The sequence below is a fragment of the Sorghum bicolor genome, chromosome 1, assembly GCF_000003195.3.
Source record: "Sorghum bicolor cultivar BTx623 chromosome 1, Sorghum_bicolor_NCBIv3, whole genome shotgun sequence".
NCBI classification, from domain to species: domain Eukaryota; kingdom Viridiplantae; phylum Streptophyta; class Magnoliopsida; order Poales; family Poaceae; genus Sorghum; species Sorghum bicolor.
Window position 1 is genome coordinate 21,112,091 of NC_012870.2, and position 72,089 is coordinate 21,184,179.

The window sequence follows — 72,089 nt, forward strand, 5'->3', positions numbered from 1 at the left end:
CCTCCGTGCAAGCACGCGCCAGTATAGTGTATAGTACTAGTACGGAGTACCAGGACATGGTGCCGCCATGTTGATCTCGATGATTCGACCGACCTCCTCAACCTTGTAATGGCATACTCCCTCCGTCCAAAAAGAGCGACGTTTTTGACTTTCAGACATCGTATTTGACCGCTCGTCTTATTCAAAAATTTTATGTAAATTATAAAATAAATTAATCATGGGTAAAGTATCTCTAATGATAAAATAAGTCTTAACAAAATATATAATATTTATGTAAAAAATTTGAATAAGACGAATGGTCAAATAAGATGTCTGAAATTCTAAAACGACACTCTTTTTAGGACGGAGGGAGTATACTCGTGTCTCGTCCAATTACTCCAGTCGGGGGTGACAATGCGATGCGCCATACCATGCCATGCTAGCATGGACATATTCTCGTATAAAGTGTTTTATAGTCTCCTCAGCCTAAAAGAGTCTAATGTCATCGTCTATACGGTAATACACACTAATAGAAAAAATAGAAAAGAGTACAACGCCGACGCTCTCTTTTTATACTACAGGTGGTTGTAGTTATCATGCGCCTGTAGTGTAAAAAAGACGGTGAAAATGCATTTTCACAGGCAGTTTTTCTAACTAAACCGTCTGTAGAAATCATGCATTTCTACAGGCGGTTGTCCTAAGGAACCGCCACTAAAAATCATATTTGTACAGGCGGTTTTCCTAACAAAACCGTCTGTAGAAATCATGTATTTCTACAGGCGGTTCTCCTAAGAAATCGCCTGTAAAAATCATATTTCTACAGGCGGTTTCTTAAGAAAGCCGCCTGTAGAAATAATTTGAAATTGAATTTTTTGAGTTTTTTAAATGACCTTGTTTGAAAAAACTGTCAAAATGAAAGTTGTAGATCTTGAAAAGTTATGAAACTTTGTAGTTGATAATTTTTTCATTTGACATCATCTTGTCATCGAAAACTATGTTTGAATTTCTTAAATTTGAAATTCAAATTTTGTAAATGACCTCGGATGGAAAAACTTCCAATATAAAAGTTATAGATCTTAAAAAGTTATGAAACTTTGTAGTTGACAACTTTTTCATTGGAATCCGTTTAGAGCCTCAAATAATCAATATATGCTCGGTTTGGGATAATATGTGGGGAACTAAACTCTATTATAGACAAGTGAGTGATAGGTGGAGTGGTAGAGGAGGCTACGCGCAAAGGCAAGGTCTCAGGTTCGAATTCCACCGGCCGCGAAGCACGCGATTATACGCGAAAAAAAGCGGACGAATAACCAAAGAGGCTTTTCTATAATTTAAATTTTTTTTTCTATTTTTAAAAGTCGATTTTGTATTTTATGTAAAAACGGTTCTTAGTTACCGCCTATAGAATTAGTTTATTTCTACCGACCTCTAGCGCAGACGATGCTGAAAACGCCAGCCAACTGTACAGAATCGGTCTTCATGTCAGAACTGGGTAGGATACAAACGCGCGCATAAGCTCCGAGGGAAGGATGATTTGTTTTATACAAGGGCGTGTGAGCATGTCACTAGTACACAGCCACATCCAACTACTTAGGTTATTATTTTTTTATTACTAGCAAACGTGTGTTGCGCAAAACCTAATACATCTTGAAATTGAATTTTGTATGTTTATTGGACGTAAGTTGTTCTAATAACTCATATGAATATAAATCATGAATCCGGATAATGTATGACACACTGAAGGTGCGTGGACAGTCTGGGGAGTACTAAAAAAGCACGATAGAGGACATGACGTCATTTTGAAAATAAAAAAATCAAGTTGAAAGAAATGCTTCGCTCTTTACTATTAGGTCACTCCACGCATAAAAATACCGAAAACCGAGAACCATACCAAATTTACTGAGAACCAAACCGAATATAGCGAAACCAATAAAAAATCAGTTCATTTGGTACTTAGTTCTCAGGAACCAAATTTATGGAGGTATATTCGATTTTGTACCTCGGTAAACTGAAGTAGCGAATTAGTACCGAATATGTCTACTAGTACTAGCAATATGTAATATTATTGATGGGTCTAGCATGGACAGATATGTTACGTATTTGTGTTAGTCTACTCCTGTTGTATTGTGGCTTTTTATATGTATAATTTTGGCAATGTTATTCTATATGAAATCATGTTGAATTTCTATCAAAATTGGCTATTGAACCTGATGTTACATGCTGCTTTAATATGTTTGGTTCTTTCGATAAATACCGAAACCGATACCAAATTAGCTCAATACCGAATTTTTTAGGAACTGATCGGTATCAGTTTTCTCAGGAACCAAATTTGTATGGGTACCAAGGAACCGAACCGATCCCAGGGTGACTCTTAGGTAGAGTACAGATAGAGATACACTAGGATCAAGGGTTCAAAGGTACTCCCTCTATCCTTAATATAGAGCATTCTAAAAATTTTAAGATAATTTAAGAAAATACTTAAACGACCCATGTTCTATAATTATATCTAATTAAGGAGTTTCTCCTTAAGTTATAGGTTTGTTTTTAACAAACTATGCCAAAACCTATATAGCATTTCATAGAATGTACTATATTTTAGTACAAATTTTAGAAGCCACAATGTACTATATTTCAGAACAGAGAATGTATATTATTATTGGTTTTATTCTTTGTTTTAAGTTTGTAATTTTATATTTGATAACATAAAATGAATGTTCCAGCTCTAGAAGATCTTAAATAAAACTTTGTCAATTACAAAATTATAGATTGTGTCGAGCTATATAATTTTAATATAATGATTGTATGTTTATGACTTTATCTGAAAAATATGATGCATGATGAATCTAAAGATATTTAGTTGGTCATATAAACAGTATATTCAAGTGTATAAATTTGGTCAAACTTTCAAAAAAAATTCACTTTGGACAGGGTATAACGCACGTGTACATTTGCTAGTATGAAAAATTAGAAGAAAAAACATAAATATTGTTGTATGGATAGATGAACTAAGAAAAATAAGGAAACTAAAAGAAAAACAAAAATAAAAACAGAAAAATAAAACAGGAAAGAGAAAAAACTACCGAACTGACGTGGACGGAGGTAAGAAAATCAAAACGGAAAAATAAAAAAATAGATGTCCACCTAAAAAGATACTAAGAGCCTGTTTGGCAAGGCTCTCTTCGGCTCGGGCTCTGGCTCCTCCACAGGAGCTCCACAAAACGTTTTTCTGGAGAAGTCGTTTTTAAGTAAAAAGCAGAGGAGTCTGAGCCGTTTTGCCGAAGCCACAAATTATGACTTCTTCACAACGGCTCTAACTCCTCTAAAGGAACCCCTTGTGAGAAGCCGTGCCAAACACCTCTAAACCAAAACGGGAACGTAAAAAAAACTGTCCATCCAAAAGGCCGCAAATTTCTTTGACATGCCAAGATATATAGATACATTTTCTATGAATCTATCGTCGTAGGCATGAATAAAAATTCATAGTCTCAGTATAACACATTGGATAAATAAAAATATTAATATTTTGACACAAAATGCATATAGAAAATATACACGTTTGTACACCCTACTAAGTTAGAACAATATTCTACACCAAGCTGTTATACCGAATAAAATTAAGTACTATTCAATAGTCGTATGTCAATATTATCTAGTATTTTGTGGTACAGACGTGTACTGTTGACTGACACAGAATGTGGTTTAGAAGTATTCAGTGGGTGTAGAGTAATATTCTACATCTAGAGTGTAGAATAACATCGCTGTCGATATATCTAATGATAAATCTAATAATATTATTTGGAACTATTTATATTTTTTAATATAATTAATCAAATTGATATAACTAAAATATGATACTGTGATTGAATTTTATCTTTTCTACTCTACTGCCCAGATCTGTGCTTGCATAACTTCGTGCTGTATCTTTAGTTTTCTCATCAACGCTATTTAGCTCTAGCCACCGTGCTCCGTGCACATCTAACTTGTCAACTACTCCTATAGATCCCATTCCAATGTACTTGGAGAAGGGGTCAAACTGATGAGCACCCCTGAAGTATCATTGCTGTGATGAGACCAAAAGTTTCTAGGTAGAAACTAAATAAGGCCGCCGAGATCTAACTTGGAGAGAAGACAACAAGGGCCCAACGGCTGCCGCAATCGAGATAGCTACTTGCAAGTTGCAACGACCTTGCTTGAGAGAACTCCATGTCTGAAGCAACAACGATTAACCACCATGGCTGCATTATTTACAGATCGTCCTATCCATCAATTATTGCTGCATCTATAATTATTGAGGTGCATATATATATATATATATATATATATATATATATATATATATATACGCGTTTCTTTTACACGCGCGTGTAGTTACTCTCATCTCCATATCTCTAGATTTAAGGTGTATATGACCGGACGAAATGTATATAGACAAAGTATATGATCATACTAGACCATCTAGAGTGATATGTATATTAAGTATGCATACATACATAGAGTATATGGTTATACTTATTGCATATAATATAGTAGTGGCATTTTAGTAATATATTTAAAATATAATTTTTTTTGAAAAATTTTCGCGTGGTAAGATCTAGAGTATCTTAATATAAGTATATAAACATACTCAAACCGATAAACAAGTATGAATACATACACAATGTAGTTTATTGAAGATGAGAGTAACTACACGTACGTGTACAAAGGAATTTCCATATATATATATATATATATATATATATATATATATATATATATATATATATATATATATATATATATATATATATATATATATATATATATAGCCACAGAAACAATCTGTTAACGCCGTAGTTACATTACATACAGTGTTGCTCATGCTGACTACAGTATGATGGAGCCTGGCTCTGGCATCAAGCATAATGTGTGTTTCCCCCATGGTCCTGTCGATCCTAGGACTGACTTATGATGATGAAATTATTGGAGTAAGTAACCAAGTAGAGGACAACTTAAATTTTGTTGAATTTTGGAGCCAGTCCAAATCGCTATCAACTGTTTCAGAAATCTGTTGGCAGATGGTAGCTGAAACTTATTAAGACGCCTCCCCTGCCAGCACACAACAATCAATCCTATGGCCTATGGGGGAAAAGCAAGAGAGAAGTGCGATTCACAAGTTAGGCCTTGTTTAGTTTCGGAAAAATTTTGCAAAATTTTTCAGATTCCTCGTCACATCGAATCTTTAGACGTATGTATGGAGTATTAAATATAGATAAAAATAAAAACTAATTGCACAGTTTGATCGGAATTGACGAGACGAATCTTTTGAGCCTAGTTAATCCATAATTGGACAATATTTGTCAAATAAAAACAAAAGTACTACTATTTCTATTTTGCAAAAAATTTTGGAAGTACACAAGCCATTAATGAACTAGCCCTAGCAAATTGGCCCGTGCCATTGGATACAGCTAGGCCGTCCTTGGATCAGAATTCAGAAGCAATACTGGGACACAGATAGGCTCTGCTGTATGCATTTAAAGTCGCCGACATGTGGGTCCATATCTGCATATGCAGAAGTGAGATTTTGAGAGACGAGGCTATTAGCTCTCACTCCATACGTATACTAAGGGCTTGTTTAGATCCAAAAACTTTTTGGATTTTGACACGGTAGTAATTTCGTTTTTATTTGACAAACATTGTCCAATGTAACTAGGCTTAAAATATTCGTCTCACGATTTACAGACAAACTGTGAAATTAGTTTTTATTTTTATCTATATTTAATACTTCATGCATGTGTCGCAAGATTCGATGTGATGGGGAATCTTGTAAAGTTTTGGGTGCTTCTAAACAAGGCCTAAGTAAAGCGTACTAGTGGCTATTGTACTCAGACGGTTGTGGCTATAAAATTTCACCCACGGATAAGAACAAGGGTACATGTCAATTCACCGTTGGTGTTTGAAATACAAAGAATTTCATTCATTTTAATGGCAATACAAATGATTTCATCTATTTTAGTGGCAATCTAACTGTGCCATCCTATGCTCAAGGGACCAGGTGTATATAATGAATTGGGGAATAGGGTACCCGGGGGGGGGGGGGGGGGGGACTGGGTTGAGTTGGCACAAGCTTAGTAGCGAGCTCTATTACAAAGAAATGACAGGCCGTGTTCGTGAACAATCAGGATCAGGACAGTGGAGATGATACCAAACCTTGCACCCATTGCATTTGTCACAATAGGCCCTATTTTTTTTTTCCAAACAAAGGACATGGGCAGTGCGGACTGCTGGTCGAACAGACACGATTACAATCAATAAACTGATGAGGTCAGGCAGAATGGGACACAGCCACACTTGGTCGCATCATTGCACATGCCCTACTTATACGCAACGAACAAAAATGTACAGATAAGAACGACAACCTGGCCAAATGCGTGCTCAATTGATCTAGATATACTTCAAACGTGGAATACAAATTCAATACAAGTTGCAAACAATGTTCATTGGTACAGTAAATTTCAACCTCAAACTGTAGCACATCAATGTATTCGTGCAAAACATGGTTTCCGAGAAACATGAAAGGCCTCGATGTTACAGTGGACAGAGGCCATAAGGTGTTCCTACTTACCAACAGCCACTACGAGACTGAAATCATGCATTCATCTTTCACATGCTTTTGATGAGACAATGTTCGAATAACGGAAGAGGCCTGAAACATTTCAGTCTTCCCTAGTGTGTACACGATCACATAATTCTAATTCTAGGCCTGTTTACAACAACAAAACTGTTGGAACAACCCACCAAAGGGTATAGAACTAGACACAGCGCAGCGACAAAACAAAAACACAGTTCATCTTCCATGGGACAAAATATCATGACACCGAGCCTCACACATGGATAAGACTGTCGATAAGGATCAATGCATGCTAGGAAAGATTGTTGCCAGTACCTTGTTTTATAGATCATAAAATAGATGTGACCCGGACAGAGTGGTCTGCAGACCCAGTGATGTACATTGGCAGTGTTGGATGCCAATCCACACTTGTGATAGATGAACTGTGGGGTAGTGTCCTCAATCCACTTTCATGGCCTTGTACCTGAAGGGATGCAGATGAATCATTGGAACTCGTTTCTGCAAATTAAATTTAAGTGGTGCAATCAGATAATGATGGAAACCTGATATATTGGGGCCCGAACCAAACCGGAGGTAACCAGCAGCCTCTTGCCATTTGAATCCAATGCTATTTCATGCATTCGTGTTTTAAAGCTCTCCGGATTGCAAAATCTGATAACAGAAGCACAAGGAGAAATGAGCAACTGTCATAACAATTTACAAATGATCACCAAATGTTCTCACCTGCTGCAATCTCTTGACCAAAGAATTTGACCTTGATTGTGCAAGCTCCATTCAAATATCTAAAGTCAACATAATTGACATCGGATGAAATCATGCAAATTAATGGAATATTATTAAATTAAATATTTGTATAAAAGAATTCACGTTAGTACAGAGGGAAACTAATAATATAAAGCATGTTGCAACTTTAATTTTCTTTATAGCTGATAACTGCAGTATACTAAGAAGATTATCTGACCATGAGGACCCAGGGAACTATAATCTGATGTGCAGATGATACATAGTACTTAGTAGGGCATCAGAAGCCCAAGTCCCCGCCGTGAGAAAAGAAAAGATGTGTCAGCCCACTCCAAATAAAAGAGCATATTCAGATTCAAATGTATGTGTGGTGAATTGAGCATCATTAGCGATCCATTTGAACCATCATGTTCCCAGTGACCAGATCTACATCTATTTACAAAGCCCCAGGAGCTTCTGACTAGTTCAATTAGAATCCTTCATTGTATTTTTAATAATATTTTAATTTAGTTTCAGTAGTATTTTTGGTTTCTTACTTTCTCCTCGTAATACAGGGCAAATGATTTTTTTTCATCTTCATGTTATTCCACTAATACCTGTTAATAGTTGGTGTTGAGTACCTTTCCGTTACTTCTGTATATTTTGGTTTATTCCAGGCTTCCAGCAGTCAAGATACATTAAACAAAGATAGTATTTTGTTGATATTTTGCCATGAGCATGATAGTTTAAACAGATAGCAAGTTGAGGGGTAGGCAAGTTAAGACACCATAAGACTTAAAACACAAGGAAAAACACTCTGAATGGGCATTTAAGGGGTACACAACCATTTGCTATGGATCACACCATGCAATTCATTTGGGATACCGAATACCTACACTGCCATCTTTTTTATTACTCCTCCCATCCCAAAAAACATGATCTATTGGGATTTTCAGACAAATTAGTGTAGGAGATGAATGACCCTAGTACCCCTATTTTGTTACAGATCAAAAGGAGGATGTCACATGGTTAAGTTTCCTAATTAAATTGCGTTCCATGCAAGCATGCAGTGATCCGTGGGAGGCAACCAAAAGTAGCACATATCAATTTGTAATTTGGCGCATGCAGGAGTCGACAGATTTTTCAGTGGGCCCAAAAGTGTGTCCTAGAATCAGAGTGTCAAGTTTTTTTTGGACAAATTTGGAATCCCACATCACGTTTTTTTGGGACAGGAGTACAAAGTACATTGATATGGCTAATTGCATCAATGAATTAAAAAGGGAAAAGGTGAAATGCTGTATACCTTTCCATCTGAGCCTAAACTGAAGATGCTAGTTTCTGCTGGCCCAAAAAGAACTGAGCTCACAGGGGAATCATGGGCAGGCCATCCTGTAATTTGAAGACCAGCAGACATGTCTATTTGCAGTTAAGAAAGATGGCAGGCTCAAATAATCACAGGGGGGGATCTCATGCAAAACAAAAACAAGTTCTAGCATTGGTTGAGCAAAGAACAATGCAAAGTTCCAAGACCATTCACCAATAAACTCTCATTGGTAAACTGGGCTTTCCAGTATTTATGATTTCTAACTAGCTAAGTGTTTTTAATTCTGGTTCAGGTCAGACTAGTGCAGCTGGATAATGGATCAACAATAACAAGATGTAAGTATGTCTTAAGAACAAAATACTAGAACATAATAAGTGCAAATCTGCATCAAATAGGAAGAAACTACAAACTTGGTTGGGATGGTAAAAGATTATCACAACAAAAGGATACCAAACATGTGAATCATTCCATCTGTAGCAGACGCTGCCAAAATTTTTCCATTGTGATTGAAGCAAAGAGAAGTAATAGCAGGTGGATCCTCGCCAAGAGGGAGGACTGTCTTCACAATAGAAGGAAAAAAAAGGGGAAAAGCCTTTAGAAAAGATACTGGCTACAAAATCCACATATAAGTTCAAGAGAAGAGGATGAAAGCAAATGAACTACCAATGGTTTCCATGTTTTCATATGCCACACGGTCAAGTTGGCAAATCCTGTTCTCTCAAATGTAGTTGACCCATGCCTGAAAATAAGTATTATAAAACGATGCCGCTAGAGTTATGAACTTCTTATCAAGTACATGAAGTATGAAATCTAAACAATACCGTCTTGATGCTGCTGCAGAGACAAACACAGGTTCAACAGGGCTGCATTTCAAATCTAAGATGCTGCAAGAAATAGAAAAGCTTTGTTAGCTAAACATTGACAGCAAGGAACCAGCAGACTATAGATTATAACCTTGGAAAGTCTCTAGATGTACTCAGGTCGCAAACAACTCTCTTTGCATCAGCATTCCAAGCCTTAATTCCTCCATTAGCTGTGCCTATGAGCAGCTATGGTCAAGAGAAATGGGTGACAAAAACAAAAGTCTTAAACAAGTTTACTTTAACCAAATTTAGAGTAATGGAAAGATACTAGTGTCATACAATCCAATATAGACATACCAATCTGTCAGATCTGCATTCCCAAGAAAGTGCACTGACTTCAGACCCACAGTATATAGTAGCATTTCTGGATGATGGTGTTGATGAATCATATGTCCAAATCCTTTCAAAAGAATAAGATCAATGAGTCAAAATCCAGAACCTTGAGTTAGACAGCCAATGTGAAGCTAATCAAATATAGCAAAATTACCTAACTGTACCATCGATTGATGAACTAGCAATATTTGACCCAGACGCAGAAAATCGACATCGGCTAATTGAACTGTTATGGCCTAAAAATGTTTCCTGTTAGCAAGTCTAATCAGTCATACAGGTGACTGCAAAAAAGGATAATATAACAGTGGAACAAACTGTAGCTTACCTGGAAATCCACTTTTACTTCAGGAAAGTCTTCCTCAGTCACCAAAACCTGCTCATCCTCTGCATCAAAAGAGAGGGTACCAAAGATATGGAGAACATGTACCATACATAGAGTAAGCACAACAGAAGAATAAATTGAAGAATGTCAAATAGGAAAATATATTGGTTCACACATTAAAACAATGTAAACCGGTAGCATTAGGCCATCTCCAGTGGCCCAGAAAACCAGCCCTTCAGATGACATGGAATCGAACCAACCCAAATCAAGCCACTGGAGGAGTGGATGCAAAGGGTACTGAATAATTTTTTCGCAGGCTCGTTATCTGAAGCCATGAGGCAAGGATGATTTTGTCCATTTGTTTAATGCTATTGTGGACCCATACTTGCAGTTAAGATCAGTTCAACAATAAAAGTTCTACGTGGCGGCGATGATTCCACTCATCACTATAGATGCTCTTAGCATGCATGGTGGTGAACAGTGAAGGTAAAAGCACAATTATGGGTCTAATTGGTTTCCTGAACAACCCCGTATACAGGCCCCCATAGTGCAATTAGTCCATGTTTGGTTACCTGCATAAGCACATATATGCAGGCTAGCACAGTCCTAAAAAGCAAGTTCGGCCTGCACCGCACAATTTGGCCAAATCCTGCGTATCCTGCTATGCACCCTCCCTCCCGCACCTGCTCTGCAGCCCAAGGCCTAGTCTGGCCACTTACACAGGGAACCAATTACAAGTGTAATATTTTACAGCTTTATCCAGGCAAACGAAACAAGAAACAACAGAAAATTGCATAACCTTATCCAGGTCAAGGTTAAGGGTATGCTGCATAACCTCTAATGCAATGCAATACGAATGTGAGGAACCAATCAGACCCTATCTTACTAGTTACCCTGCACAAACATGTGGTAAATACTTATACAATAGCCATGAAAAAAGCAAGTACCAACCTGTATGGCTTATCTCAGAAGATTCATGGAATTTCCCACCTCTTGTATAAGATTTCACTGAACTTGAGGACCGAGAATCAAAACCCTGTATCATGCTACTTGAGGCCGAGGATTCTTCATAGTTTTCTGATCTCTCTTCATGAGGGAAACCAACTGTACTAGTACCAACTACATTCTTGATTCCATAACCAGCACTATTACAGTTCCTGCATTTATAAGTTGAGACATGTTTTGAGGATGCATGCATGTGTTTGTTTGTCTACATGCAATGAGGTTAGAAGTTAGCACTCACAATCTAACCAAGCTTAACATTAATGGCAGACAGAAACCTATAGGAAATTTAAGGTTAGAATACTTTATGAATGTAATTCAGTTAACCAAATCGAACCTAATAAACTAACTGTTAATTTGTGGAAGGATATGCCAAGTACAAAAGGATTTCCATTCATTAATAGGCAAAACAGTAAGTTCGCATGCAACAGAGATGAGAGCATAACTTTACCTCCTCAACTGAGAGATCTCATCTTCCTTCGCCTCTAAGGATGCTTGTAGCTCCGCCAATTTATTGTTCAGTTGCTTTATGTCATTCTTGAGGGATTTGATGGTATTCTTTTCACTACTAATTCTCATAAGAGCTGGGGTCCGTGGACAAGTTAAGGACAAACAGTGTAGCAGAAAATAACAATATGTATAAGCCAAATTTTTAATAGAAACAATAGCATTCACAAATATTGAGTTCTAGCACAGTGGTATCAGCTAGGGAGGGGATAAGATTATAAATCAGTCAATAGGAAAGAAGATATTGTAAAATGTTAGAAAACATCCCACCACAGATACAACAAAGAATATATTATGGAAGGATATGAGTATCATTGAATATCCCGCTCAAAAAATTCCTGAATGAAAGAACCAAAGTGTCCAGCCACTCTTTGGAGAAATATACACGGAACTGCGGATCCAAGCTTGGGTTCTTAATATATGGAATAGCTGCATAATGTTATTGAGATTGATAAAGCATGATAATAATGTACAAGGAATGTAGGAAAAAGAAGGCAAAGAACACGCACCAAACCATGCCAACCAATCTCCACGTTTTTGCAACAGATAATTGCCATTTTCACCAAAGAATTCAATTACTTTGTCTTGTCTTCCAGATTTCAAAGCATTAATAACATAGTACCTTAATGCTGACAGCTCCAACTTAACAAGGGTAGAGAACAACTCTGTGTCCGCAGGTGACATGAAACACTGCTTGAAAAAGGCAAACAGACCGACCAACCTGTCCAGTTGGTACTTCGGTACATACTCTGAGAACACCAAATCCACGATCTTATCTGCTTGAAAGTTCCTGCCAATCTCAGTAGACAACTCTGACTCGTACGCTTGCAGCGTACTTGTGAAACCCCTGAAAACTAGAAACTCCCTCACGAGCTCCTCAGCATAACGCATGTTCTCCATTGTAGTCCAGTGTGTTACTGAAAGTGTAAAAATGAAAAATTACAAGCAGACCAACTATAGACGATAGCTGAAAGAGGAAAAACGCACAAGTGACAGTGTGTCACCATCAAACAAAAATGTCTCTCCTACCCAGTGACAATTGAGATCCCCAACGAGTTTCAGTTAATTAGTTAACTTCAGCTTCACTTCCTAGCAGTGACAATTGAGATCCCCAACAAGTTTCAGTTAATTGGTTAACTTCAGCATCACTTCCCAGTTCCTACCACTGAAGGATTTCATCTCGAAACAATGTCATGAAAAACTCAGCATTTCCCATACTATAAGAGCACTTCTCCCACGGCAGGGGCGTGCCTACCCGATAATTTTTGCGAAACGAATGAAACAAATCGAAGATACTAGGCATAATACATGCATATACACTAGATCAGATCCGAGTACAAACCGTAATTTAGGGTTTGGGTGCTCGGTTTCTCAGAGCACGAAGCGAAGACCAAGGGGTGGGCGTACCTGGTGGTGCTCGTCGCCGGCGAAGGGCCCGAAGAAGACCTTTGCGTAGGGCAGCAACGACCTGGGCCCGAAGAAGACCTGACTGAGCACCTTGTAGCCGTCGCCGAGAGAGCGGAAGCTGGGGTAAACAAAAGAAGAAAAAAGCACGGCTGCTGACCGGCGTCCTTGTAGGGCCATTCGGGCCTGAAGAATGCTGGGCCGTTATGGGCCGTTTGGTCCCTTCTTTTTTCCTGCTAGCGTGGAGTCCAAGAAGCAATCTTGTGCAATTCGTCGCTGCTGCGTGCCTCCGCCCCTACGACTACGAGCAGTCAGTCGAGTCCCGAACCGCCGGCGAACCCCCATCCGGCATCTCCAACCAATTTCCTCGTCTGACTCTGACCAGTGACATGGAAAAGGCTTCTCCAGCGACTGGGCCCATGAGGAAGCGGAAGGACAGGGACGCGGCGGCTCCGGCAGCGGGCCCACCAGATCCGGCTGCCGGCGGCAACAGGCTCCTGGCGGGGCTCCTCGCGCACGAGTTCCTCTCGTCCGGCACGGTCCTCGGCGAGCGGCGCGGGCCAGGACACGGGCCATGCCCGGAGGCGGGCGGGGCCTCGCGGTACGAGGCCGTGGCCGTGCTGGTGCAGCGCGGCATGGCCCGCGTGCCCGGGGTGGTCAACCCCACGCAGCTCGCCGCTTGGGCCGGGAGGTGAGCCGAGGATGGCGCGCCAGCCAGCCGCGGGAGTTGGACACGCCGTGCGCGTGTCCATCAGGGAAGCATCCGCGTGCGTCTTTCTTGAGAGCGATGCTGATGTTACTATGTTAGTACTCATGTGGAATCCCCAGCACAACGACTTTGGTAGTTGTGGAATTCTACTTGTTACTATACTCGTTTGTCCATATTTTATTTTGTGCTGTGATGGATTTTATAAGTTGATCAGTTAAGGGCCTGTAAAGCGGTTGCTACTACAGTGGTTATGATGCTTCGTTGGTTTTTTTTTTCTTCTGTTTGCAAAGATGATACTTCGATAATGATGGACAGATAATTACTCCTACTCGAGAAATCCGAGGCCAACACTGACTGACCGACCGACCGACCATCCACAAATTTAACAAGCGTAACGGAACGAGCGATTACAGTTGCACGACGAACGCCACCGACACTACGTGTTACCTATGCCGCCTACCCTCGGTGGGCGGCAGCGGCAGCGGCAGCGGCGCGCTGCAGGCCGTGCCGCTCCATGACCCTGCGCGTGGCCAGCGCGGCGGCCTCGCCGGCACGCGCCGTGCCGGCCGCCATGATGGCCGCGAACTCGCGCTTTATCTCCTCCTGCACCCGGCTCTTCGCCGCCGCAAGGGGGTCTGGAGGAGGAGGCGCCGCCAGCTTGGTTGAAACCGTAGTAGGCGCCGCGCTGCTCACCTCACCGGCGGATGTCGCCGGTGCTGCTGCGGGCTGCACCGCCGGTGGAACTACGGCCGTGCTGTCATTGGCACTGCCATTATTGCCCGCTGCTGTCTTGGCAGCCTCCGGTTTATCATCATCAGCAGTCGTCGATCTTGGCACCACGTCGTCTTTCGTCGTCAGCGGCCGAGTCACGGTGGCGGCGCCAACCGGGGCTGCAGGAGCCGGCCTGAATTGTGGTGGCTGCGGCACAGCCCCAGCTCCCAAGCTCGCCTCCAGCCCCTGGATCATCGGCACTGCAAGAGCGAAACAGTGTGAACCGTCAATTCTGTGGCGACCTGATGCAAAATTCTAAAATTCCAAAAAAAGAAAAAAGAAAAAAAAAACTCAGAGTCAGAGCCCTTACATATCAAAGCGCCGACCGGGCTGTTCATCACTTGGTTCGGCAGCTCGAGGATGTAGCTGGGGATGGCGGCGCCAGCGAGGAACTGCGCGACCTCGTTGCTGAAGTTGTTGCAGTTGTGGCTGAGGAGCTTGTAGGTGGCCGGGGTGTAGCGCGGGCCGATCTCCCGGAGGAACTCCTCGAACACCTCCCTGGGGACGTGGGTGACGCCCAGGTCCTCCACACGGATGGGCGTGCCGTAGGGCGTCCGGCCGGGCTGGCCTTGCTGGATGCCGCCGCCAAAGTAGTACTCGCGGCCGTAGACGACAACACCGGTGTGCCTGAGATAGCGGCACAAGCCACAAGGACATGTCAATGGTGGATGAACAAAAGTGCTTACTCTGTCATCCGCAACGCTTCTATAATGCGAACAGAGGAGCAGCTTAACTGCATTTTTATGCAATTCATGATTTGTCTGAAGTAGTGAATCTACATGGGTCTTTCTTTTCATTTCAGCCGTACTTTTTCTGCCAGCCAGGAGTGTTTTTCTCTCACAATAAATCAGCAAACAGTAATTTCAACCATATGTTCAGTGGAGTTTGGACTCCAAAAGGCATGAACTACACAGTCATGAGACTATAAAATGCAATTGAGACAATTGTGCCAAATTGCACATGTGGTCAACCAGGATCAACAGCAAATAAACAAGCATCAATGCAGCAAATTTGATTATCTCTCTTCATAAGCAACAAGGCAAATGCAAAGTCTTTGCTAGGCGAGTTTTAGCTACACGACTATGAGCATGTTTGGATATACTCCAAACAAATCATGGCTAGTTAGTAGTTGGGTTAAAAATTAGCCTAGATTAGCTATAGTTGGTTAGCTAATTGGCTAACAACTAGTTGAGAACTTGGATAAAAAATTAGTCCACCTATTAGCCCTTCTGTTTGGATACACTAGAGCTAATTTGAACTAACTTTTAGCTAGTTAGAGCATCTCCAACCATTATGCATTTGAAGTTATGCATTTTTAGCAAATTGCAAACCCCCAAATGAAAATGGCAAGGCTAAAATCGGGTGATCTCCAACCGTTATGCAAAATGCCAAGTCGATCCCGCGCCAAACTTCCCGCGGCACTGCATCCCGCGCGGCACTGCATCCCGCGCAGCTGTCCTTCCCGCGCGACACTCCTTCCACGCGCGGCCAAACAGCCCGCCGCCGGCGCACGTTCAGCTCGCCGGCGGCGCACGTTCCGCCCGCCGCCAGCGCACGTTCAGCCCGCCGCCGGCGCAGTTTCCGGTCGCCGCCATCTCCATCATCGCGAGCAGCAGAATTTTGTGAAACCAACATGGGATCGAGGGTACCGGAGAATGGATCTAGCCGTATTGCACAGCACATCCCTTCATCCGCCGGCGCACGTTTAGAATGGATCCACGTGCTCCCTTCGTGTAGCAGCCATGCACGCGTCCCCGTCCCTCGCGGATCTTGCCTGCCCCAGTGCCCCCCGCCATTGCGCCACCAACCACGCTTGCCATCGCCCACCCCCATCGCCGCCATAACCCAGATCGCCAGGTCCAGGATCAGCATCGCCGCCGTCGCCCTCCGCTGCACCCTTCTTCGGCGAATGAACATCCGCCGTCGCCCTAAACCCTAAACGACCTAGGAGCCGCGGCCATGCTCCGATCCACGCTCAGCTACTCTATATATGATGAATATGCATGATTACCTGGCCGGCGTTGATGAGGAAGGCTTCGTCGCGAGCGAAGCTGTCGAAGAGGACGCGCGAAGCTTCTCTATCGCACGAAGTTTGTGGCGGCGCGAAGCCAAACCGCGCGAAGGGAGGGGTTTTGCATAGCCGGACTCCTTTGGCATATATGCCAAGTTTCTCCCTCCAAATGCATAGCTATGTAAAATGCAAAGTCCAAATGCATAACGATTGGAGGGGGTTTTTTGGAGTTTTATGCATTTTGGTAAATGCCAAGTCCATTTGCATAATGGTTGGAGTTGCTCTTAGCAATTGGCCCTTGTATCCAAACATGGCCTAGATCTTGCACTAGAAGCAAACCATGAAGCCATGTTTGCATGTGTATATTTGCACCAGAATTCCTAAAAGGGTACCCCGCGCCCCACCCCCCACAATGTTCTGATGATTTGCTCAAATATTGAAGCTTTACTTACTTTGAATCTTACATTTTGCAGAGGTATGCTTTAATTCACTAATAGTGAAGGGGAAAACATACTCTGTTTACTAGAGACTAGAGACAAACATGTATCATGGACATGGCTGATATCGCAGATGCACAGTAGCTACTACAAAATTAACATCAACAATATTAATGCAAAACAGTAGGTCCCACATCTACAAAACCAAGCAAAAAGGTAAACACCAGGAGTGGATGGGATTTTTTTTTTTTTCATGATGAAGGAGACCTGCGTGCATTTCATCTTTCTTTTTGTAAAATTATAAGACAGAAGAAAAAAAGCAGTCTCTTGCAACACAAGTCCTTGAATTCTATCAAAGGCAAGTCTTGCGTGCATAATAACAATCAACAGGACGAAGCAAATACAACCAAGGATGCTTACCAAATAGCCTCGATAGCCTTGCCGAGGATCGTCGCCGAGAGCTGCCGCGCCATCCCTTGGCTAAGATCGTAGATGTGCAGCTTCACCGGGTACCCATCCTGCACAAGCCATGCAGATGCAGATCATCATCCATCACTCAGTTCAGATGCAGACAGATTCAGTTAGGAGCAAACATGGGGGCCAGAAAGCCGTCGCCCACCTCTGCCATCTTCTCCGCCCGAGCTTGGCCCCCGAAGCAGCTGAACCTAGCAAGGGGGAAAAAAAACAGCACGCGACTAAGTTGGCAATTGCAAAACCGAGCAAGGACAAGCCGAACAAACTACGCAACTGAAGTTAGCTGCTGCTTTTCTCTTCCTGCTAATTTAACACATGAAAAAGTCGAGACGGAGCCCATTCGACAGAGCTTGGACTTCCCCGAATTCTACTACTACAGAAACTCCACCTTTTCAAAAAGAAAAAGAACCCTTTTTTGCCCAAAACCAGTAATGGAATTGAGGAAAGCAAGAACCCCGGACCCCCGAATTCGGCCGATATACCTAGCCAGACCGAATCTACTCCGCCGCTTGGCCATGGCCGCCGACCAGAAAGAGAGTTCCCACCAAACGAGCCACGCAAAGTAACCACCAGGCCAGACCCAGAGGCAAAGGGGGTGAAAATAAACGCGAGGAGAATTTGATCCGTCAGGGAATGGATTGGCGAGAGGCAGACGTATGGAACTGGAATTGTAGCAGCAGAGGATTCTTTACCGGGGAGGATATGCAGATACCAGGGCGGGCGGGTGTATGGAAGGGGAACGAATCGCCTCGGTTGCGTTGCGTCCTCGCGCGGGAGTATCTCTTGCGTGGAGTGCAGAGGTGAGAGGAGACGAGAGAAGCAAAGAGGATTTTTTTTTTGTGTGTTGTTCGCCTGTTGTGTGCAGAAACCAACCGCTTCCGTCGTCACTTGCCTTCGCTTCTGATGAGCGTGGTCACGCCCATACGCAGAATCACACTCTTTTTTTTTCTTTATATAATTTATAATTTTCTCGAATTTTGTTTTATATCGGGAAAGAAAAGACTGCACAGGGGACTAGAGAAACCCCAAAAGAGACACAACCAAAAGAAAAACAGGCTCACATACACGCCCTTAAACAACTTTCGCAAGAACAGAAGCAGTAGCAAGCGTGATGCAGCAGGATACTAAACTACCCGTCTTTCAACTGAATGATGCATAGTAATTCCTTGTCGATTTCAGTGGTAACGGGCCAGGGCCAGGGCCAGGTTGAGCACCAAGTATTCTTCAGCTTCAGAAGCTGATATATTACCATATGTAATGCTTACTCTCAAACTTTTTGTTTATATACAGTAGTGATATTCTTTGACAAATAAGTGGCTCAAATTTGTTGCATGATAACTAGTTTAGTCATTCCAGTTCCAGCCTTCTTTGTTTTGGTACTGCAGTATAATAAGGGGCCTTTGAAAATTCGGGTGCGCTGAAACTGTGGCCTTGAAAAAAAAATGAATATATATAGTGATGTTACAATGACCGAATTTATTATTTTACTTCTTCACATCTATGAAGGAGGACGTGTGCTTTCTCCTGCAAAGTTTTAGATCCGCGTGATGTGTCAAGTGGCTTGCTCTTTGCTCTGAAAGGAAGGCCTCCCACTGCAAGCACCAAGCAGCGGGGTCAACACCTTGTTGTCCAAGCCGTGGCATCGAGGTTGACGGCACTTTGGTCTCACACAGTGCCCGCAAGACTGAAGCTTTAACTGACTTCTTCAGGTCTATCTTTGGGCTCCCTGGCTTTGAGAATTTGCAGTTCAATGTGGATGATCTATATCAGGCAGCGCCGCAGCGGGGTGCATTGCATCTGATGCGCTCATGGCACCGTTCTCGGAAGATGAAGCTGAATTAGCAATCCTGAGCATGAATCGTTGCAGTGCGCTGAGTCACGATGGGTATACAGTCCATAGTTTCTACCGTGCAACTTGGAACACGATTAAACCTGAGCTGACGAACTTTCTCTCGTCCTTCTACTCTGTCTACTTGGAAAAGGGTAAACCGATCCTACCTGATGCTGCTGCCAAAGAAAGATGGTGATACTGCTCCCGCCACGGATGCTCTCCGGCCAATTTACCTGCAAAACTGTAGTGTGAAGTTAATTGCAAAAATCCTGATTGTGGAAAGAGATCTCTAGCCTCTAAATCAAACCGGTTTTCTGCAAGGGAGATGAATGACTGAAAATTCTGTATATGTGATGGAGTTTGTACAATGCTGTTATAAAAGGAAGGCCCCAACTGTTGTTCTGAAACTTGACTTTGCTTAAAGCCTTTGACACAGTTAACAGGAACAGTCTATTCAAAATTCTTCGAGCGAGGGGTTTCATTGACAAATGGATAGGATGGGTTCATCAGCTTCTATCAACCTCCAAGACGTCAGTACTGATGAACGGATGTAATGGCCTATGGATTTCTTGCAAGAGAGCGCGGCGTTGGTGCTTGCCTGCTTGGTGATAGCCTGATAGGGTTTTTCGCCGGGTTGACGATCGATCACCGACCCTAGGAGGTCCACATGAGCTAGAGCTAAGCAGATAATACTGCAGGGCCTAGATGGGCTTCTTCGATTTTTTTTATTCGCAAAAGGTCCATTTTATCTCTTTGAATAATGTAGCATGTTTTTCTCATCGAACTTTAAAACTAGACATCTTGCACCCTAAACTCACATAACCATCCAAATTATCTCCCGACCTTGTTTTAAAGTGGTTTATTTTGATAAGGTTTTTAAATCACAAAAAATGTCTCAAAGTTTCTAAAAGTTTAAAAAAACTAGAGATAGATTGTTACATGAAAAATTCAAACAAAATATTCATAGAACATAAAGTGTTTATATAATATTTTTAAAAAATAGATTTAGCTCTAGAAAAATGGTGACAATATCAAACAAATTTAGAAAACTCTCAAACATTCTAATCAATGTATGAACATGTTTTAAAAACTTTGCATGTAAAATATGAACTACGACCAGCAAGAAATACAACATATATTTATGTTGAATGTATTAATGGTATGCAATCATGTTGGTTGTGTTTATTTTTTATTGCAAAAAGTTTTAAAAGATGTTTAGACATCTATTAGAATGTTTATTCAAATTTCTATTTTTTCTAGATATTTTTCCATTTTGCTAGAGCTAAATCTATTTTTGAAGCATCTAGAGATATAGTTATGAGCTCTAAATAGTTTATTTAGCTTTGCTCTATCTCAATATAGAAATTTACTCATAATTTTGAATTTTTAACTAAAAAGGTCAAAACCTTCTTCAAAATCACTTCAAACTAGGGCATGGAGGTAGTTTGAATGGTTTTGAGAGTTCAAAGGTAAGATGTCTCTTTCTAGAATTCGAAACAAAAATCAGACTATAACGACAGGCTAGAGAGGAAGAATGGAGTTTTTCCCTTATTATTATTTTTATGAGGAGGGCAGATGTGTTTTCCTTCTTAGATGTGTTTTCCATATCCTAGCTTGCATCCATGGGACAGACTTTATCTTCATGGCGATGGATTTCTCATCCAGATAGGACTTCGAGGAATTTACTATCTACTATGATGCTGAATTGTGCATGCAGTCTATATGGTTTGTATAAACATACATTAACAAAAGCTCAAATTTCCCTAGAGAAGACATACAATAGTGCTCCCCCTGTCCTATAAGATATAATGTTCTAGAATTTTTTTAGACAGAACCTCAAATAATTTTTTACCCTGCATGGTCGGTGACTATATACTTTTCAACTAATATTACGAAGTAAACTATGTAGCTATTTACCTTCATGGGATATCTCTTGTATCTCCTAGTTACCTTCGTGTACTTGCAGACGTAATATCCACAGTGTCCACTTTTGATACGTTGCTTGTGGCACTGCACAGTGGTGGAGCTAGAGAATTATGAAGGTAGTGTGGCGTGTGGTCTAACAACAAAACAATAATGCAACTTAATAATACCATAACATAGTTTTAGCATGAATAGTTAAAATTAACCAATATTAATGTACATCAACAATGAAGTAGTGGTAATAATATATTTATGCTTACCATTTATCAAAATACACTAAGCGGCCCTTATAATTTGTCACACCTATATTTTAAGAACAAAATAGAATGCATAAAAGACTCATATGTGCCCCAGAAACAGTCGCACACATAAGTAGACAAATCTCAAATGTATCATTGCAGTGTTTATTACATAGCGGAACATAATATAACACATAGTCTCATACAAAAATGATAGCATGAAGTAAACAATGCTCTCGACGGAAGCTCCACACAGGGACAACATTGACTGGTTGACTTCAAACCTAATACTCATAGCGATAGTCCTCATTCCAATCATCATCATTAGCATAACCTGGGGTGTTGGAAAATTGTAAGAGTGAGCACATATCGTACTCAACAAGTATAACCAGGGGTTCATGAGGCTCAAATAGCTGACACTGGTTTGACTACAATTAGCTTTTAATGGTGGATAGCATGTTCATAATTATACAACAAATGTCAAGGTAGCATAAATAATCCATTAATCACATGATCAAGTGTAAGCATAATTAATTCTCAGCATAAACGATAATCAAATGAACATAACAACTTAACAAGCTCATCGTCGTCGATGCAAGAACCCCCAAGGTCGCTCTTAACCGTGAGCACGGCTAGTATACCAGTTTTTAACACTCTGCAGAGGTTGTACATCTTTACCCATGAGTCATGATTTACCCTTTCGCCCGAGGTAGCTAGTCTCTTAACCCCCTTCCTAGGGAGGTCGGCAGGGATCACTATGAAGCCTTTCAAAAGTTCGTCTAACATGTTAGGGCCGTAAGGTTTCCTCTGCGAGCAGATATAGATACCCCCTTCCGAATGGCACAATGACGCGCAGCCTATACACATAAGGACAGGGGCTCGCACTATATCCGTGTCGGTTCAGCCCCTCCGCCCTTTCGGGTAACCTCTAACAAGCTAGAAAAGGTCTTCATAGTGAGCTAAAGCCAGAGCCATTATAGCCCTCATGGTTGCACTGTTGTCCCGGTGATCACTTACAGACAAGATCTCATATAGTTATTTGTCATCTTTTAACGTTCATTGCATAGCTATTAATCATCTTACAAGATCATGGATTATATCAAGCACTAGCACATCTACACCAAATGCATATCGAGTAGGTAGCAAGGAATCCAGATAACAATCATCTATGATTTTGCTAAGGTCGATAAGGTGAAAGTATGCATGTGATGTATATGTGTAGTTATAAATGAATAGGTAACAAGGATGATCCCAAGTTATACTTGTCTTGATCAAAGCTCTCCTGAGCCTGCTGGTCTTCAAAGGCTTAGTCTTGATCACCAACGTATGGCTCACCGTCTATTTCCAAACATCAATCAACAACACGCAATCCAATGTAGACAATCATACACAAGGCAAACAAGCTATAATTAGAACATTACACCAACAGTGAGAAATCAAAGATAAAAGTTTATGAAAATATTCTACGCAGCGCTACGATCACACAACGTAAAGTTCACGAAAATCGGAATTAAAACGTGGAAGTTATGAATTTTCTAAGATTTCCTATAGAGAAATAATTAATTAAATGCTACTGCAGAGTTAAAAAGTTTCCAAACAGTAAACTAATACTTCTAACATGTAGAGCTCGTGAATACGAATCTAACGAAATTTGAATGGACAAAAATGGAGTTAAAATAAATATTTTATGGGCATTATAAAATCGATGGCAAAACTGTAAATAACCGAAAGCGTAAACTGACTCCCGAAACGAAATACGTTTTCAAAACTGAGAAGCGTAAACTGAGAAAGCCGCCAAGGACCGCGGGTTGTATATCCAAATTCCGTAGGGTCTCTTTAGCAAAGTGTGCGGCGAAGGGGTATGTTTTAATCACGGTCGTTGATGATCGATCGGACGGCTGGGAGCGCTCGAGGCTCTGCCGTGGCCGGCGGCCGGCCGGACGCGGGCACCGGTGCGGTGGCGCCATGGCCGCCGCCGTGTACTTCGCCGGCGTCCGCGGGTTTCTCCATCCTGTGCACCAAATCAAGAGGCGAGACCATGGGCGCGTGGAGGAGGAGAAGGCGAACTCACCACGGGGTTCGGCTCGGCCTGGGAAGGAGCGGAGAGAGCGCGCGGGGCGGCTTGGTTCCTACTCGGCGAGATCCAAACCGCACGGTTTAAGGTGGCTAGGGCTTGGCTTCGCGATGTAGATGAAAAGAGGAAGCCGCGGGGGTTGGGGAACAAGCTTTATCGTGCTCGATTTGCTCCTTAGGCAAGGAAATCGCGGGATTGATCTCCTCCCAGGAGTCCTGCTCGGCTTCGAACAGGGAAGGGAGAGGGGGAAGGCGGTGCTGTACCGTGGGTCCCACCCGACAGAGGAAGCAAGGCAGGGTCCCGGCTGTCAGCGAGACAAGGAAGGGAAAGGGGAGGGCGCTGGCTGCGCGGGGTGGGGGGGGGGGGAACTGGGCTGGTTTCAAGGGGACTTTTCCCCTTTTCCCTTTTTATTTCTTTTTCAATTCCTTTTTCCAAAGAAGTTTTGAAGCAAAACAATCAAAATAAAAACAGAACAAACAGTACAAAATAATTATGCTCCAGCATGAATGCAAAGCCATGTTTCTAAACTTATGATAATTTTTAATTTGCAAAAAATTATTTATTTGGCTAGATTCAAATGCTCACAAAAATACTTAAATAAATCAAATTAATTCCTATTAATTGTAATCAAAATTTTGGGTGTTACATAATTATAACAACAAAAGATTGTCGGTGTTGGCAAAATACAATCCTTAATCACGAAATCCTCACTGAAAAATGAACCATTGACTATAAGCAAACAATTAATATAATGTATCAAATATCATTGAAATTTTGAAAAGAGGGGTATTACCTCTTAATAGATCAAAGCTACACCCTTTTCCTTCCACGTTCATGAAGCAATGAACCACAACATCATTTGTAACTTTCTTTAATTCTTCTTTCTCCACATAGTAAATAAGTCTATTACTCAAATGTGCATCACCCATGCGGTTAGTAAGAGTTGTTTTCACAATCTTCATCCTCAAAAATATTCTCTCCATTGTTGCAGTAGCAATTGGCCATACCAACACAAGTTTCAAAAGTGGATAAACAAATGGATAACAAATATGTTTTCTTGTCTCCACTATTCTTTGTGAAAGCTCACTAACAATATTTTTGTTGGACAATCGATTATCTTCTCTCACATCAACAATGTAGAGGCAAAGGTGGTGGCTAAGATCCCTCAAATCTCTAGAGCTAAAATCATCATGATATAATTTGCTAGGTTTATCAAACTCTCCACACTAAAATCATAAAATGAATCTCATGGATTGAAAGCAACTGAGAGCTTGTCTCACTAAAGCGGCTATTAAGCTCTTAAACTAGCCAATATATAACCTCATTAAAACAATCCAAATCATAGTGATGTTTGTTTGTAATTCCACATGCCTTCCTAGACTTTTTGGAATAATATATGCATCTTCCATTTCTAACCTTGTAATTTTTGGGATCACTTTTTCATGATTGATATCCCTAATCATATCCCTTCTCTTGGCTACATTCAATAAGCTATGAATCATGGTTAAGAATTTGCTCGTACCCTTATGTTTTCTCACAATATAATAGACGTAATATCTACAATGTCCACTTCGGATCGTTGCTTGTGGCACTACGCCACTACACATAATGCATTGTGTTTTATATGTGAAAATATAATATAACTTAGTATATGGAGACTTACTAGTCATCTTGTTTTGATATACAATTCCCAGTTTTTTAGGATTATGTTTCCCTTTAAGTACATTAACATAGTGTGCTTGCATGACCTTTTTGAATGTATTGACAAATCCAAGTTAGTATTTAAAATTGATCTTCATGATTATATATTAATAGTTTAAGGACCTGAGACATGCCTTCGTTTACATCGACGACTATCAAAATCCAATGGTTGTTGTATTGATTGGAGCATATACACATTATTATATTTTAGTGTGAAATGAATTCGAAAACATGATTGGGTGCAGATTAGAACTGAGCATACCCAAAATTGTAAGGGCAATAAATGAGGTCTCCGTCCTCAAAATTTTTGAACGCTCATGCAATGTACTTTTTTTGTTAGCCAACAATGTTTTTTTTCTCACGATAAATCAGGAAACAGTATTTTCAGCTATGACTTTTCAGACCAGCGAACATGCTTGTTCAAATTTTTAATCGTGTTGTTGTCAGAAAATCAAAATGTACGTACTACATATTCTTCATGCAAGAGAGGATAAACAACATTATTAGTAACCGTCTAATGTACCACTAAACAAGTTTTTTCACATTTCTTAATTGAAATAAATCATTTCAAAGAAAATAATTAACACCAATTAATATTTTTACCCAAATATTGAACCACTAACCATGATGGATCAAAACAATTTTACTGTAAATAAAAATATAAATGTTGATAATAAAAACAATCTCAAACACTAGTTCTAGATCTAGATCTAGATGTAAATAAATCTCTCCCTAAAAACTAATAAATAGACCACTAAATCAAAACACGACCGCTAAAGAAGTATAGAATCTTGTTCTCCTATTTAATTTACCCGAGCACCTTCAAAGATGGATAGAAATGCATCCATAAATGCCTCAACCACAATGAAAGAGAGAGAAACCCAAAACCCTAATTATGCACTAATCTACCACTAAAACTTCAAAATAAGCTTGGAATAACATTTACTTACTTTCTAAAGCCTCTCTCACCAATTAAATCAAAATAAAAATATTCCTCTTTAGATTTGCAATTTTTGAAAGGTAGCCCAAGGCCTTCCTCTTTCTTCCACCTTGGTTTACAGTAAATGTCCCGAGATGAGAGAAGGAAGGATGTGTATTAATTATACACTGGAGCATTTGTATAGACGGCTCTACATACAACTGCCTCTACAAATATTTAGAGAGCCAGCCATCTCTAATGAATCTTTAGAAAAATCCAACCATTTTTAGAGACGGCTCGTAACACCAGTTAACTCTAAAGATATGTTTATAGAGGCAGCCGGCTTAGAGCCGCATTTGAAAATAAATGTTCAAAGGCGGCTAGCTTTGCCAGGTGCTATAGAGGTGACTTTTGATCTCTGCCAAAAAAATTTTCATGTTACTGAAAATCGATTCTGTAAGTGCGTATTCCTTAGAGCAACTCCAAGAGTTTAGCTATTTTTGTTGTGGATGCTATTTTAGAATTTGCATAGCAAAAAGTAGATTTCAACAGATATGATATCTAGTTTTATTTATAAAATAGAAAGTTGGTTATCCCTTGATTTTTGGTGGCCATATATAGCCAACCACTAACATTGACTATCTGATTTTGTAAAATAGCAAGACTGTTGTGGACTTCTTTTTTTAAGAAGTTTTCTATTTTATAAAATAGCTAAACAATAGAATTTAGCTACTAATTTTAGCTAAACTCTTGGAGTTGCTCTTGAGCTTTTGTGGTCTTCCACAAAGGCCTTGTTTAGTTCTAAAAAGTGAAAAGTTTTCGGTACTGTAGCACTTTCGTTTGTTTGTGACAAATATTATCCAATCATAGACTAACTAGGATTAAAAAATTCATCTCGTAATTTACAACTAAACTGTGTAATTAGTTTTTGTTTTTGTCTATATTTAATGTTTCATATATGTGCCACAACCCTGTACTTTGGCAACCTCTCGGAGTCTCGGTCTCAGGTGTCAAAGCATCTTTTTAAACATGGCTTAATAAATACTTTAGGTGAGACCGGTGTGCCTACCAAGGTCCAAGGCTAGACGTACGTGCGCTGGATTCAGCAAAGAGGGAGGAATCAAAACCTACGCCGAATGCTGAATCCAAGACGGGGCTCTTTTCAAAGGCCGGTGCGAGCATCCTATCCGCCGCGCGCGGTCAGAAATATAGATTAAAAAAATAACTAATTACTAAAAATAGCAGGGGCTGTTTAGTTAGGGTTTATAGGGTTTAGTTACTGAAATTTTTTGGTTTTGCCTACTATAACATCTTCATTTGTATTTGACAATTATTATTCAATCACGAACTAACTAGGTTCAAAAGATTCATCTTATAAATTACGAACGAACTATATAACTAATTATTTCTTTTATCTATATTTAATGCTTCATGCATGTGCTGCAAGATTTGATATGACGAAGAATCTTAAAAAGTTTACAAAATTTTTTAGAACTAAACATCCCCCTGGTCTAAGGAAAATTTTATTGATTATCAATGAAAGAAATAAAATAGTTAGTGACTTTTAAATAGCAAATAGTTAATCTAGTATAATTTTCTAGAAACTTCTCTTTCACAGTTTATATAGTAACTTTTAACTAAATTATTTATTATTATTTTTATTTTTATACTTATCTAGCTTTTTTTTGAAAATCTCAAACTTTATTAACTAGTTACAAATTACTATTACGAACGCCAAGCCAGAGGCCTTTTCAATGCTGTAAGCCTGCCAAGTAAGCAATTTTGCTTATGTGGCATCCTATTTAATGTGCATGACACTTTCACGAAACATGCATTGAGACTGGTCTAAGGCCAGTCTCAATGGGGTTTCACCAGGATGTCATGCACATTTATTAGAGCGCCATGTCAGGAAAACGGTACTTTTTGCATGAAACGAAGAGGAGAGAGAAGGAAGTAGTTTCAACATGGTGAAACTCTACGGACGTTGTTTCCACGCGGTGAAACGGGATGAAATCCCCACTGAGGGCCAAATCGTTTCACCATCTTGCATGTGATCCAATCATTTTGCAGCAATTAAATGCTTTGCTTAGCCTTGGAAACAACAAAGTGAAATGCTCTATTGCTGGGGTTATTTCATTGATGGTTTCATTTCAATCTCGATGACGTGTTGATGTATGAAACCGTGCAACGACACTGTCCATTAAAACTGGCGTGCACCTTTGTGTACATTTGTCTGTGTCTATACTCTATACCTCTACCTCTATGGTGAATCCAAGTGCGCCGGCCGTTTGGAGCAGCCCGGCGGCGGCTTTTGGTTCCAGGGGATATTCTGCGCTACCAACCTGATGACAGCCGAGTATTATTAGGGCTTCCCTTCGTAAAAAATATAATTCGTCAGGTTTGAATGAAATATTAAAATTAAAAATACAAATTATGAATAATTTTTGAGTTGTTAAGTTTAGAAATATGAAACTTAGATTTATTTTAAAAAATATTTTTATAATATATATATATATATTTATATAGGTATTCTATATATTACTCTGAGTAGTGAATAATAATCGGTACTCGAGTGCATATCATCGGACCCGACCTAACCCACAAGGGTCGTATCCCCCACGCCCATCTCCTCATTCTATCTCGTATTTTTTTTTCTGGTCTAATTTCGAGATCGTGGGAGAAGACGAGGAGACATCGGTTTCACTTAGCTCGCCGCCCCCTCCGCCGCACGACCCAGCTTCCCCGCCGCCGAGGGCTAGAGCCCAGCTTCCCCTACCCTGGTGGATCTAGCGCCTCGTTCCAGTTCTCCAACCGTTGCCGGCTCAGCTAGGGCAGCGGCGACGGCGCCCCCCGGCTGTGGCGCCCTCCACGGCGCCCGGTGGCAGCAGCCCCTGGACGCAGCGTCCCTTCGACTCCGCCAATGGAAGAGATTGGGACTCGTCTTCCCCATGCCCCTCCGATGGTGGCCACGGCAGCAAGGTCCCTTCCCTTCATCCGGCCGCGGCATGGCCATCACACGGGCGGTGCTCCTCGACGACAATAGTGACCGCGACCCATCTCCCCTTCACCAACAGTAGCGGCGCCCATCTCTACTTCACCGGCGTGCTCGTGCCGTGATGGGTCCCTGGTGGCGGCGTCCTCTGGCCCGTTCCCCTGCAGCAGCGGCACGGCACCCACCAGGTTGCGTTCTCTAGTGGATCCAGGCACTGATAAGTCCGATCTAGTATGTTATTTTGGTTTGCTTCAATTCTAGCAAACTATGTTCTGGAGCCATTTGGAAAATAAGCAATTTAATTTTGTATTCAGTTCGAGACCCAGCGCGGCGAGTCCGCCAAGCTCCGCGCCAGCCGCACGCTCACCTAGTGCGGCGCCATCGGCCACACGTATGGGATCTGGCTCGGCATCATCGGCCTGCTCTTTGCGAGGGTCGAGAGTGGCGTGGCCAGGCTCCGTGGCGTCGAAGACCGGAAGAACGCCGTCGCCGCCGGGCTAGGGGCTGGCTTGCTCTATTGGGCCGGTCCGCGGTCTGTGGTTATTGGTTGCGTCATCGAAGGACTCATGGCCAGAGCAGCCATCGCCAGGAATCAAGTTCTCAAGAGATACGTGTGTGATCTGGCTTTACAAACCAAAACCATAACGCTACTTAGCAGGTATTACCGTATTACTAGATTTAAATCTGACGATTTCAGGCTACTAGTAATAATTAGGTTAGCTCTACGCTTATGGCATCTGTACAAATTTCAAAGCTTCATTTTTGTTGATTGACTAATGACTACATTACTAGTGCAATCTCTGTCCTGAATTAGCTAATGGTGCTGTTTATTTATGGATATGTATCCAAAATCGAATTGAGAATGGTTGAATTAATGGCACTTTGATGCTTCTATATATGACTATATCTAATCATTGTTTACCTAATGCTCTGTGCATGATGAAGAATTGAATTGCTGCTGTATCGTTTTCTGTCCTGCATCAGCTAATGGTGCTAATGTTGATTTATGGATATATATGTTAAAACCGTATTGAGAATGGTTGAATTAATGGTGCTTTGAGACTCAAACTGAGTTCTTTGAATGTTATAGACATATTTGGAACATTGCCCATATACTAGCTGGACCATGCATTAGAATAGTTTATATAAAAATTAATTTGCTTGGGGATTAGATTAAATTTGGTAATAATGACATGTGTAGGCTTCAGTTTGCATCTGTGGTATTAGTACACAAGCAATAGTTGATTCTTGCAGCGGGCAGTCCTAGCACGTCTAGTCGTCTATACAATTGCTTCGGCTTTGATTTCTTATTTTCATATCCTAATTTTTCTCCTTTGAATTGTTTAATTGCAGTTCTAATTTATGTTTGTTGATAGGAAACCCTTTGTCTTAGACTCTTCAATGAGCAGCAGCATGTGACTGCTCAACTAGAAGGTCCTATATTTCTCTCTCTGTAATTAACATACTCCGTTACGATAGTTTTGGCATTATAATATTATTCATTACCAATCTTTTGATCAATTATAAATCATATTAGCAAGACTATTGACACACTTTTTGAAAGAGGCGAATGTTAAGTGCAGAAAAAAGAAAGAAAAGAGAAATCAGGACCACAAACTACTTGAAAAACTATAACCAGTTACTACTTGCTCCGAAGTAGCTCTTTTTCTTTGCTCGATGTGTAAGCATCGGAAATTAAGATTTAATATGTTTATTGAGGTAAAAGATGTCTTCTCTTCACTTGAGCAATAAACTAAAACTTAAACATTAGCTAGTGTTATATTGCTTCTTGAAATGTAAAAGGATATGATACAAAATTCAGCTTGTTAAGGTCTAGTGTTCTGCAATTTGAAGAGTCTATACGTTTGGGAATCGTTGGGAGTCAATTACTTCTATAGTCTGTTTACTTATTTCCTCTGCTATGGTTGTCATTTGATTGCTCTTACTTTGAACCATTTTAAGGTAAAGTTCTTGCATACGAAGTTATAAAATATGTGCACACACAATTTTATAGAATGGTGGCATCACTTTCTGATAAATATTTTTTATAAAAACAAGAAATTAAGGTTAGACTTTGGAGATCATGTCACTGTTATAAACGACTTTCTTTATGAGAATGGAGGCAGTACACAGATTATCTATATATTCTGCTTTTCAATAGAGACAGAGCTGGTCAATGGTGGATTGACTGCAGTTATCCGCTGAGGTTACTAGTAACTCTTGTGATTATGGTTACAGTTACCGGTAATCATGCCTTCATGACGCCTAGGTTCATGTTTTACTCTTTGCCTTCCATTTCGTGTCCATAAGGCCTTGTTTACTTAAAAAAATTGCAAAATAGGAATAATAGTATTTTTTTTATTTAACAAATATTGTCCAATCATGGATTAAAGCCTTGTTTAGTTCACTCTAAAAACTAAAAAGTTTTCAAAATTCTCTGTCACATCAAATCTTTCGGCACATGCATGAAGTATTAAATATAGACAAAAATAAAAATTAATTGCACAGTTTACCTATAAATCGCGAGACGAATCTTTTGATCTTAGTTAGTCTATGATTGAACAATATTTGCCACAAACAAACAAAAGTACTACAGTAGCGAAATCCAAAAATTTTTCGCATCTAAACAAGGAGTAAATAGGCTCAAACGATTCGTCTCGCAAATTACAAATAAACTGTATAATTAGTTTTTTCTTTTATCTATATTTAGTGCTTTATGCATGTGCCGCAAGATTCGATGTGATGAAAAATATAAAAAATTTTGCAAAAAATTTTGGGAATTAAACAAGGCCTAAGAGGAGTGCTCGACTTTCATTTTGTGTGTGAGAATACACAGAAAAAAGCGTCATCGTTCTGATGTTGAGTTGCTCCTAATTTTTCCTGGATTCGATGCTCTGTGGGCACGGAGGATTGGAAGAGAATGCCTCCGGAACTACATCCGCGTCTGAGATATCTACTTGGGTGTGCCGGACGATCAGATTTTTGGGAGCGCTGACGTGACTGCGTGTTGCCGATCCGATCGATGACATTGTCTTCTTCCTAGAGAATGTTTGAGGGACTGCACTGGGCACTGCAAACATCGTCCTGCATCAACTATGGTCTATAACTTTGAGCAATGCACTATGTCGATTAATGCGCATGGAACCACCATGCCTTGAGCATGGGCCCCTGTTGACGGTAGATAAGTGTCATTTTTAACCGTCAACATAACATAAGAAAAGATCTAAAACATAACTACCATCTAGATATAGGGGTTACACTAACAATGTCTATTTCTGCAGGAGGTTATTAGAAAATGACCAAATGAGACCCACATATCATATTTACATATAGAGAAAAGGGCCACGTATATAAAAAGAATAATCTAGAAGACTCGGTAAGCAATCTCTTGGGAGGTGGGACCCACCTGTCACTATGAAAGGGGCGAGCGCCCCACCCCCTGGGTGGCTGCCCCACCTAGGTGACCAATTAGGAGCCACCTCATGGATCATGCCTCCATCGTCTTTGAGGATCAATAATAATCGTTCATCAAGATCAGTTTGATCCAAGGGTTGTGGTGCTTCCTAGAGGGCTATATAAGCAAGGCCCCTAGCCCTAGGAGAAACCCTAATTCATTCATCATTCAGTCCAAGATTTAGAGAAGCCTCAGAGCCACCATCTGAATTAGATCTCTATAGTTTAGTAGCATAGCTACATAGGATTAGAACTAGAAGGAAGCAAGCATTGCTTGGTTTTCGGATCTGTTAAGAGGATTCTTGGTAATTCTCTCCTACTTTTATATTTGTTATTGCATTATTCATCTAGTTCATCATTTGTATGAATTGGACTTGAGTCTATTCTATCATATTGGATATGACTTTGCTCTATTTGATTATGCTCTCAATTATATTGTTCTTAGTCTACTTTAATTATATGCTTGGCATAGTTAGATTAGAATTATATTCAAGTGTTGGATCGTATAGCGCTTGCTCATTGAATTTATGGGTGAGTGGTAAATATTGTGTAGGCGTGGTGCCTATACCATATTTTCCTGCGATTGCACCCTATATTCCGGACCGTGTGGTAGATCATGGAAGTGACAGTCTTGTTGAGTCATTCGTAGTCCACCTCCCTAGTATAGGGCATGAAGAACACAACTATTATAGGGAAGTGATAGCTATATTCTTCATCTTCCTTCGTAATACCACTATGCGTAGATATAACCTTTTCTTGCTATGATTGCCAAGTGTAATTGCACTAGTCATTGTATGCTCTGACCTTATAGTTAGAATAACTTATGATTTATCCTTGTAGTTCGTCCTAATCCATGCTAGTGTTATAAGCTTAGAGTAACCTATTGAGATGTTCATCATTTATTATGTGGCTATGTGCTTATCTCTTATTATTTACCTTTCATATATTATTTATCTTGTGACACTTACCCTGTATGAGAAGATAGATAAAGAAATAGATATACTCTCTATTATCACATCTAGTGATGCTCATTGCTCATTATCCTTAGCATTCCCTTTCCAGTGGTAAAAATGTAAATAACGATACCTGGATTACTCTTAGTTAAGGTATTATCTATGCGCTTACGAATTTCATATTCATTCTAGAGGAGCATTTGCATTTATTAATACCAGCACCTCTAGCACCATGTTGGGGATGACAACCTAGCTTAGGTGGCTTTAGAGGTGTCAACAGTCCCTCCACAGGGTGTACATCTCTTACTAATTGTGTTTAGTTTATTATGATATCTGCTATGACCCATATGTTTGTCATGTATATTATTGCTATTGTTGCTAGTGGTAGTATCTCATACGTGCACATATATGGCATATTGTCATCACAAATTTACTATAGTTTTTCTTAATTAAATTAAACATGAAAAATATATAGATCCCTAATAATCCAAAAACATGATATTAGGCATTTTTGTTAATGGTTTTGGTGTTGTGTTGAAACCAAGTACTTTTGATGGGTCAAATAATAAGAGATGGCGTGATAGCTATGAGTTGCTATCATGCCATGCAGGGAAAACCCAAGTAGTTTACTTCTGATGAGGAGAAAGCGTTCGATGTTGCTGATAACCTGTTTCAATGCTCTTGCTAAAAAAAATATGTGGACTCTCACATGACATACACAACTGGCAAAGGATTATAGGATGCACTTGAGGCAAAGTTCAATGTTTGTGATGCGAGTAGCGAGTTGCACACATGGAGTAGCTGCTATAGAATGGTTAATAACCATTCAGTACTGGAACAAGCTCATGAGATACAGGCACTAACTAATTAAGGATCTCGAGCAATTTCTATGTGTTTTGCTCGACAAGTTTGTGGATGGTGGTATTATCACTAAGTTGCCATCTTATTTGAGTGATTTTGCTACCTCTTTAAAACACAAGAGATAAAAAGTCTAGTGTGGCTGAGCTTATTAGGTCTGTAGATGTTGAGGAGAAGGTGAGACCAAAAGACACTCATGGAAAAGAAGTTGAGTCTTCTACCTCCAATATGGTGCAGAAGAAAAACTCTAGTGCCTCTTGAAATAAGAAGAAGAGGAACAAGCATGAATAGAATTCAAAGCATAAATAAACAACCAAGTTTAAGAAGAAGATTAAAGGAAATTGCTTTGTTTGCGAGAGCGATGAGCATTGGGCAATTGCACACCCAGAGCGTACATTTAAGCAAGAGAAGAAATTGACAAACATGGTTGTTAGCAAGACTAATGGAGAAATATCTAAGTATGGTAATTCTTTACCTACTATTCTTTTCTAGAGCTTCTTTTTTGAGAGTGATCTTTGATGCTTGGCCCATGGCACCAACACACATAGCTATAGCATGTAGGTAGCATGGAGGTACTTGTAAGAGAGTGGAGATGTGGTGGAGCTTAGGTGGGGTTGGCGACCCCCCCTAAGGTTGACTGGCCCAAGGATGCATCACCATGGCATCCAACGACCATGATTGCTCACCGATGGCGGTGGATAGTATAAAACTATGACATTTTTACCATCAACATATGCTGATCCTCTCCACCCTCATGTCTTTCTTAATGTCCTTCATGATCCTCTCTAGTGCTTATAAGAATAATAACATGATTAGGTAGTTAGCTGTTCTCATAATCATGAAAAGGATCACTTAGGTTAGGAATGAGCTCACCTGTAAATTTAATATCTTGCTTGAGCTCTAGTAATCAATGCTTGCGTAGTTGTTAGAGGAGCATTTGTATCTAAAGGAATGATTTCCTTGTCAAAAGGTATACAAAAAATGTGCACCCTCTATTTTTATCATCCTTATCAACATATAGTTTGGTTTACTATAAACTTGGAATGCATATATCTAAATATAGGAGCATAGTTTTTGTGGCAGAACCGCCCAAAATAACATACCTTTAGAGATACTTGTCTTCCACTAGACACTAAGTACCCTAAAAGATAGCTATTTTAGTCAGTTCCATCAAGCACACCCAACGGGAGAACTCGAAACAATCCATGTTTACATCCATAATCCAATAATGAGTAGAGCTGACAATACTCAATTCATTTCATACAATAACAAGTCATGAAATTCATTTATTATAATACCAAGGTTCAAAGTGGAAATAAAATAGCAGAAATAAATCTACAAAAGTGATACAAGGATCCAACTGTTCCCACCAGTAGAATCCTCCACACAAGGTCTTCTCCTCAAGCTACACTTGCAACAGGGTAAAGTAAACCTTGAGTTCACAATGTACTCATAAGACTTACAAAAAGGGATATATTCCTAACTCTCAAGGATTATGAAAGGCCTTATGGTTTGTGTGCTATTTATTTTGTAGAAAGCATTACTAGAAGTTCATCCTTAGGATTCATTTTATTTAGCTGTCATTATTACTTTATGAGCTAACCAAGGTAAGCACATGTGAAAGGTCCTTGTTTGGTTTTGGTAATTGAGTGACAACTTAGGTGGACTAATAGTGTTTATGTGAGATACACAGGAGATTAGTCCACAGGTGATGATGTGATGATGGAGGAGCTCATTGCATATGAGACATGACATGGAGTCATGTGACCAAGGTGGAGAAGATCAAGATGAGGCTTGGCTTGATGGACCGGTTGCAAGAGTGAAGGGCAAGTTGGAGGCTTTGAAGCGAGGGACCGCGTGTGACGGTGAAGCTTGAGCAAGACTTGGCGCCGATGTACCGAGGCAACGGTGAAGAGCAAGTGAGGTCAAGATCGATAAACCAATACGGTCACGTGATGATATGAAGTGGATCATATCATTTGTGATTGGTTGGTGCATGTGTTGCATCAACATTGGAAGAGATGAAATGGAAAGCGCAAGGCAAACGTATAACCTAGGGCATTTCCATTTCACCGATCATAGGTGTGTAGAGAAGTTTATGACCGGATTTAGGATAGATGGTCGTACTATCAAGAGGGGCAAACTTGTTTGCATATCGATCATCTAGTGCCACTTGAGCGATCTAACTTTGCATACGTGTTAGGATCGAGTGGCGTGGCAAGTTTGAGTGGCTAACTCCTTTGGAAAAAATGCTTGTGAAAATGCTAACACACTTGCACTTGGTGGTATACACTTGGTGGTGTTGGCACATTTACAAAGGAGGTGGAGTTCCTAGGGTTGAGAGGGGTGTGGGTTCCTTTTCATACACTTGGTGGTGTCGGCGCTTTTGAGAAAATTAAGTGCATATTTTCTATTGCGTCGGTGGGAAATTTGGAGAAGTCACAGGAGTGTTTCTCAGTAGGAAACACTCACCGGACGTTGGCCTTTAGCGTCCGATGGGCTGTCGGGTGTAGCAGAGTGCACCGGACGCACCGGAGAGAGTCCGGTGCTCAGCGTCCGGTGTGCGGGCGTCTTGGCGAACCCCTCTGCGCACGAGTCCGGTGAGCACCGGACGCTCACGGTGCGTCCGGTGGCTTGCGTCCGGTGACCCTGCGAGTTTGCGGAGCTCTCTGCGCACGGGTCCGGTGTGCACTGGACGCGTCCGGTGCTCACTCAGTAGAGCGTCTGGTGGTGCTGTGCAGGCGCGCGTACGCAGTAGCCGTTGGCGGCAACGGTCGAGTTCAAACGGCTAGTGACACGTGGCGGTCAGCTGAGCACCGGACGCTCGGGGTTGAGCGTTCGGTGGCCCCCTGTGAGCGTCCGGTGCCCACGTGTTTTGCCCAGTGAAGGGGCAACAGCTAGTTTGGCCCTTGGGGCTATAAATAGAAGTGGTGGCCGGCCTTGGCTGGTGCTGAGCACCCTTGGGACTTAGTGTCCATGCTTGGAGAGTGCTAGTAAAGCCTCTAACTCACATATGCTTGATAGTGATCATCCGATTGTGTGAGTGAGCGATTCTAGTGCGTTGCATTTAGAGATTGCATCGAGTGGCACTAGGTGTTCATGTTGCAAGCCGGTGGTGCTTGTTACTCTTGGAGATTGCCACCTCCTAGACGGCTTGGTGGCTTGTGACTCCGTCGAAGCACACAAGGAGATTGTGCGGTGCTCCAGAGGAGAGATTGTGAGGGGTACGGTGCTCACGCCGTGGGGATCGCGAAGAGCAACTCTAGTTGAGCGAGACGTGAAGAGCGACAAGTGGTCTGACCGGGTCAAGTGCTAGAGCTTGTGGTAAGCACTCCACGTGGGAGAGTGTGACTTGCGGGTCACCACTAGCAAGAGGACCGGCGGCAACCTTGGAGCTTGTCTCAACGGGGACGTAGCTTGGTGGCAACCAAGTGAACCTCAGGAGAAAATCATTGTGTCAACATTGTTCTTCCCATTGGTTTGCAAGTCCCTAACACAAGCTTGTTCTTACATTCATATACTTGTGCTTGTGTAGTTGCTCTTGTAATTAGTTAGCTTGTGTAGCTTGCTAGTTACCTTCTTGCTTGTGTAGCTAGAAGTAGTTCCCTTGCGTGACTAATTTGGTTTGTGTAACCTTGTTAGTCACATTGCTTAGTTTGTGTAGCTAAATAATTTGCGCTCTCTAATTTGGCATTAGTTGCCTTGTTATTGAGCTTGCTAGTGAGCTTAGGCTTTGTGCGCTTTGCCTCACTAGTTTGTGTAGGAGCTCCCCCGATTTGCAAAGTACTAGTTGCATAGGTTTGTGTGACCTTGCTCCTAGAATTGGTTTGGTGAGCTCTTACTAAGGTAGCACCTTGTTTGCTTGTTTAGGATCTTTTACAAGGTGCTAGAGAACTTAGATAGAGTGGTGTAGTCTTGGCTAGACCGATAGTTTTAATTCCACATTTGTTTTGGTTAGCCGGCGTAATAAATTTTAGAAAGGACTATTCACCCCCCTCTAGTCCGCCATCTCAACCCTTCAACATGTTCTACTTTCAAGCAAGAATTGAGCAAACGGAACCATTTTACCATAGCCAAGTCATATCGTCGAAACAACGGTGATTTGCGAATCAATGTATCCTAGCTGGGTATCTCGAAACACACGTCCCACTTGCATTCCAAGTACAAGAAAGGTCAATCCACTCCACTCCTGTTAGAGCATGATTATAGGAACCTAACAAAATTAGTTTCACTATTTTTGGAAATCTACAAGATTTGTTATGATTTTCCAAAGTTCAACACAGAAGCTAAATTATTAAAGCGTTACTTATCCTCCCAAAAAGAAGAAACGTGATTCAGCCCAACGCGGCCTGCGATAGGCGCGGCCCACACACAAAAACAACCCACGACGGGGCAGAGCCTACATGTGCAACACTTAAGCAAAAGAGCCCCCAGACTTAAACGTAATCAAGACTGTATGCGCACTATTCCCTTAGTCAGTGCTTTTGCAGCTAAGACCCCGAAAGAACTCATCTTCACATCGGGGATGCCCCTAGAATGCCAGTGCGCACTGGAGTGACACCGGCCGACACCCATTTATTATGCTAGCCATCTAGGGACATGCGCGTGCGATCTAAGGGGCCAATGCTCACCTAAGGGACCCACGTAAACGACTGCCAGCGACTGGAGGGCTAGGAACTAGTGCAACGACATCACCATGTCAAACCTGATCTGCAAAGGATGGCGGCCATGTTCCATTGAGCTAGGGAGCTAAACAGCTAGAAGAGAAGGCGGCTGAGCACCAGTGAGTCACCACTATGTCGACCAAGCTCGAGGTTTGGCCGGAAACACCGTAAGCAGCGCTGGCTGCATGTGACCAAGGGTGCGACGGTGCTTCGATGCTGACACAGGCGTGTCACCATGGCTAGGACATGGTAGAGCGTAGGCTACAATGTGTGTGAGGTGGAGGGCATTGAGGAAAAGCTATGGTGCAACTAAATGAGCGTGAGCGGTACTGCAGGTGGAGTGCCAATCCATGCGGCCAACCATGACCTTAACAGCACCATGGGGAGGAAAACTCCAAACTGGAGCTGGCCAAGGCATGGGGCAAGGCGGGGTAGGGTTGAGCTCTTAGGTGACATTCAGATGGAGCTAGGTTCATAGTGAATTGTATGGAGATGGCCTCTCTATGCCCAATTGAGCAGGCAGGTCCGACTGTCATGGCGGCAGCTGTTGACGATTGTTAACCATCAAAATTATATGTCAACTAAGGAGAAGAAAGGGGATAAAAACTGAACATCACCATAGCCTTAGGGTTTTCACTGACAATTTCCATGAGTTTTGGTGAATGTCTGTTTCTGCAGGGGGTTATCGGAATAAGAACAAAAGGAGGTCCACATGTCAGATTTATATAGAGAGTGTTGACGGTCCTTAAGTACTAAAATTAATAATCAAATAAACATGAAAAAGAATCAATATGAAACAAACATCTAGAATTAGGGTTTTATCTGACAGAATTCCACGAGCTTTGGTGTTTATCTATTTCTGCACGGGGTTATCAGAGAATATGGAGCGAAGGCCCACATGTCATGTTTACAACGAGATAATTACGTGCCGCGCAATTTTCCTCAATCTAGAAGAGTCCAGAAGCCACGGGAATGAACGAGAGCACGATCGGGCTCGGGGGCAGGGCGGCCGCCCACCCCCCTTGGGCGCCCGCCCAGGGTTGGAGACCAATCGGGACTCTGCTTCGGGACTACGCTCCACCGACCTAAAGGATCAATCTAAACCATACAATCTATGTCGGTTTGATCCAATGGCTCACGTTCACTTGAGGGGACTATAAAACCAAGGCCAAACCCCCAAGAGAAGAAATCATTATTCAGAGGTAGCCATCAAAGTTAGGGTTTAGAGCTTCTCTCCCACAGAGAATTAGAATTAGCTACTCCCTAATCCTTCAAGTTTAGAGGTTTGATTAGATAGCAATTAGAGAAGTAGAGCACTACGCTCTGGATTCGGATCTTTGGTAATAAAGATTTCTATTATTCATATCTTTCTCTAATTCTTTGTTCTAATTGCATTATGTCTCTAATTATTATGTTCTTAGTTTGTTCTAGTTCTATATTTGATATAGTTCTAATTGATAATGAGTTTATGTATAAGTTTGCAAAGCGCTTAGCTCTTGACGCGAGGGAGTTAGGTGATAGATCACATGTGAGCGTGGTGCTTAGATGTTATTTATCTGCAAATGTATCCTATTGGCCGGGTCGTGTGGTAGTTCGCGATAGTGACAGCTTCGTTGATTCTTATATAATCCACCCTCCATTGATAGGACAGGCAGAACCGGTATTGTGGAGTAAGTCATGCGATGCTCTGATTTACTTTATCAATGTTCCTTATACATGAATGAAGAGTCTTTTATGCTATATATGATCTTGTAGATAACTAGAGTAGATTATGACTTAGTAGTTAGTAGATAACTTAGAATCCATTCTCTAGCTAATCCGACATCACCTACATATGAGGAGTAGTCTATTTTCTAATCGCTGTGTTATCTACCCATGAACTTATAATTCATTATCATTATCTTTATGGTTTACCCTCTGCTAAAGTAAGTGACTGTGTGACGAGTTTCTCATTAGTAATCATGTTCTTGCAAGTTTATCTCTAGTCTATGCCTTGATAGATTTTACCCCTTTTACTTTAATTTCATCCCTTGAGAAAAATTATAAATAACGATACTTGGAATACTTATCCTGGTGAAATGCTACAATGAGGTGTTTTATCTGTGCGCTTGTGGATAGAATAGATTATTTTCTAGAGAGCCCTTACATTTATAAATACCTATGTACACTCTGGCACCATGTTGGGGATGACAACCTAGTATCTAAGTGGTGTTAGCTAGTGTCAACAAGCATTTCTGGCGCCGTTGCCGGGGATATTATACGAGTCTCAGGAATAAGTCATAGAGGGGAACAATAGGGTAATACTTAGGAACGGTAAGGAAAGCCAGAAAATCAATCAAGGTTATTCATATAAAATTTTAGACTAGACTATAGAGAAATAATTGCATAAAACAGCTACTAAGTGAGAAATCGTAACAAGGCACCTCTGCTTTGGCAGGTTCACCCTGTTGTTTTTCTATGTTTACATTTTTATACAGGGTATATCAGGATTGACTTTGGGTACATTCAACTCTTCATCATCAGAACCAAAGCAATCAAGAGAAGAAGAAGCTAGCTACCAATTGCTGAAGCTATGGCACAGAAGACCCTACAAGAATTCTCTGCTCCAAGCCTTGAGAACATTCTAACTGGTCCAAGATTTGCAGTAGAAGAAGGAATACCTGAGTTTGAGCTCAAGTCAAGCCTCATCAATTTGGTGCAAGCTATACAATTCAGTGGAAAGGCACATGAAGATGCTAGTGCACACTTGTAGAATTTCTTAGAGATTGGAAGCACAATCCACATCAACGGAGTTGACAAAGACGTCATACTGCTTCGCCTTTTTCCATTCTCACTAGAAGGAAAAGCGAGGAAGTGGTTCTACACTCATCAAGATAACATCAACAACTGAACGAACTTGTCAGATGCCTTTCTATCAAAGTTTTTCCCTATAGGCAAAACAACTTCCTTAAGAGGAAATATTGTCAGTTTCCAACAACAGAAGACAGAAGCCATTTCAGAAGCATAGGAGCGTTTTCAAGGATACATATCAGATTGTCCTCACCATGGAATGGCCACATGGTTACTTATGCAGAACTTCTACCTTGGATTAACCCAGAAGGCTCGTGAGTGCCTAGATGCATCCGCTAAAGGATCATTCTTGGAGCTTACAACTGGAAAAGTAGAGATACTTTTGGATAAGATAGCAGAAAATCAAAGCTGGTTCGAAGATAAAGCTCAACAATGTCATCAAACTGAAGAAATACTAGAAGAAGTAAATGCATTATCAACTAAGATGGAAAACTTGCTCCATTGGATTGACCAGAGGGCCAAGATCAAAGAAGATCAAAGGGCCATTGAGACAGCATAAAAATATCAACCAACTTCGAGTCAACCCAATAGCAAAGGTATGAATTCAGGTAATACTTTCAAGCAACTTTCACTAAAAGAGATAATTGCTCAACAAACCAAAATTAATGATGAAGTTAAACAAAGGCTAGATACAAATAAATCATCTCTAAAAGATATACACAATAAAATGGATTTTCTACTAACTGCCTTTGATGAGCAAAACACTCTTAATAAAAGGGTAGAGCTTAAATTAATAAAGATAGCTGCTGCACTGCCTGTTGCTACTAACATTGAGCAGGTAAAGAATATAACTACTAGAGGAGGCAAAGCTACGAGAGATCCCCCATACCCAAAAGAGAAACAAAGAACATCAGCACCAGTGCAACCAGCAGTGATAGAAGAAGAAAGCCCAGTTGAAGCAAGAGATCTGCTACAACCACCAAGAACTGGAGAAATGAGGAAAGATTTTTACGACACCAACTATTTGCCATTTCCCAGAAGAAACAGAGGACTGTAGTCGGATGAGCAGTTTGGTAAGTTTGTAGAAGTCATTCAGAAATTATATGTCAACATACCTCTGCTCGATGCCATACAGGTACCTACATATGCAAAGTACATCAGAGATATTCTTAACAAGAAGAGGCCACTGCCCACCACTGAGGTTATCAAGCTGACAGAAGAGTGTAGTGCGGCCATCCTCAACAAGCCACCAAAGAAGAAGGAAGATCCAGGATGCCCCACTATTGATTGCTCGATCGGAAACCAACACTTCAACAATGCACTTTGTGATCTCGGAGCAAGTGTCAGTGTGATGCCAGCATCAGTCTACAAAAATCTTGAGCATGCGACCCAAGAACCAACATCAATGTGCCTACAACTAGCGGATCAATCGGTTCGACACCCGTTGGGCATCGCCGAGAACATTCCAGTCAAGATCAGAGATTTCCTGGTGCCAGTAGACTTCGTAGTACTGGACATGAGTCCTGACTCAAAAGTGTCCATCATCCTTGGAAGGCCATTTCTGAGCACTGCCAATGCCCACATTGATGTCGGGAAGGGAGAAATCAAGTTCAACATAAACGGTCAAGAAGAACACTTCACATTCAAACCCAGACCAGAGAGAGACTCTACAGTGAAGGAAGTTCATGAAGAACCACTGGAGACACCATCTCCAGAGGAAGGTAACTCAGAAGATTAAAAGATTTGGAGGTCCAGCTTGGGGGACCTAAAAATCCCAAACCCTCACCGGGAGGTAAATCGGTATTTATCCGCATTATTATTTTTCTCATATTTAAATTCTTGCATAATTAATTCTTGCACTAGTCATATATATTCATAGCATTATTATAATAATCAAAAGCCCCATATAAATAATATTCATAGTGTGTAACAACCCATATTTATTAATTATTGTGGAGGCACAAAAATATTTTCCATAATCATTTTAATTCTCATAGATTTTCCTGCATTATAATTAATTATATTAATCTTCTAGAAGCATGACCCATACTCCTTGGGTCCCACATGTCATACACTTCACCTCACATATATCCCATCACATAATTTCACCCACCAATATGTTTCCACTCACCTGACATCTTTCCACCGTCCAACCACCACCAACTCAATATTATTCTGCGTGAGATCAAAGCAAGGAAGCAAGTGGAGGAGGCACACCCAGGATGAACACCAGGAGTGGGCGCCCGCCCACCTACCAAGGGCGCCCACCCTGTCCCCTCTTGCTCCTATAAATAGCCACATTCTACCTCCATCCTCTCCACACAAGCACTCCAGAAAACCACACAAGTTTCAGTTTCCCGAGAAGGAGCTCTTGTAGAAGAGAGTAGAGAGAAAGAGGAGAGTGGAAGAGAAGGTTGGGAGTTCTTTTGAGAGAGTGATTATCACCTAGTAAGTAGTGATCCCGTTGTCTAAGCAGAAGTAAAAGTTGTTTAGGGAGGTTAAACCGAAATAGAAAACTTATCTTGAACGACTAACCCCTGGACTACTGACACTCCGGACAACTGACCACTAACATTTTCTCTCATATTTTCCACTAGTTGTGTTTTTGCCAACTTTTGTTTGCAGGATGTTTAAGAAGGTGAAGAATGCAGGGAAGGCTCTCAAGAACATTGGTACAAGGAGTTCAGCCCGACACTCCTCACAGCCATCAGAGATGAGCGTCGACCCGACACCCACACAAGCTCCATCATCTTCATCAGGTCAGCAAGTTAAGGTCCTTCTCAAGATAGGAGACCTTGGACTAAAGACCCGAAGGGAGAAGGAAGTCTATCAGCAGTTGAAAAACAAAGATTTCATTCACACCCCTACTCTTGATCCAATCTTACTACAAGAAACAGGTATGGACACTGAATTTGACTTAATTTTCCAGATGTTAGGTTGGACAAATTTTTGGAATATAACTGAGCTGGGTTCTCATCTTCTCACCCTCGAATTTCTTTGCACCTTACAATATTATGAGGGGGGGAATTGTTTTTCGGATGTTCAAACAGGAAATTATGTTGTCTTGGAGAGAGCTGAGCGACCATCTTGGTTTCTCTTCAAGATGCATCCTGAACATTGACTCCGACCTACCCAATTTTGAGAGACACCAGTTTTGGAGAGAAATATCTAGAGATAATTTTTATAGTCAAGCCCGAACCAGTGACATGGAACACCCCACTCTTAGGATGTTCCACAAATGGCTTGGGTACAATCTTTTCTATCGTGATGATATTAGGAAAGTAAGAGTAGGAGATTTACAACATTTATATGCTGCTATTAGTAAAGTACCCACTTCACCTGTTACACTTTTAGTTTCACATTGGCTTAGTGTACCTAGTCTGCAGGGACCAGTAGGATGTACTTCACTTATCACTCGTCTAGCCATTAATCTTCACTTACTAGAAAACTTGTCATTGGACTTCATAGAGGAATTAAGAATTTACCATGGCTATGACACGTTTAGACAAGCTCGGATGTTAAAGAAAGAGGGGAATATAATATATATGCTATATGATGATAGAGGCAAGATTCGGTTACCTAACCCGAACCTTGGCCTATACGTTGTCCAAAATTTTTTGATTGAGATTGCAGCAACACCAGTGAACCAGAGAGCTCCACAGCGAGTGGCATCTGAAAGGGTGACCACCCATCGAGAACGCACCTGGTATGGAGCTGACCCCGGACCAGAAGAAGCAGCACACCTGCATTATTGCGATTACAACCCTCGAGTCCTTCGAGACCCATGGGTTCGACATGCGCAACCACAAGAGCCAACAGAGGAGACATGGCCGGAAAGCCAAGATCACCAGTGGACAAACCCGCCTTTCCATACGGGCAGGTACTCCACTGATCCATATGGAGCTTCAGGATCCAGACCTCCACCCCAATTTGATGCAGGACGATACTCCGATGCCTCCTACGCCTTCACGAATGACTACTATCAAGAGGCCGGTGCTTTCTTCACTCGTACCGACAACACCCTCCTCGACATCTAGAACACGCAAGCAGAACATGGAAGACTCCTATAAGAACAACAAAAATGGAACCAGGACCATGCTGCTGCAGTACAAGAGCTGAGACAAGATACAACAACAATGAATGACAACATCACAACTATGATGCGATTTTCGAACATCGCGTAAGATCGACGTCAACATTCAGCTTGGGGGAGTTCCTCCCCAATTTATCAAGTAAGTTTTTATTTGCTCTTCTTATTTATTCTTTTCTATTTTAGTATTTTATCTTAAAAGGGAAAAATTAGAAAACGCAATAAATATTTTCTTACTTTAATTTACTGCATTTTATAAACATGAAAACAAAATAAAAAGAGTGTGTAGATGAGTGTGCTTTATTTCCCTGCTAAGTTTAATCTCTAGAAAAATAAAAGACCAAAAAGATACATGATGGAAATGATGAACAGTTGCTCTGTTTGCTTACTTACAAGTACCTAGCTTTTACATTAGAGTTCTTCCAATAATTACTAAAACTGAAATTACTATCTCTGGGAAGCATAAAACTAAAGTCTAGGTAAGAGAAAGGCATGATATAAAGTTGAGCTGCTATTTATCTTGTTCCTACTACACTAAGTTCTGGAGATTTACTTTGAAAACTTGCAAATCACATGATGAGTTCCTAGCACACCAAACTACCTACCACAACCATATTTGTTATAACATCTTTTACTACACTTACATTGAGTTTGATCGAGCTGTGTTGACCCTTAGGAGCTTTTCATGTGGTTAAATTAAGATATTCACTTGCACACATCTACCACACCATCCATCACCATTCACTAAAATTGTTAAAAAAAAATAATATATATATATATATATATATATATATATATATTATCACTCACTGTCCCAAATATTGTTATTTTCTCTCTCTAAAAAGATTCAATGCAGAAGAGGCATGGGTTATGCAAAAATATACGAGGAAATAAAAAGGGGCAAGTGCCCGAAACCTCGATAAAAGAAAAGGAATGAGATAAGAGGTAAAAATGGACAAGTGTCCGAAGTAGAATTAGGGGTACAAAGATGCCCACTTGAGCGGAAAAAAGGACAAGTGTCCGACATTAGAATTAGGGGTATAATCTACCCACCTGAAAAAAAGAGAGATAGCCCATGTTCTCCCAAAGCAAAGATCAAAGAGGAGGAGAGATAGCAATATGAGGAGCAATGAGAAGTAAGTTTTATTATTACTTATACATTTTTACCATCACTATCATTTACTCCATCACACATGCACATCTTGATTTAATTATATGCTGAGTTCCTTTGGATCCATAGCTCAATTAGACAACATATGTATGAGCTGTTTTTCACTCCTATGAGCTCCACTTAAATATTCTATTAGCTATAGGTAAGTGACATTATGGTAAGGATCCACAAATACTACATATAGAGAGACTTGAGAGAATCATTGCTGGGAACTCTGAGTTTTATTTTGAAAACTTATGAAAAACTCTGGAACAAAGGTGAAGTATAGACAGGAGGAATAGTGCTTGACTTAACTATTTTGTCTTTCGATTACTTAAGATTTAAGTGCAGGTACTAAACTCCATAACACTTCACTCTAATCTGGAAGAATTTTATGTAAAAGCATGTGTGCCTGTCAGGAAAGAAAACATCGAAGCAACTTCTGATTCGTCTAAGTTTAGCTATTTGCTCAGAGACGAGCAAAGGGTAAGCTTGGGGGAGTTTGTTGACGGTCCTTAAGTACTAAAATTAATAATCAAATAAACATGAAAAAGGATCAATATGAAACAAACATCTAGAGTTAGGGTTTTATCTGACAGAATTCCACGAGCTTTGGTGTTTATCTATTTCTGCAGGGGGTTATTAGAGAATATGGAGAGAAGGCCCACATGTCATGTTTACAACGAGATAATTACGTGCCGCGCAATTTTCCTCAATCTAGAAGAGTCCAGAAGCCACGGGAATGAATGAGAGCACGATCGGGCTCGGGGGTAGGGCGGCCGCCAACCCCCCTTGGGCGCCCGCCCAGGGTTGGAGACCAATCTGGACTCTGCTTCGGGACTACGCTCCACCGACCTAAAGGATTAATCTAAACCATACAATCTATGTCGGTTTGATCTAATGGCTCACGTTCACTTGAGGGGACTATAAAACCAAGGCCAAACCCCCCTGGAGAAGAGAAGAAATCATTATTCAGAGGTAGCCATCAAAGTTAGGATTTAGAGCTTCTCTCCCACAGAGAATTAGAATTAGCTACTCCCTAATCCTTCAAGTTTAGAGGTTTGATTAGATAGCAATTAGAGAAGTAGAGCACTACGCTCTGGATTCGGATCTTCGGTAATAAAGATTGGTATTATTCATATCTTTCTCTAATTCTTTGTTCTAATTGCATTATGTCTCTAATTATTATGTTCTTAGTTTGTTCTAGTTCTATATTTGATATAGTTCTAATTGATAATGAGTTTATGTATAAATTTGCAAAGCGCTTAGCTCTTGACGCGAGGGAGTTAGGTGATAGATCACATGTGAGCGTGGTGCTTAGATGTTATTTATCTACAAATGTATCCTATTGGCTGGGTCGTGTGGTAGTTCGCGATAGTGACAGCTTCGTTGATTCTAATATAGTCCATCCACCGTTGATAGGACAGGCAGAACCGGTATTGTGGAGTAAGTCATGCGATGCTCTGATTTACTTTATCAATGTTCCTTATACATGAATGAAGAGTCTTTTATGCTATATATGATCTTGTAGATAACTAGAGTAGATTATGACTTAGTAGTTAGTAGATAACTTAGAATCCATTCTCTAGCTAATCCGACATCACCTACATATGAGGAGTAGTCTATTTTCTAATCGCTGTGTTATCTACCCATGAACTTATAATTCATTATCATTATCTTTATGGTTTACCCCCTGCTAAAGTAAGTGACTGTGTGACGAGTTTCTCATTAGTAATCATGTTCTTGCAAGTTTATCTCTAGTCTATGCCTTGATAGATTTTACCCCTTTTACTTTAATTTCATCCCTTGAGCAAAATTATAAATAACGATACCTGGAATACTTATCCTGGTGAAATGCTACAATGAGGTGTTTTATCTGTGCGCTTGCGGATAGAATAGATTATTTTCTAGAGAGCCCTTACATTTATAAATACCTATGTACACTCTAGCACTATGCTGGGGATGACAACCTAGTATCTAAGTGGTGTTAGCTAGTGTCAACAGAGAGAAGACCCGAACGTCATCTCCAGAAGACTCTAGAAGACTCAGGAAGACGTGCCCTGAAACCTAGGGCCCACCTACCATAGGGTAGGGGCGGCCGCCCAGGGAGGGGTGGGGCGGCCGCCCGAGGAGGTTGGCCAATCAGAGCCAACTGCGCGGATCCTGCCTACACCGACTTTGAGGATTAATCTTAAGCGCACGGTTAAGTCGATTTGATCCAAGGGTTGTGGTTCTTCCTAGGGGGCTATAAATACAAGCCTACTCCCCTATAGAGAAGCTCAAAATTGAGAGAGAAAAACAAAATTATATTTTTATTCTCATCTGAGAATTAGAGGGAGCCATTAGAGCCAAGGATTAGAGATAGATTAGCTACTCCTAATCTTCATCTTCTACATAGGATTAGATTAGATAGAGGAAGAGTTGGGTGCCTGTGCTTAGAATTTCTAGATCTTCATCATTAGAGATTGGTATTATCTTTTATCTCTCTTTTGACTTTATTCTAAATATAATTATGTTTCTATTTATTATGTTCCTAGTTTATTCTAGTTCTACATTTGATATGGTTATGATTGATAATGAGTTTATGTATATGTTTGCAAAGCACTTAGCCCTCTTTGCGGGAGAGTTAGGTGATAGATGTCATGTAAGCATGGTGCTTAGATGTCGTTTATCTGCAATTACACCCTATTGGTCGGGTTGCGTGGTAGATCACGGAAGTGACAGTTCTGTTGAGTCCTTTGTATTCCATCCCCTATTGGTAGGATAGCTAGAACTGCAGTTGCGTAGGAAGTCCAGCTCTGCCTTGGCTTTTTATAGCAATGTTCCTTATACATAAATGAAGAGTCTTTTGTGCTATATATGATAGTGTAGCATTAGAGTAGATGAATGACTTGATAAATTAGAACTACATTGGATTTTATATCTCTTGAACTAATTGGACGTCTACCTAATATTAAGCTGACTAGTCTAAATCTAGTCTTTATATTCCTTGGGCCTCTATATTTTATATATTATATATCTATGGTTTACCTCCTGCCAAGTATGTGACTATGCAACCCAATCACTCATAAGTAGTCATGTTTTGCAAGTTGATATCATTGTTTAAGTCCTTAGTTCTTTCCCTTGAGCTAAATATAAATAATGATACCTGGAATACTTCCTGGTTAAGTGCTACAATGGTATTTAATCTGTACACTTGCGGATCTTATATTTTTTTTATTAGTGGACAATTTTTATACCACACTTCTGGCACCATGCTAGGGATGACAACTTAGCTTAAGTGGTGTTAGAAGTGTAAACAAGCATTTTTGGCGCCGTTGCCGGGTAAGAAATAAACTTTTAGAGAAAAATTGCCTAAACATATACTTAGTAAATGAGTAGGTAGCTTGCTAGTCACCTCTACTTGGTAGGTTTGCCCTTGTTTGTTTTTCTGTGTTTATACTTTTATACAGGGTAATAGCAGGATTGAATCTGATTCACTCAATTCTTTATCTGAATCGGATCAATCAAGAAGGAAGCTCGTCACCAGTATTTGAAGCGATGGCTGAAAATACCTTGTGGGAGTTCTTTGCTCCAATAATGGAGAACATCTGCACTGATCTAGTACTGAGAACAGAAAATCTTGAGTTTGAGCTCAAGCCAAGCCTCATCAACATGGTGCAAGCTATCCAATACAGTGGAAAGTAGAATGAAGACGCAAGTACACATCTGTAGGACTTCATGGAGATTGGAAACACCATCGCCATAGAAAGAGTTAATCAAGATATCATACTACTTCGCCTCTTTCCATTCTCACTAGTGGGAAGAGCGAAGCAGTGGTTCTATGCCAACAAAGAAGACATCAACACATGGGCGAAGTGTTCCAAGGCCTTTCTAGCAAAATTCTTCCCAATAGGCAAGACAAATGCCTTAAGAGGAAAGATTACCAATTTCCAATAGCAGAAGACAAAAACCATTTCAGAAGCATGGGAGCATTTGCAAGGATACATTCAAGATTGTCCTTATCATGGAATGGAAGAATGGTTACTCATGCAAGGCTTTTATCATGGATTAAACCAAAAGACGCCTGAGCACCTGGATGCCACTGCTGAAGGATCAATCTTATCACTCACTCTTGGGAAAGCTAAGTAGCTTATGGAGAAGATATCAGATAATGAAAGCTGGTCCCAAGACAAAGGTGAAGAAGCAATTGAAGAAGTAAATGCACTATCCACCAAGATGGATGACTTGCTCCACTGGTTAGACCAGAGAGCCAAGTACAAGGAAGACGAGAGGGCGATTGAAGCAATATCTAAATCTAAATCAAGTCCCACCGTCAGGAAAGTTCCACATCAACCAAATTGGAGACAGCATCAAGATAGCCAAGGTATGAATTCAGGTAATTTTACAAAGCAACCTTCTTTAAGAGAGATAATTATGCAGCAGTCTAAAATCAACCTAGACATTAACACTAGGCTTGCTAATAATGATAAAACCTTGGAAGATATAAATGTTAAAATGGATAGTTTCTCATCTGGCATTAATGACCAACTTGAATATAATAAAAGGATAGAAGCAAAAATAGCACAGTTGGCTGCTGCGTTGCCTGTTGCCACTAACCCTAAGTAGGTAAAGAATATCACTACAAGGAGAGGGAGTTCCACCAAAGATCATCCCTACCCAAAAGGTAGTAAAAGACCAGTGGCAATTGTTGGGCATTCTTAACGTCACTACCAAAAGTAGACTTAGTTTTCTAATTCTGATAACGGCGCCAAAAATGTCAAACCTATCTCTCATGCCACTTAAGCCAAGTTGTCATCCCCAGCATGACATGAAAGACGCAGTATTGAAATATGCAATTGCTCTTCTAAATAGATAATAAATGAGATCTGTAAACGCACAGATTAATACCGATGTAGCATTTTAACCGGGAAGTATTCCAGGTATCGTTATTTATATTTTTACCACTGGGAAGGGATTGCTAAACATCAATGTTGATTATAGAATTGAGTATCTATCATTGCATGTATAATTGAGAGCAGTTATCTATCTCTTTCATACAGGGATAAATGTCACATAAAAGATATATAAAGTATGAATGGTGACTAAGATAATTAATCTGATCAGCATAACTTAGCCACATATAATAATGATAAGCACCTCAATAGATATTCTAGCAAGTCATTAGCATGGAATTAGGATGAACTACGAGAATATTTCCTAAGTTATTCTTAACTATACAGTCTAGCATATCATAGTTAGTGCAATTATACTTGGCAATCATTGCGAGACAGGATTACGCCCATGCATAGTGATATTATCAAAGAATATAAGAAACATAGTAATCACTCCCCTATAATAATGTTGCTCTGCCAGCCCTATACACGAGAGGGGGACTATATAAGAATCAATGGAGCTGTCACTACCACGAACTACCCCGCGATCTGGCATATAGGGTACAATCGCAAATAAATACGGTATAGGCACCATGCCTACACAATACTTACCATTTACCCACTGTACATATGGATAAATGCTATACGGTCCTAAACATGTATATAATTCCAATCTAACTAAACCAAGCATATAACTATGATAAACTGAGAACAATATAATTGTGAATATAAACAAGTAGAGCAAAGTCATAATCAATATATTGAAGTACAACAAAGTCATATTCATAATATTGAAGAACAAAGATGAACAATTGAAGAACAATAGAGGAATTACTAAGAATCCTCTTGACAGATCCGGAAACCAATCGAAGATTGACTCCTTCTAGTTCTAATCCTATGTAGCTATGCTAAACTAGAGATCTAATTGATGTGGTGGCTCTAGGGCTTGATCAGAGGCTTCTTCTCCCAAGATGAATAATGAATTAGGGGTTCGAGGTCCTCTCCTCTAGGGGCCAGGGGGTCTGCTTATATAGTCCTTCCAAGTGAATGTGGGCCGTCGGATCAAACCGACATTAATCGCACGGTTTTCCTTGATCCTTTAGGTCGGTGGAGCATGATCCGCGAAGTTGGCTGTGATTGGCCCCGAGGCCAAGGCGGGTGCCCAAGGGGGGAGGGCGGGCGCCCTGCCCCCGAGCCCGTCCGGTCTCCCATTCGTTTCCGTGGCTTCTAGACTCTTCTAGATGTAGGATAATTGCGCGGCACGTTAATATCTCTATGTAAACCCGACGTGTGGGCCTTTCTTCCGTATTTCCTGATAACCCCTGCAGAAATAGACAAACACCAAAACTCATGGAATTATGTCAGATAAAACCCTAAGTTTGGGTGTCGGTTGCATGTGGATCCTTTTCTCTGTTTATTTGATGATTATATTTCATACTTAAGGACCATCAACAGCAATGTCGATTCATCATTACCAATAATGGTGGAGAACGAGAACAACATTCCTGAAACCAATTATCTACCGTTTCCTCATCGGAATAGAAGACCACAAGAAGTAGATGAGCAGTTTGGTAAGTTCATGGAGGTACTTCAAAAATTATATATCAATATACCTCTGCTAGATGGCATAAAGGTCCCTACATACACCAAGTATATCAGAGATATTCTTAACAAGAAGAGACCATTGCCATCCACTGAAGTAATCAAGCTCACAGAAGAGTGCAGTGCGGCCATCCTCAACAAGTTACCACAAAAGAAAAGGGATCTAGGATGTCCGACCATCAAATGTACAATTGGAAATCAACATTTCAACCATGCACTCTGTGACCTTAGAGCAAGTGTCAGTGTGATGCCCGCTTCTGTCTACTACAAGCTTAATCATACTACACTTGAGCCAACATCAATGTGTCTTCAGCTGGTCAATATATCAGCCCGATATCCATTGGGCATCGCTGAAAATATTCCAGTCAAGATAAGAGACTTCGTCTTCGTGCCAGTAGACTTTGTGGTACTTAATATGCATCTAGATTCAAGAATGTCACTCATTCTTGGGAGACCATTCTTGAGCACTGCTAATGCACACATTGATGTTAGGAAAGGATCTATCAAATTCACCATCAACGGACAAGAAGAGTAGTTCACATTCAAGCCAAAACAAGAGCTCAACTCTTCTACAAAGATGCCCTCCATAGATCCTTTATTTGACTCGACAATGCAAGGTAAGTGTGCCAATCAATCCCTACCTAAAAATCCAATTTTCTACTTAGGATAGAATGTGGAAAGGGACTATATATGCTATGAGAGGAACCAAACAGACAATAAGAGAAAGAAGAGAGTATCATTTGAGGAGCAATGATGATTCTTTTTTAACAAACTTTGAAAACCCAAGTTTCTAAAGCCGAATGCAGTAAAGAAGATTAAAACCTCAACTATTCTATTCTTCAAATATATGAGATATTTTAGTAGACACATAGAAGTTCACAAGTTAAGGTGAGGCTGGGTATAACCTGCATACAAAGCATGATCAAAGAGAATCCCTTTCACTCGAGGACGAGTGAAAGGCTGAGTGTGGGGTAGTTGTTGACAGTCAATAACTATGAAATCTGGTCATCAAAGATAGAGAGATTTGGTGAGCCAACTTCAGTTATGCCTTTACTTCTAACTTTGTTTCATATGTATTTGGAGAATTGTATTTTTACAGGTCATGAACATGAATACATGAGGACTATTCATAAAAAGGCACTTTTCAACTTAGAAATGTGCAAAGAACAAGAATATGCCATCCTAACATGCACCAACAAAGTGCAACATGTGAAGGTCTGATCCATGAGTCCACCATGACCCACATGCAAAGGCGGTGGCCAGGGTGCGGCCGACCCCCTCCTGGCCCCTCTCACCACCAACCTTCATGAGTGGCTGCATGTCGACTTCTGAAGGTGGTTCCCTTCATGCTCTTATGCAAAACTTTGGATTACATCCTGCATAAATAGGGGCTTCATCCCCCTTCTCATATCATCATCAACAAGGACAATAACATGTAGTAGTTTAGTTAGTTTAGCTCCTTCCCATTGGAATAAAGAGTAGTGTGTGTGTGAGAGAGAGAGAGAGGAGCAAGAGAAGAAGCCAAAGCTCTGAGTGACTTGTCAAGTGTAGCTTCTACACTTAGAAGGGAAGCCAGAGCTAGCGACTTCTCTGCTTGTACCTCTGTAAGAATCTTACACTTCAGAGTAAGGATCTTACATTATCCTTTGGTTATCTAAATTAAAGAATTTACCTTTGTGCTACTATAGCTTGTGTGATTGATGTTCGTTCTAGTAGTGAACGCTCTAGTAGAAGGGCCCTAATAAAGATGGGTAACCCTTGCATGCACACAAGAGTAATAGCAGACAGCGTAAGCATGGTGTCTAGGTTGGACGTTATCTTCAGTTTGCCTCTCTTTCTCTGGTGAGGGGATAGCGGCAGGTGGTGACAACTCTGTCCATTCTTAACATTTCCCCTCATTTGACTTTAGTAGAGGTTTGATCGGCATTGCTTGGCAGACTAGGCATACTCTAGAGATGGAAGCAAGCTGCGTTAAAATGAAGTTATCTTCATTTAAAGTACTTAACCATAGAAAAACCTCATCATCTAATCAATCATCTTCCTTGTGATTCTAGGCTAACTAATTAAAGAGTCTAGTTCAACTGTTCCTTTGGGAAAATACGATATCCTGAATACTTCTAGGTAAAGTGCTACAATGGTGTATCAGTGTGCTTGTGGATTCCTCTGTATGCGTTAACAAACACCAACAATAAGCACATAACAAGAATCAAAAGGAATGTAAGGTTCATTAGCAATTATCTCGTTCTTATTCATTTTATTGCAATTATGCTCTAAGTGCCCAACTTGCTTGCATCTATTGTAAGTTGAAGGTCGCCTTGCCTTTCTTGAGGGTATAGCCTAATCCTTCTTTGTTGAGAGAAAACATTTGTCTACCCAAGCACTTTAGCAAGCGGGCCTCACCATCATAGGCTTTGCCTAGGGCGTGAGTGAGCTCATCCACCACTCTCTTGAGAGTCTCATTCTCAACCTTTATTGAGGCATCACAAGTGAAACCATCACTAGTAGTAAAGATAGAGTTAGTGGTGGTGGATGAAGAGCTACAAGAAGAGTTAGTGGAAGTGACAACAATAGGTTTGTTGGATGATTCTATTATTAAGTCACACGTTATGCCCACATCACATGATACAACAACATTTTCCTTATTCTCTTCTAACAACAAGGAGTGAGCTTTCTCAAGCTTGGTGTGAGCTTTGCCAAGCTTTTCATGGGCATACATTAGCCTCTCATGATTAGCATTGAGGTCATCAAAGGATTGTTCAAGAGCTTTTAACTTCTTAGCCAATTCTTTGCACTTCTTGTTCTTAGAATGAATAAGTGAATTGGCTTGTTCTAGCATGTTCATGAGTTGTTTATTAGTGAATTCATCATCATTATCACTATCACTATCATGTTCACTTTCATTTTCACTCTCATCATATTTTACCTTGTGGTCCTTAGCCATGAAGCATGATAGAATGTCAAAGAGTGAAGGCTTGTTGTTGACAGATATCATGGTAATATCAAAATCTTTACACAAATTGCTTCCCCAGCATGGTGCTAGAAATCTTCTTGGCATTTCTTAGCGTTATTACTAGGTTTGTCATCCCCAGCAACAGCGCTAGAAAGCCTGTTAGTATTTGTTAACACATACAGATAAATCTACAAGTGAATGGATACAGTTGTAGCTTTCACCCAGGAGTTTTCTAGGGTATCGTATTTACCCTCATGGAAACAATGGTTAAAGAAGTTGATAAATAACCATCATGTATCTACTAACTAGTATACCTGCTAGACTAATGTGGGGGTACAAGATAAGATTGGAGTTTTGTATAATGACACACATAGGAGAACAACAAGTTAGGATAGTAAAGTAGACAACCTAAGTTAAGAGGACAAGAGGAAAGTTCAAGGTTCCTATTTACTTCTCCATTACTATGGTTCTATTCTAGAGCAGACCAAAGGGTTTAGATAAAAAGAGGTGTTGGTATAAATTAACTGCACCCTAATAATGATTATAATCAGATTATCCACAAGCGCACAGATATATACTGATCAGCACTTCACCAAGATTAACCCAGTTTTAATATCGAACCTAAAGAAACAGTAGGTGATTTATGACTTAGCCTATAATTTCTTGATCTAAGGGGGCACAAACAATCTAGAAACTATTGAGGATGAGTAAATACTAATGTACTCTGGTTCCAATAACCGGTAAACTTTGTATAGTATCGTCTTATCAGGCAAGTAAGCCAAATAGGAAAAGAATCAGAGTAATCCCCTACTAGACACCTATAAGCCTATCAATCCTACCAATGGGAAGTGGACTACAGAGGAATCAATGCAGCTATAAAGTCACCTACGCGAACTACCACTGTCCGGCTAATCAGGGGACATTCACAAGCAACCATAGCCCAGACACCACGTCTACGCTATAAATCACTACTCCGACCTAGGAGCTACCCAAATCATAGTACTCAATATAATATGAGTTGTAAACCAAAGAATGAATACAAACAAGTTGCTTACTTGAATTAGAAGGGTAAATACAAAAGTACCTCAGAACGCGGTTCCGAGCGAGAGAGCCGAATCCCAAAGAATACACCCATAAAGAAGCACTGACAGGTTGGGACTCCTCCAGAATCGCTACTCCTCTACTCTATCTCTCTCTAATCTCTATCTTGATTGCTAGCCTAGATCTAGTGGATCTCTGTCTAATGCTCTGGCTCTTCATCTCTTGATCTAGCCTCCTTCAGGGGGGTCTTGCCTTCTATTTATAGCCTAGTGGGGTGAACGCGTGCCGTTGGCTCAAACCGACTTAACAAGCGGTCGAGATGGCACCTCAAAGGCGGTGGACGAAGCTTCCGGAAGGGGGGCGCTAACCCTAACCCTAGGGGGCCGGGCGACGCTAGGGTGGGGCCGACCGGCCCCACCTGGTGCTGTCTGCTGGTCCCCTTGCTCTGAGAGTCTTCTGGAGTCTTCCTGATCCCTCTGGTGTCCTCCTTCCGTCGTGGATAAGTTTCATGGTTAATTGGCACTTAAATCCCTCTTTTCAGCACTTTCTGAAATAATCCCTAGAAAACACAAAATATACACAACTCATGGAAATTGTTAGTGATAACCCTATTCTAGTGGATATTCATTTCTGGTGGAGGAATAAATGCTGATAAAATTTATAGGTTAACAAGTGTCAACAAGAGGGTAAAGCATAGCGATCACACCAAGACACTTTAGAGCAGTAGTTCCTTTCCGGTTCTTGAAAAACTAGGAAGTGGTAACCGATAGAAGGCTGCCAAAAACTCTATAAAAACACCAATCCGAATATGGTGGATTACAAAGGCCTGGCTAGAGCTATCACCTCTGGGGCTACCACAACTATTTATGGGATTAGGTGCAAACTCAAGTAACCTATAGCCTAGACACCACGTCTACACTACCGATTACTACTCCAACTTCACGTAAAAACTAGAGCATTTAGTCAAACGGAGATCCTATGCCAAGGTGTAAACTACTACACTTAACCATGATTAGCTAGACTACTAAGGCATAAACTAGATAACTATGAAATATATTCAAGTAATTAGAGAAGACAAATATATGAAATACTTGAGTCTTACAAAGGAGCGATACAAGATTATATCAAACCTCTGAGGACTCCTCCATAACCTAGCACCTCTGCCTAACTCTCAACTAGCTAGCACTACTACTACACCTTAGAATTTTGGAGTGATGCTCTTCCTTGTGGTGTGTTCTTGTGAGAGGGGAGGCCCTCATTTATAGGCACATGAGGGGGGAATGATCCATGGCATATTCTGTTGATTCCCCTTATTACACCCTAAACCAACCAAGAAACCATCCTTTTATGCATTAATTGTATCGGCACATCCCGTAGCTACCTTTGGGCTATCATCATGGACCTTGTAGAGAAAGATGGGCCGATTTGGCCATAGAAGTGGCACACTTGTTCCCCCACCGAGCCCAAATGCGCTCATTTTTCGTGGGCATGCTCTTTTGGGCCTCCTGAGTTGGCCTAGGAGGTGCACTCGTGGAGTTAGGGTGTTTTTATGTGGGCTTGGGCTTCATTTCCTCTCATCGAGGCCCTGATTTGTCTAGTAACAGGCCTGCCTCTCCTTGGGCTCATGTGGAATATATGTTTTGTCGTATTTCTTGGGTATTTTTGGTACAATTCTTGTGTAATTCCGACATTTCCTCCTATAGATAAACAATCACCAAAACTTGTGGAATCGGTTAGTTATTTACCCTATATCTATGTTTGGTGTTTGTTTTAGGTAAAAGTTGGTGGTTAGATTGTGAGTTAAGGACCACCAATAAGGAGCTCCCCTAGTGCTTAAAGTACTAGTTTCATAAGTTTGTGTGACCTAGCTACTAGAATTGGTTAGGAGAGCTCTAAATAGCCTGGCAACTTTGTTACCAATTTAGGATCTTTTCTAAGGTGCTTGTGAATTTAGATAGAGGGGTGTAGTATCGGCTAGACCAATAGTTTTAATTTCACATTTGTTTTTGTTAACCGATGCAATTAATTATAGAAAGGACTATTCACCCCTATAGTCTGCCATCTTGACCCTGCAATTCTTTAGTTTATGATGAGTATGAAACTCCAAAGGATCTAATTGTGCCCATATTACCATATATCAATTATGCGCTCCTCGTGTAGCAAAAAACTATCTAAATAGATATCAAAATGACCTCAACTATCGAGAGGATATTTCGAAAGTGAAAATGATGTAATCTAAGTCCAAGTAGTGGATATGAATTACATTACTAGTGTTACAAAATGGTCATGAACAAACATAAGATCAAAAGAAATTATAGGTTCACCTGGTAAAATATCAAAATATTAAAAAATAATCCCTATGTATCTATAGTCTCTTCCGAGGGGAGAAAATTGTAATGTGTAAACCATTGTCTTGGAAGAGCAAAAGTAGCATGTGAAAGGTCCAAATGGCTAGAGGGGGGTGAATAGCCTATATAAAATTTCTACAAACTTCACTAAGCAAGTGAGTTAGTAAAACAAATGGCGAAGCAATTCTAGCACTAGCTCAACTAAGCTATGCAAGCCACCTATACAAACTAGTACAAGGCTAAACACTAAGGTACAACAACAAGAGAAGGCTAGTTACACTCCTAAACAAAAAGGCTAAACTAAACAAGCTAAACAACTAGCAAGGTATACAAGTAAGTAAAGGAGTGGAGAGTGATTGTTATACCAATGTTGTAGAGTAGAGATATATCCAACCAATCATTCACAATCACAAGAGAATCCTCGGCAAGAGATGACACAAGATTTTTACCGAGGTTCACTTGCTTCCCGGCAAGCTACTCCTCGTTGTGGCGATGCACCCACTTGATGGATCATGAGCTAATTGGCAATCCAAAGCCAAACCCTCAGCGGGTGCCGCACATCCACTCACAAGATGGGGATCCTCCAAGCCACGAGCAATCCACTAGAGTAGCCAATTGCGATCTCCTGCGGGGAAGGCTCAAGAATCCCTCACAAATCACTTGGTAAGGCTCGAAATAATCTCCAATAACGAGCTCAACACCACCGCTGCTCCAAGCCATCTAGGGCGTTGGGAAACACCCAAGAGTAACAAGAAATCTGCAGCAAACTCAAGAATCAAGTGCCACTAAATGCAACTCTCAAAGCAATGCACTTGAATCTCACTCAATCTCACTAGGATTAGCAATCAAGCAAGGGGATGAGTGGAGGGAGTGTTCTCTAGCTCAATGTATGTCTCAAGTAATCAAAATGTGCAAGAGAGTACCTCCCAAAGCCGGCCACCAACTATTTATAAGCCCCCTCAAAGAACTAGCCGTTGGCCACTTTCACTGGGCTGAAAACGGGGGCACCGGATGCTACTAAGTGATCACCGGATGCTCGACCCCCAGCGTCCGGTGCTCAGGGGTTGGCCACGTGTCCTTCTTGAATCCCGCATGTGAGTTTCTAATGGCTACCTGCAACACACCGGACGTTCTACAGGTCCACACCGGACGCGTCCAGTGCACACCGGACTCATGCGCAGAGAGTACCGCAAAACTGCAGGGTCACCGGACGTGAGCCACCGGACACACCCTGAGCGTCTGGTGCTCACCAGACTTAAACACAAGGAGGGCTGCAAAACGCCCTCACACCGGACGCTAACCACCGGACGCTCTCAGAGCGCGTCCGGTGCTCAACCCTAGCAGGGTTAAGCACACCGGACTCTGAGACAAGCGTCTGGTGCCTCCGCACTCAGCGTCCAGTGAGTGTTTCTCACTGAGAAAACACTCCCGTAACTTCACCAAATTTCCCATCGGCACAATAGAAAATATGCACTTAATTTTTTCAAAAGCGCCGAATCCCGCCTCGCAAGCTCGGCGGGAGGGAGAGAGGAACCCACACCCCTCTCAACCTTAGGAACTCCACCTCCTTTGTAAATGTGCTAACACCAACAAGTGTCCACCACCAAAGTGCATGTGTGTTAGCTTTTCACAAATATTTTTACCCAAGGGAGTTAAGTTAGCACTTTACTAGATCCTAATGCATATGCTCAAAATGTAGACCTAGTAGCACTTGATTCGAGAGATGACCGTGATCTCTCCTCTTGATAGTCGGCTATTTATCCTAAACCCGGTCAATCACTTCTCTACTCATCTTTGACCGGCAAAAGTAAAACCCTATGTTTATACCTTTGCCTTGATAACTTTGCTCCTCGTCTATCACCATGATTTCCACTTCATGCTTCATCCCTTTGTGATCATGTGGCCACCTTTCCATGCCACAATGCACCTTCATCTCATGTGTTGCTATGCCTAACTCAAATCACTTAAACACAAGACATTAGCAACTTGGTGTCATTAATTACCAAAACCAAACTTGAGCTTTCAGCATGTTTCATAATAATTGTTTCAAAAAATGGGCACCCACTTTCACCGATCTCAGCAGCTCCTTGTAATAAGAGTTGTCCATATAAGGATCGATTTTTTTACTAAATGGTCCAAAACAGACACATGCATTGCTAAATTTTTAAAGTCGCCCTAAACTTATGTATAATCACAATAAAAAATCATATTCACATGCTCATAAAATTAAAAACCAAAAGAAAAGTAGCCCTCTTGTATCTCATGTCCCTCCCAAAGGAGAAGATTGTAAATATATAAATCATTGACATAGAGGAGCAAAATTCACATGTTTCATACGTGTATAAAAACATTATGCATGATATATCACAATATCTAGGTTGTGCACCACCATATGAAAACAATTGTCAATATAAGGTTGAATTTTCCTTGATTGTGGCAAGTATATTTTAAAAGCAAATGAACATGGCACATTAGAAGTCCAAAACAATGCACATACATTTCATTGGGACATTTTACTAAATGGTCCTATACAAACACAAAATCATGATAAAAAATATAACCAACCCCTCATGTTTTTTAAATAAAAAAACAATCTTGTTATCTCGCCTTTGATTACATTGGTGAAGAATATAAAATATATGCAATCCTCATCTTGACAAATGAATTCAAATATAAAGAATCCTTTGCAATAACTCCCATTGATTTAAATATATTTCTATTTTTTCTATCATCATAAGTATCAAAAGTCAAGAGGACCTAATTTTCTCTATTTCATATATCTCAATTGTCTACCACCTTTTGGCAAAAGAGATATATAAATAAATATCAAAATTGCCACAAAAATCGAAAGATATTGTGGAAATAAATGAATATGTCGCATTCTAAGTTCAAGAAGTGGACATTGATTTTATTTCTAGCTTTACAAAATGGTCCTAATAATATATAGAATCACAATAAAAATTATATGCACAAAAAAATAGCAAAACTAATAAAAAATAATCCCCTTGTATCTATCATCACTTCCGTGAAGGAGAAGAATGCAAATAGGTAAATCATTAGATTAAAGAGCAAATTTTGCATGTTTAGTGTCAAAAGGTATACAAAAATATGTACCCTCTAGTTTTGTCATCTTTATCAACTTATATAACTGTTCCACTAAACATGGAATGCACATATCAAAATATCATAGCATCTTTTAGTTGATTTGCACAGGAATAAATTTAGTCTCCAAATGAATGGCGTAAATACTGTATCGCCTTATCCTCGTTGTGGTCGTCATATAGAACTAATTCATTTTGATCATTAGCATGGTTTGCGGTTTAGTATGTTATTATAACTTGCCACGAAAAACATCTACTCTTTCGTAGTCCTCATCTTAATACAAGAATATTAATATGACTACATAAATATAAAAATAGAACAAATTATTGAAAATGCCTAAAGTTAAACCACTTAAATACACAAAGCTCTAACTTCTACCTATTATAGAATCAAAAGAAAGGCTCCTAAAAATGTAGGAATTTTGTAGGAATCATAACAAAAATTTGTAGAAATTAGTTTATTTTTAGGAAAACACATAAAATAGATAGAAAAATTAAAAGCAAATGAACTTGGCACATTAGAAGTCCAAAACAATGCAAATATATTTCATTAGGACATTTTTACTAAATGGTCCTATACAAACACAAAATCATGATAAAAAAATATAATCACATCCTCATATTTTCAAATCAATAAAAACAATCTTGTTATCTCTCCTTTGATTACTTTGGTGAAGAATACTAAATATATGCAATCCTTATCCTGAGCAATGAATACGAATATAAAGAATCATTTACAATAACTCCCATTGGTCTAAATATATTTATATTTTTCCTATTCATCATAAGTACCAAAAGTCAAGAGGATCTAGTTGTGTACTATTTCACCATATCTCAATTGTTTACCCCTTTTGGCAAAAGAGATATATAAATTAATATCAAAATCGCCACAACCATCGAAATGTATTGCAGAAATAAATGAATATATCACATTCTAAGTTTAACAAGTGGACATGGATTTCATTTCTAGATTTATAAAATGCTCCTAATAATATATACAATTGCAACAAGAAAATATATTCACATGATAAAAAATATCAAAACTAACAAAAAAATTATTGCCTTGTATTTATCATCATTTTCCTAAAGGAGAAGAATGCAATTAGGTAAATCATTAAAGAGCAAATTTTGCATGTTTAGTGCCAAAGGTATATAAAATGTCCACCCTCTACTTTTGTCATCTTTATCAACTTATATAACTATTTACCCTAAATATGGAATGCATATATCAAAATATCATAGCATCTTTTAGTTGATTTACATAGGAATAAATTTAGTCTCCAAATGAATGGCATAAATAGTGTATCGGCTTATCCTCGTTGTGGTCATCATATAGAACTAATTTATTTTGATTATCCAACGTGGTTTGCAGTTTAGTATGTTATTATAACTCGCCACAAAAAAACACCTACTCTTTTGTAGTCCTCGTCTTAATACAAGAATACATTAAAAATGACTATTTAAATGTACCCTCCTTTTATATATAATCTACAAAATAAAAATAGAATAAATTATTGAAAAATCCTTAAAAAAAATAAACCACTTAAAAACACAAAGCTCTAACTTCTCCCAATTATAGAATCAAAATAAAGGCTCCTAAAAATGTAGGAATTCTATAGAAACCATAGCGAAAATGTGTAAAAAATAAGTTCATTTTCAGAAAAAAAAAAGAAACACTAAATACATATTACAAAGAGGACCTAAAAGAAAATTCGTAGGCCACCTCTCTCTTACCTAAAGCCTCCCTCTAAATAGCAACACCCACCCCTCCCTCTCCTGTCCTCCTCATTATTCCCGGGCTTCCTCCTGTGTACACCGCTCCCGCCCCGCCTACCATTTAATCCCCACCTCCCCTGGCCTCTGCCGCCCCGCCCGCCGCACAGAATCGCTTTGTACACCCGGCGAGGGCCTCCTTGAAACCCTAGCTTGCCAAGCCCCGCAGGGTCATGGGCAAGTACATGCGCAAGGTCAAGGTTTCCGGCGAGGTCGCCATCATGGATGTGTCCTCCGCTCCGCTCGGAGTCCGCACCCGCGCGCGCGCCCTCGCGCTGCAGCGCCTGCAGAAGCAGCAGGCGCAGGGGGAGGAGGGCGCCGGCGGCGAGTACCTGGAGCTAAGGAGCCGGAGGCTCGAGAAGCTGCCGCCAACAGCAGCGCCCATGAGGAGGAAGGCCGCGGCCGCGGCAGCCGCCGCTAAGGAGGAGGTGGAGGCGTCGTACGGGGAGAACATGCTCGAGTTGGAGGCCATGGAGAGGTGAGTTTTTTTTTTCCAATTTTCTGCCGCGTTCTTGGGTTGCTTGCTCGGGTTTATTAGGGGGGGATTAGCGGATTGCGGTTTAGGGGGGATTATATGTCGTACCAAGATTTTTTTTGTGTCAGAAAGTTGAAAGTGGCGCTATGCGTTTCTATTTGAATGTTTTCGGTGTTTTCCTTCCCCTTTTTCGCGCGGTGCGTTCGGCTTCAAATTGGGACTCATGCAAATTTCCCCGACACGCTTGTAAAGCTCATATGCTTTCTTGCGAATTTTTTCTGTTCTAGGAACCCCTATTTTGCTAATTCTTGCCGTGCTCTCCTTCCGCTTAAATTTTCGGCGGTGTCTCTTGCGTTGTCTTCTGAAAACAAAAGTTATCCCCAAATTCCTGCAAACGCTTGCCGCCGTCCAATTTCACTCCATAAAGGGCCTTTTTTTTTCCTCTCGCTTGGTTTGAATCAGCAGCAAGCTAGTTGTGCTCAATATTGTACCAGAGCTGGATTAATCCACTAGCTTAGTGGGGTTTCTTGCAGTGGCCAGCCATGGCGTCCTCCTTTTCCATAGTGGAAGGGAAAAGTGGCCTCCTTTCCCCTTGTTCTTTCCCCTTACCCATGGACTCACACGCCCCCTGTTTCTTTTGCTTGGGGGAGACGAGACGAGTAGTCGGGGACCCCTCAAATCTTTTACCAATCAAAAGCCCTCGTCACTTTTCGCAAGAAATTTCTCTGTTCCGCCCCCCGGAAAAGCGCCCTCTGCTCTCGCCCTCACAGCCTCATTTCTGGCTTGGGTCTCTCTCACCACTGGCCTGTCACTCTGGGTTCTGGAACGCGAGGAAATGGCATGTCCTTGCAAGGTCTCTTCCTGGGCCATGGCCCCAAATTGGCACCGCCATTAAATGTTTGAGGTGAAAGGGAGTGGGACTCCCTCCCCTTCTGGTACTAGAGGTTTTTCTTTTTTTCTTTTTTATCCTTGCTGGAGCTAGGGGATGGAAGAACATTTCGAGATAAGGAAACTGGAGTACGTCATATCTTTGCTCAGCTCTTGATATAAATGTTTTTGACAGTATCACGAGCTTGTTTGCAAATGTTTTTGGCCCTGCTACTTGCACAAGTGGTCCTCTTCCCTGCCTAAACAGGTCAGAATCCATGTTTAGCCCTGCTACGATTAGCCCCATCTATAGTTTGTAGACTGAACGCTGGCTACATGCATTGCACTATGAGCAGCCAAGTATACCCCCATTGTGGGGGCACTTGCTCGCATGAGAGAGATGAACGACAGCAGCTTATGCTGTGCCTTTTCTTTTGTCGTTCTTGGTTCACCATCTCGGGGCACTTGTGGTGTCTTGGTGTGGGGGTTGCATGCTAGTAGGATTGCTAGTACTATCCAAGAGCGCTTCTATTGGCTAACCCGTGCCGTTTGCAGCTCTAGGCCTTGTTTAGTTCCGAAAAGATTTCGGATTTCGGTACCGTAGCACTTTCGTTTGTTTGTTATCCAATTACGGACTAACTAGGATCAAAAGATTCGTCTCGCGATTTCCAGCTAAACTGTCTAATTAGTTTTTGCTTTCGTCTATATTGAATGCTTTATGCATGTGCCGCAAGATTCGATGTGACGGAGAATCTTGAAATTTTTTTGCTTTTTGGGTGAACTAAACAAGGCCCTAGCCATGGCGTGATGGGTGCACCGCCTAAAGGAGGGACCATAGTACGGAACAATAGTGAACCTGAGCCTCTAATCCCTTTGGGCCCTCCATGTATGGCAGCCTAAACAGTAATTGGAGGGTGGAGGTGTGCACTACTATGATCTGAACAGTGCGTGTGTTTGTGTAAATCATGCTGCATCAGTGGCCACCTCCGAGCATAGCCAAGCCAGGTGCATGTTGCTGGGCCACTGTTTGCCTACCTCATGCAGTTTCGGTTCTGGGGTTCGCCTGCCTTCGGTGTCGTCTCGGGCGAGAGTGAGCCTTACCTACACATGGGGCTGCGAGTTGGGGCTCTCTAGTCCTAACCATTTTGTTGTTTCCTCTGGCTGGATGCTTGGTTGTTGTCGGCTAGCCTTTTTATGGTACCTGAGCTGGATATCGAGAGGAATGGTAGATTTGCAGGACCACAAATGATGATGATGTGCATACTGGCCTTGTTTAGTTCCAAAATATTTTGCAAAATCGACACTGTAGCATTTTCGTTTGTATTTGACAAATATTATCCAATCATGGACTAACTAGGCTCAAAAGATTCGTCTCGTCCATTTCGACTAAACTGTGTAATTAATTTTTATTTTTGTCTATATTTAATACTTCATGCATGTATCTAAAGATTCGATGTGACGGGGAATCTGAAAAATTTTGCAAAATTTTTTGGGAACTAAACAAGGCCTTACTAATGGTTTTGTATTACGTTTTTAGACATTTTTTTGTTTGTTTGTTGAGAATTTGTCTGGTGTAACATCGGAATTAGAGAATTGGCCTTGCTTTGTATGGAATTGGCTTCAGACTTTTCATGTATACTAACCTTGTTGCTTGCAGGGGTACCAGGGAGACGACGCCCTGCAGCTTGATTAACTCTGAGATGATTGCCACTCCCAGAACTCCCGGGTCCACAACAAGATCCAATCACTCTTCCCACCGCAGGGTGAAAGCTCCTCCGGTGCACGCCGTCCCAAGTTCAAGGGAGATGAATGAGTACTTCGCTGCTGAACAGCGACGCCAACAACAGGCTTTCATTGACAAGTACGTGGCCTCTTATGTATTCAGTTAACCAGTTACATAATCTGTTTTGTCGATTCTTGATTCATTAGAACTTATTCTTATGCTTTTCTTGATGATGCCTTGCACTAACCACAAACATGTATGATGTATGGCTTAATCTTCAGGTACAACTTTGATCCTGTAAATGACTGCCCTCTCCCAGGCAGGTTTGAATGGGTGAAGCTAGACTGATTGATTCAGAGGACAAGAGAGCAGCAGCATGGAACTCACCTCCGCTCCCTCCACCACCGCAGTGTCGTGGCAGTGGCGCATACCGTTGTGTTAGCTTTGTTTCTGTTGTAAAAACTTAGTGTTAGCCTGTAGCCTTAATTGTCGTGTGTTACAGTACAGAACTGATGCTGAGTTACAACACCCTGATCTGTTCCCTCAACTCCAATGTAACCCTTAACAGCTCATTCTGTAAGGAACCTATCACCCTGTTACCAGTTGCTGAATTAGTGAACTAGAGCTAGATAATGATGTTTTATCATAGTTGTTAATAACTTGTCGTCTGTGATGTTGCAGTTGATGTAATTTTTGTGTACGATCCTGCTCTTTGTATCTCAGTATCTGCAAAGCTGGCTGCCATGGTTGAACTTTTGGGGCCTTGTGCTGTGCCCTTCCATGACTGGCAGTGGCATCTTCTCTCTCAGGCATCAGGATGCTGCTGCTTGTGTCATTATTGCTGGCCATGCTTTGCATTTGCTATGCTCAATTGCTCCTGCATTCTCTCGGTTGCTGCCATGGTCATGAGAGTTTGTAGCCTGCTTGGAGTCCTCCATCTGATGATTGGTGAATGCTTGCCAGTGGTGCATGCTCGCAAACTTTTGTGCATTGTGGGCTGATCTCCACTTGTGCTTAGTGGCTGATCCTTTCACTGCGTGTGCAAGCTCACAGTGCCCTTTGGCTGCTGTGATGACCGGATTCGGGCATGTTGCGCTGCCTGGCACAGCTCTCTCTCTTGAGCCTTGTTTAGGCCTTGTTTAGTTCGCAGAAATTTTCAAAATTCTCCGTCATATCGAATCTTTGGTCGCATGCATGGAGCATTAAATATAAATAAAAATAAAAACTAACTGCACAGTTTATCTGTAATTTGTGAGATGAATCTTTTGATCCTAGTTACTCCATGATTGGACAATGTTTGTCAAATAAAAACGAAATGCTACAGTAGTCAAAAACAAAATTTTTTGGCAACTAAACAAGGCCTACTCCAAAATTCATTTTTTTTTAAGATTTCCTATCATCGAATCTTGCGGCACATATATGGAACACTAAATATAGAGACGAAAATAAAAAATAATTGCACAATTTATCTATAATTTACGAGACGAATTTTTTAAACCTACCTAGTCTATAGTTGAATAATAATTATCAAATGCAAACGAAAGTGCTAGGTATCAAAATCCACTAAACAAGGCTTTAGTCCCTAGGCCTTGTTTAGTTCCAAAAAATTTGATGAAATCGACACTGTAGCACTTTCGTTTGCATTTAACAAATATTGTCCAATCATGGACTAACTAGAGTCAAAAGATTCGTCTCATCAATTTCGATCAAACTGTGCAAATAGTTTTTATTTTCGTCTATATTTAATACTCCATGCATACGTCTAAAGATTCGATGTGACGGGGAATCTAAAAAATTTTGCAAAATTTTTTGGGAATTAGGCCTTGTTTAGTTCCCAAAAAAATTTGCAAAATTTTTCAGATTTTCCGTCACATCGAATCTTTAGACACATGCATGAAGTACTAAATATAGATAAAAATAAAAACTAATTGCACAGTTTGGTCGGAATTGACGAGACAAATCTTTTAAGCCTAGTTAGTCCATGATTGGACAATATTTGTCAAATACAAACGAAAGAGCTACAGTGTCCATTTTGCAAAATATTTTGGAACTAAACGAGGCCCCAAAAATTTTTGCAAAACTTTTCAGATTCCCCGTCACATCGAATCTTTAGACGTATGCATGAAGCATTAAATATAGACAAAAATAAAAAGTAATTACACAGTTTGGTCGGAATTGACGAGACAAATCTTTTAAGCCTAGTTAGTCCATGATTAGACAATATTTGTCAAATACAAACGAAATTGATACTATTCATATTTTGCAAAATATTTTAGAACTAAACAAGGCCCTAGTATTCTTACCACAGTGCTGGACTGCTGGTGACTGGTCGTGGTAATGGTAACTGGTAAAAAGAGCGCCCTTTCCACAATATATCCTCTCTGGTGGTGCCTACTACCTACACACTGGTCCAGGGGGCTTTTCTCTTTTTTTCACTTGCCTTCCTGACCTTTCCTTTTAGGCCTTGTTCAGTTGGCGAAAAATTTTGATTTTGGCTACTGTAACACTCTCACTTGTATGTGATAATTATTGTCCAATTATAGAATAACTAGGTTTAAAAGATTCGTCTCGTAAATTATAAATAAACTATGCAATTAATTTTTGTTTTCGTCTACATTTAATACTCCATGCATGCGTACAAAGATTCGATGTGATGGAGAATTTTGAAAATTTTTGGGAACTAAACAAGGCCTTAGTTGCAAATGGCAAGATCCTTTTTTCTTTGAGTTGCAAATGACAAATATTTTGATTTACTGGATCGACTCTTTTTGTACAAGGAGTGGTGGGTGCTTGCTTCTTTGAAATCTTTTACTTCGGGGCTACTTTCATCGGCAAAGGTAGGGTTTTTCTTTGGCTCCATGACTTGTATATATTGGGCCATGGTCAGTATAGACGCCAAAATAAGCTGCCCCTTGTATTTACTTCTGAAATCTCAAGCTAATGCACAACTAGCAGTGTAGTGACTGGTTTTACTTTCAGGACATGGTTTAACCATGTTACGCACAAATCTGATTCCTTTGTTCTTGACAAGACCATGCCAGTGCATTTCATACTATTAAACTAGTGGGCACATCCGACAGAAGTACAAATTCTGATGAGTACAATCCATGTCCTGTCATTATCTTATCTGAAACAGTTTCTCTTTTGAAATGTTGTAGTACCAAATATTACCAAATTCCTTAGAATCTTGCTGCAGGTTTTATTAAATCTGGTGATGAGACGACTCAGCCCATGATGCTGTTCACTTTAGTAATGGCAAAACTATATGACGCTTCTGTGAAGCTAATAACTGTTATGAAGGACACTGATTCCTCCATAGTGATTATCAGGTGAAATTAGTACTCAGTCCAGGAATGTCAAATTTTGTGATGACGTGGCCAGGCACAGTTTCGTCATTCAATCAATGCTATACAGTAGGAAAAACATAAAAAATTGTGAACATTGTGAAACCTTATCACTTTACTATGTTGATAGACATACAACTCTTTCTACAGGAGTCTGCAGTGTTACAAGATGATATTCATTTTCCTTTTGTACAGGAGCACTACGGGAGGAGAGTTCTGCTGAAAATTTTCAACGACATTCCAGGTTGCTTTGTAGCATCATTGCTGATGCAGCTCTTCCAATGTTGATGAGTATCCAAACTCTACTCGAACAGACGAACACATTGGTCACTGGGCCAGTAACAGCACTTGGTGGATCTTGCTGACAGGCAAATTTGGAGGCATCATTTTGAGTGCGCCAAGAACCAAGAGCTGCAAAAGACAAGGGTGACTGAAAGTGAAGGTAAGAGTTGGAACTTGGCTATCATGTGTACTACATCTCTTAAAAAGCTTCAATGTGTACTTCCTTCTTGCAATGTCCAGTTGGTCATATGATTGCCCTACCTACACCTCAAACTTTCTATTTTCTAGCACTACAAAAGATTGATTCCCAAGCATTTCTTGCTGCAAGATGTGCAAGGATCATTCCAGCACTTTGTCACATATGTAGAAGCAGCCAAGTTCTCTAAGTTCTAGTTTCCCCGGCCAGAGATGTGTGCTCTTATCCTAAAACAGTTACAGAATTAACAGGGTGTTTGTTTTGAGAAATCAACCATTCTAGATGAGGTTGTGCATCATGAGTCCATTCTTTAAACTTGGTGAAATGACTTTATTACTCATAATAGTACTAAACTACTCCCTCCATTCTTAATTATAATTATAATTTGGAACGAATTGCTAGTGACGAATGAG

General features: G+C 40.7%; 4 protein-coding genes and 1 long non-coding RNA gene across 9 annotated transcripts; 3 read left to right on the top strand and 2 right to left on the bottom strand.

Annotated features, from left to right (window-relative positions):
• Positions 6,391 to 13,192, bottom strand: LOC8067434 (WD repeat-containing protein 91 homolog). Its single transcript, XM_002467051.2, has 16 exons — positions 13,065 to 13,192; positions 12,167 to 12,574; positions 11,964 to 12,086; positions 11,602 to 11,743; positions 11,100 to 11,305; positions 10,152 to 10,210; positions 9,981 to 10,075; positions 9,791 to 9,893; positions 9,585 to 9,679; positions 9,452 to 9,514; positions 9,294 to 9,369; positions 9,081 to 9,189; positions 8,610 to 8,722; positions 7,310 to 7,368; positions 7,129 to 7,237; positions 6,391 to 7,049 (listed from the first exon to the last, which is right to left on the bottom strand). The coding sequence occupies exons 2-16, from the start codon at positions 12,555 to 12,557 to the stop codon at positions 6,915 to 6,917; spliced, it is 1,878 nt and encodes a 625-aa protein (XP_002467096.2). The 5' UTR covers positions 12,558 to 12,574; positions 13,065 to 13,192; the 3' UTR covers positions 6,391 to 6,914.
• Positions 13,241 to 13,983, top strand: LOC8067436. The gene has a single exon (XM_002464452.2). It carries the CDS (start codon positions 13,268 to 13,270, stop codon positions 13,754 to 13,756), a length of 489 nt encoding a protein of 162 aa, XP_002464497.2. The 5' UTR covers positions 13,241 to 13,267; the 3' UTR covers positions 13,757 to 13,983.
• On the bottom strand, positions 14,108 to 18,373 carry LOC110430021 (desumoylating isopeptidase 1-like). Of its 4 annotated transcripts, none has more exons than XM_021446872.1 (5): positions 18,156 to 18,373; positions 17,609 to 17,648; positions 17,410 to 17,507; positions 14,852 to 15,168; positions 14,108 to 14,741 (listed from the first exon to the last, which is right to left on the bottom strand). In XM_021446872.1, the coding sequence occupies exons 2-5, from the start codon at positions 17,615 to 17,617 to the stop codon at positions 14,227 to 14,229; spliced, it is 939 nt and encodes a 312-aa protein (XP_021302547.1). In that variant the 5' UTR covers positions 17,618 to 17,648; positions 18,156 to 18,373; the 3' UTR covers positions 14,108 to 14,226. The 4 variants fall into 4 exon arrangements, with proteins under 4 accessions (XP_021302547.1, XP_021302542.1, XP_021302536.1 ...); XM_021446867.1 differs by having other exon boundaries at positions 17,609 to 17,654; positions 18,156 to 18,372; XM_021446861.1 differs by lacking the exon at positions 18,156 to 18,373 and adding an exon at positions 17,946 to 18,149.
• On the top strand, positions 28,714 to 30,046 carry LOC8070495. 2 transcript variants are annotated; one of them, XR_002451586.1, is made up of 2 exons: positions 28,714 to 29,373; positions 29,457 to 30,046. It is a non-coding gene; the product is annotated as an uncharacterized LOC8070495 (long non-coding RNA). The 2 variants fall into 2 exon arrangements; XR_002451587.1 differs by having other exon boundaries at positions 28,715 to 29,330.
• On the top strand, positions 64,796 to 68,606 carry LOC8070496 (cyclin-dependent kinase inhibitor 4). Its single transcript, XM_002464454.2, has 3 exons — positions 64,796 to 65,267; positions 67,789 to 67,992; positions 68,136 to 68,606. Exons 1-3 carry the CDS (start codon positions 64,963 to 64,965, stop codon positions 68,200 to 68,202), a joined length of 576 nt encoding a protein of 191 aa, XP_002464499.1. The 5' UTR covers positions 64,796 to 64,962; the 3' UTR covers positions 68,203 to 68,606.

Coding starts and splice junctions, on each gene's coding strand:
- LOC8067434 (XM_002467051.2), bottom strand. CDS start 12,557: ATGGAGAACATGCGTTATGCTGAGGAGCTCGTGAGGGAGTTTCTAGTT. Junction 11,306..11,601: donor GAGATCTCTCAGTTGAGGAG/GTAAAGTTATGC, acceptor TTATAAATGCAG/GAACTGTAATAGTGCTGGTT. Junction 7,050..7,128: donor TTCGGGCCCCAATATATCAG/GTTTCCATCATT, acceptor GCATCCCTTCAG/GTACAAGGCCATGAAAGTGG.
- LOC8070496 (XM_002464454.2), top strand. CDS start 64,963: ATGGGCAAGTACATGCGCAAGGTCAAGGTTTCCGGCGAGGTCGCCATC. Junction 65,268..67,788: donor GAGTTGGAGGCCATGGAGAG/GTGAGTTTTTTT, acceptor TGTTGCTTGCAG/GGGTACCAGGGAGACGACGC. Junction 67,993..68,135: donor CAACAGGCTTTCATTGACAA/GTACGTGGCCTC, acceptor CTTAATCTTCAG/GTACAACTTTGATCCTGTAA.
- LOC110430021 (XM_021446857.1), bottom strand. CDS start 17,980: ATGGCCAAGCGGCGGAGTAGATTCGGTCTGGCTAG. Junction 17,508..17,608: donor GGGCGGAGAAGATGGCAGAG/GTGGGCGACGGC, acceptor TGGCTTGTGCAG/GATGGGTACCCGGTGAAGCT. Junction 15,169..17,409: donor AAGGCTATCGAGGCTATTTG/GTAAGCATCCTT, acceptor CCGCTATCTCAG/GCACACCGGTGTTGTCGTCT.
- LOC8067436 (XM_002464452.2), top strand. CDS start 13,268: ATGGGCCGTTTGGTCCCTTCTTTTTTCCTGCTAGCGTGGAGTCCAAGA.